The 68,377-nt window shown below is 37.7% G+C and overlaps 1 protein-coding gene, 2 non-coding genes and 1 pseudogene across 3 annotated transcripts; 1 reads left to right on the top strand and 3 right to left on the bottom strand.

Moving 5' to 3' along the window:
* Positions 1 to 5,447: 5,447 nt before the first annotated feature.
* On the bottom strand, positions 5,448 to 5,555 carry LOC112724476 (small nucleolar RNA R71). The gene has a single exon (XR_003163637.1). It is a non-coding gene; the product is annotated as a small nucleolar RNA R71 (small nucleolar RNA).
* A 10,412-nt stretch (positions 5,556 to 15,967) lies between these two features.
* On the bottom strand, positions 15,968 to 18,772 carry LOC112720502 (guanosine deaminase-like; annotated as a pseudogene).
* Positions 18,773 to 21,204: 2,432 nt separating this feature from the next.
* Positions 21,205 to 22,877, top strand: LOC112720501 (uncharacterized acetyltransferase At3g50280-like). Its single transcript, XM_025771468.3, has one exon. It carries the CDS (start codon positions 21,286 to 21,288, stop codon positions 22,624 to 22,626), a length of 1,341 nt encoding a protein of 446 aa, XP_025627253.1. The 5' UTR covers positions 21,205 to 21,285; the 3' UTR covers positions 22,627 to 22,877.
* A 21,527-nt stretch (positions 22,878 to 44,404) lies between these two features.
* Positions 44,405 to 44,512, bottom strand: LOC112724534 (small nucleolar RNA R71). Its single transcript, XR_003163692.1, has one exon. It is a non-coding gene; the product is annotated as a small nucleolar RNA R71 (small nucleolar RNA).
* Positions 44,513 to 68,377: the final 23,865 nt, after the last annotated feature.

The following is a 68,377-nucleotide window of genomic DNA, read 5'->3' as shown; positions in this document are numbered from 1 at the left end:
AGAGTAGTACTTCCAATGTGGACTAAAATTACAATTTAGAACCTTCAGATGCATAATTTTCAATATGTAACCTTCAAGTCTCAATGATAGTATTGTTGCTAATGCTGCTGCTGGATCCATCTCAGGTATAACAAAAGGATTTTCATTACTCATCTGCAATATAAAGCATTGAATAATCAATGTGTTAGTTTTTGGACTAGGCCTTATTATAATTTAATAAGTTAACAAAAAGTATGGAGATGGCAAAGAAGTAAAGAAATGCATTTGATATATCTTACTGTGTGAAGATTAGTAGTATAACAGAAACAATCCGAATCCTAGCATGTAAATTGTTACATCCCAAATGAAACCAATCTATTTATCAACAATTTCCATAATTTAAATGTAACACCCTAATATTCAAATCCTTATACTCGAGTCATAAGTCAATGATATTATGGTAGTACGACTCTCAGGTGGATTTTTAATACATAGATATAAGTATAATTGAAAAGAGTACTAATCGAGAAGCCTGAAAAGAGTAAAAATAAAATCGTGGAGTCGTATCACTCATGCATCGACAACTTAAAGATAAGGCGTAACGTTGAAAGCGATGTACAGATGAAGGCATAAAGGAGAATAAGAGAATGACAGTATATAGATATATAACATAAGTAAATAGCCACTAGTCGCAACCCGCGAAGTTTAGGCCGGCTAGATTTCTATCTATGATAGTCAAAATTAAATACCAACTTAATCGTACTTTTAACATGTTACCAATCTTTCACTTACCTTTTCCCGAACTGTCGGGTCTAGCGGTATCCTCCATCGTCATGGTGAACACACGACCCGGCTGTTGGGACTTGGTAACATTTCAAGTGGACTTCTCAGGACAGTTCTAAGACATGTGTCCAGCTCCTCCACAACTATAGCAAAGTTCCAATCCAGCTCGACACGGAGTTCCCGGATGATAGCTTCCACACCGCCTACAAGTCATCTCATTCTGAGGTTGCTTTCCATACCTCCTCCCCTGATGATTGTTGTTGTTGTTCCTTCGGGAGTTGTCTTGGGCTTGTTGGGGTTGTGGACTATAACCTGCTCTCTTAAAATCTTGACCCCTTGGAGAAAAGTCCCTTCCTCGATTCTGTTGAAAAGGTCCCCTATGACTTCCTCTCTTTGCTGCCGCCTTTTTCACACACTCTTTAGCAACCCTGCTCTTATTCACCAACTCTGAGAAGGTTCTGATCTCCATTGGTCCCACTAAACTTAAGATATCGCTCCGGAGCCCTTCTTCATACTTAATGCACTTCCATTCCTCGAAGTCTCCCGGAGCTCCCTGACACATGCGAAAAAACCTGAATAGCTCCTCAAATTTATTTGTATATTCCAATACGGACATAGCACCTTGCTTCAGCTGCAATAACTCGAATTCCTTGGCCGTCCTGGTAGAATTTGGAAGTACTTCTTATAGAATTTCACCTGGAAGGCTGATGAGCGGATAATTTATACGCTTTTTGGCATTGTTTTTAGTATGTTTTTAGTAGGATCTAGTTACTTTTAGGGATGTTTTTATTAGTTTTATGTTAAATTCACATTTCTAGACTTTACTATGAGTTTTTGTATTTTTCTATGATTTCAGGTATTTTCTGGCTGAAATTGAGGGACTTGAGCAAAAATCAGATTCAGAGGTTGAAGAATGACTGCTGATGCTGTTGGATTCTGACCTCTCTGCACTCAAAATGGATTTTCTGGAGCTACAGAACTCAAAATGGCGCGCTTCCAATTGCGTTGGAAAGTAGACATCCAGGGCTTTCCAGCAATATATAATAGTCCATACTTTACCCGAGTTTAGATGACGCAAAAGGGTGTTGAACGCCAGTTCTACGCTGCAGTCTGGAGTTAAACGCCAAAAACACGTCACGAACCAGAGTTGAACGCCAGAAACACGTTACAACTTGGAGTTCAACTCCAAAAGAAGCCTCTGCACGTGTAACTTCATGCTCAGCCCAAGCACACACCAAGTGGGCCCCGGAAGTGGATTTATGCATCAATTACTTACTTCTGTAAACCCTAGTAGCTAGTTTAGTATAAATAGAACTTTTTACTATTGTATTTACATCTTATGATTTTTAGTTCAACTTTGGATCATATTGATCACGTTTGGGGGCTGGCCATTCGGCCATGCCTGAACCTTTCACTTATGTATTTTTCAACAGTAGAGTTTCTACACTCCATACATTAAGGTGTGGAGCTCCGCTGTTCCTCATGAATTAATGCAAAGTACTACTGTTTTTCTATTCAATTCAAATTATTCCGCTTCTAAGATATTCATTCGCACTTCAACATGAATGTGATGAACGTGACAATCATCATCATTCCCTACGAACGCGTGCCTGACAACCACTTCCGTTCCACCTTAGATTGAATGAGTATCTCTTGGATCTCTTAATCAGAATCTTCGTGGTATAAGTTAGAACCCATGGATGGCCATTCCTGAGATCCGGAAAGTCTAAACCTTGTCTGTGGTATTCCGAGTAGGATCTGGGAAGGGATGGCTGTGACGAACTTCAAACTCGCGAGTGCTGGGGGTAGTGACAGATGCAAAAGGATAGTAAATCCTATTCCAGTATGATCGAGAACCTCCAGATGATTAGCCGTGCCGTGACAGAGCATTTGGACTTTTTTCACAAGAGAGGATGGGATGTAGCCATTGACAACGGTGATGCCCTTACATAAAGCTTGCCATGAAAAGGAGTAGGACTGATTGGATGAAGACAGCGGGAAAGCAGAGATTCAGAGGAACGAAAGCATCTCTATACGCTTATCTGAAATTCTCACCAATGATTTACATAAGTATTTCTATCTTTATTTTCTGTTCATTTATTATTATTATTCGAAAATACTATAACCATTTGATATCCGCCTGACTGAGATTTACAAGGTGACCATAGCTTGCTTCATACCAACAATCTCCGTGGGATCGACCCTTACTCACGTAAGGTTTTATTACTTGGACGACCCAGTGCACTTGCTGGTTAGTTGTGCGAAGTTGTGAAGTTATGTTTGGACCATGGTATTGTGCACCAGTTTTTGGCGCCGTTGCTGGGGATTGTTCGAGTTTGGACAACTGACGGTTCATCTTGTTGCTTAGATTAGGTAACTTTATTTTAATTTTAAGTTTTTATTTTTATTTCTTTTTAATTTCGAAAAAAAAATGTTTTCAAAAATATATTTTTCTTCAGAATTTTTAAGAATGAATTCTAGAGTTTCATGAAGCACGTTGAAGCCTGGCTGGCTATAAAGCCATGTCTAAATTTTTTTTGGACTAAGGCTTCCAAACCATCAGCATAGAGGCAAGTTAATTTGATAACTAATGAGCAGTATATCTGAGTTACATGCTGAAGCTTGGCTGGCCATTGGCCATGTCTAGTGTTTTGGACCGGATGAAAGCTTGGCTGGCTAGTGAGCCATGTCTAATTCCTGGACTGGAGTTTTAGACTACCAGTGCAAGATTCCTGGAATTCATATTAAAAATTTTGGAATCCTTTTTTTTTTTTCAAATTAATTTTTGAAAAAAAAATCCAAAAAAATTTAATAAAATCATAAAAATAAAAAAAATATTTTATGTTGTCTGTTTGAGTCTTGTGTCAAATTTTAAGTTTGGTGTCAATTGCATACTCATCCTGCATTTTTTCGAAAATTACATTCATGCATTGCATTCATCGTGATCTTCAAGTTGTTCTTGATAAACCTTCTTGATTGATCTTCATATTATATTGTTTTGTGTTGTATGGTGTTTTTCATATGCATTCTTGCATTTATAGTGTCTAAAAACTGAAAATTTCTAAGTTTGGTGTCTTGCATGTTTTCTTTGCCATAAAAAATTTTTCAAAAATATGTTCTTGATGTTCATCATAATATTCAAAGTGTTCTTGGTGTTCATCTTGACATTCATAGCATTCTTGCATGCATTCATTGTTTTGATCCAAAATTTTCATGCATTGAGTCTTTTTCATGTTTTTCTCTTTCTTCATTAAAAATCAGAAAGAAAAAATATCTTTCCCTTTTTTCACTCATAAATTTCGAAAATTTGGATTGACTCTTTCAAAAATTTTTAAAATCTAGTTGTTTCTTATGAGTCAAATCAAATTTTCAATTTAAAAATCTGATCTTTTTCAAAATCATTTTCAAAAATCAAATCTTTTTCATTTTTCTTATTTATTTTCGAAAATTTTAAAAATATTTTTTAAAAATCTTTTTCTTAATTTTACATCACATTTTCGAAAATATCATCAACAATTAATGTTTTGATTCAAAAATTTCAAGTTTGTTACTTACTTGTTAAGAAAGATTCAAACTTTGAGTTCTAGAACCATATCTTGTGATTTCTTGTGAATCAAGTCATTAATTGTAATTTTAAAAATCAAATCTTTTTCAAAACTAATTTCAATCATATCTTTTCAAATATCTTTTCTAACTTCTTATCTTCTTATCTTCTAAAAATTGATTTTCAAATCTTTTTCAACTAACTAATTGACTTTTTGTTTGTTTCTTATCTTTTTCAAAATCACCTAACTACTCTTATCTCTCTAATTTTCGAAAATACCTCCCTCTTTTTCAAAAATTCTTTTTAATTAATTAATTGTTTCAATTTTTAATTTTAATTTTAATTTTATCTTAATTTTCGAAAATCATTAACTCTTTTTCAAAATTAATTTTCGAAATTCCCTCTCCCTCATCTTCTTCTATTCATTTAATTACTTACTAACACTTCTGTTCATCTCATATCTCTGCTCTCCTCACCCTTGTGTTTGGATTCTCCTCCCTTCTCTTTCCTTACATTACATTCTTTTCTTCTCCTACTCACACAAAGGAATCTCTATACTGTGACATAGAGGATTCTATATTTTCTTTGTTATTCCCTTCTTTGTCATATGAATAGGAGCAAGGACAAGAACATTCTTGTTGAAGCAGATCCTGAACCTGAAAGGACTCTGAAAAGGAAACTAAGAGAAGTTAAAATACAACAATCCATAGACAACCTTACAGGAATTTTCGAACAGGAAGAGGAGATGGCAGCCGAAAATAATAATAATGCAAGGAGGATGCTTGGTGACTTCACTGCACCTAATTCCAATTTACATGGAAGAAGCTTCTCAATTCCTGCCATTGGAGCAAACAATTTTGAGTTGAAACCTCAATTAGTTTCTCTGATGCAACAGAGCTGCAAGTTTCATGGACTTCCATCTGAAGATCCCTTTCAGTTCTTAACTGAATTCTTGCATATCTGTGATACTGTTAAGAATAATAGAGCAGATCCTGAAGTCTACAGGCTCATGCTTTTCCCTTTTGCTGTAAGAGACAGAGCTAGAATATGGTTGGACTCTCAACCTAAAGATAGCCTGAACTCTTGGGATAAGTTGGTCAAGGCTTTCTTAGCCAAGTTCTTTCCTCCTCAAAAGCTCAGTAAGCTTAGAGTGGATGTTCAAACCTTCAGACAGAAAGAAGGTGAATCCCTCTATGAAGCTTGGGAGAGATACAAGCAACTGACCAAAAAGTGTCCTTCTGACATGCTTTCAGAATGGACCATCCTGGATATATTCTATGATGGTCTGTCTGAATTAGCTAAGATGTCATTGGATACTTCTGCAGGTGGATCCATTCACCTAAAGAAAACACCTGCAGAAGCTCAAGAAATCATTGACATGGTTGCTAACAACCAGTTTATGTACACTTCTGAGAGGAATTCTGTGAGTAATGGGACGCCTCAGAAGAAGGAAAGTATTGAAATCGATACTCTGAATGCCATATTGGCTCAGAACAAAATATTGACTCAGCAAGTCAATATGATTTCTTAGAGTCTGAATGGAATGCAAGCTGCATCCAACAGTACTCAAGAGGCATCTTCTGAAGAAGAGGCTTATGATCCTGAGAACACTGCAATAGCAGAGGTAAATTATATGGGTGAACCTTATGGAAACACCTATAATCCCTCATGGAGAAATCACCCAAATTTCTCATGGAAGGATCAACAGAAGCCTCAACAAGGCTTTAATAATGGTGGAAGAAACAGGTTTAACAATAGTAAACCCTTTCCATCATCCACTCAGCAACAGACAGAGAATTCTGAGCAGAATTCTTCTAGCTTAGCAAATTTAGTCTCTGATCTATCTAAGGCCACTCTAAGTTTCATGAATGAAACTAGGTCATCCATTAGAAATTTAGAAGCACAAGTGGGCCAGCTGAGTAAAAAGATCACTGAAACCCCTCCTAGTACTCTCCCAAGCAATACAGAAGAGAATCCAAAGAGAGATTGCAAGGCCATTGATATAACCATCATGGCCGAATCCAAGGAGGAAGGGGAGGACGTGAATCCTAAGGAGGAAGACCTCCTGGGACGTCCAGTGATTAATAAGGAGTTTTCCTCTGAGGAACCAAAGGAATCTGAGGCTCATCTAGAGACCATAGAGATTCCATTGAACCTCCTTATGCCCTTCATGAGCTCTGATGAGTATTCTTCTTCTGAAGAGAATGAGGATGTTACTGAAGAGCAAGTTGCCAAGTACCTTGGTGCAATCATGAAGCTGAATACCAATTTATTTGGTAATGAGACTTGGGGAGATGAACCTCCCCTGTTCACCAATGAACTAAATGCATTGGATCAACTGAGATTGCCTCAGAAGAAACAGGATCCTGGAAAGTTCCTAATACCTTGTACCATAGGCACCATGACCTTTGAGAAGGCTCTATGTGACCTTGGGTCAGGGATAAACCTCATGCCCCTCTCTGTAATGGAGAAACTGGGAATCTTTGAGGTACAAGCTGCTAGAATCTTATTAGAGATGGAAGACAACTCAAGAAAAGAGGCTTATGGACAAGTAGAGGACATATTAGTAAATGTTGAAGGCCTTTACATCCCTGCAGATTTCATAATCCTGGATACTGGGAAGGAGGAGGATGAATCCATCATCCTTGGAAGACCTTTCCTAGCCACAGCAAGAGCTGTGATTGATGTTGACAGAGGTGAACTAGTCCTTCAATTGAATAAGGACTCCCTTATGTTTAAAACTCAAGGTTCTCCTTCTGTAAACATGGAAAAGAGGCACAGTAATCTTCTCTCAAAACAGAGTCATACAGAGCCCCCACAGTCAAACTCTAAGTTTGGTGTTGGGAGGCCACAACCAAACTCTAAGTTTGGTGTTGAACTCCCATATCCAAACTCTAAGTTTGGTGTTGGGGAGTCTCAACAATGCTCTGAACATCTGTGAGGCTCCATGAGAGCCCACTGTCAAGCTATTGACATTAAAGAAGCGCTTGTTGGGAGGCAACCCAATTTTTATTTATCTAATTTTATTTTTATTTTTATTGTTCTTTCATGTTTTATTGGGTTCATGATCATGTGGAGTCACAAAATAAATCAAAAAAATTAAAAACAGAATTAAAAACAGTAGAAGAAAAATCACACCCTGGAGGAAGGACTTACTGGCGTTTAAACGCCAATAAGGAGCATCTGGCTGGCGTTCAACGCCAGAACAGAGCATGGAGCTGGCGCTGAACGCCAGAAACAAGCATGGAGCTGGCGTTCAATGCCAGAAACATGCTACATCTGGGCGTTGAACGCCCAAAACAAGCATCAGTTCGGCGTTTAAACGCCAGAATTGCATGCAAAGGTGTTCTACATGCCTAATTGGTGCAGGGATGCAAATCCTTGACACCTCAGGATCTGTGGACCCCACAGGATCCCCACATACCTCCACTCACCTTCCCTCCTCATAATCCTATATCACCCTCTCTCTCTCCATTCATAGTCATCCCTTCTATTTTCCATTCACCACTCAAAATTGAAACCATCACTCCCTCCTTTTCACACATCATAACCACCTTAAACCCCCATATAGCCGAATACACACATCCCTCCATCTCCTCCATATCTTCTTCTTCTTCTACTATTCTTTCTTCTTTTGCTCGAGGGCGAGCAACATTCTAAGTTTGGTGTGGTAAAAGCATAGCTTTTTTTATTTTTCCTTAACCATTGATGGCACCTAAGGCCAGAGAAACCTCTAGAAAGAGGAAATGGAAGACAAAAGCTTCCACCTCCAAGTCATAAGAGATGGAGAGATTCATCTCAAGGGTATATAGCTCAGTGGTAGAACATTTGACTGCAAATCAAGAGATCCCTGAGATACCTCAGGGGATATATTTTCCTCCACACAATTATTGGGAGCAACTAAGGGTGGAATATCAAGAGCACTCCATCATCCTTCATGAAATTAGAGAAGATCAAAGAACAATGAGGGAGGAGCAACAAAGACAAGGAAGAGACATAGAAGAGCTTGAGGACATCATTGGAAAACGCCACCATCACTAAGGTGGATTCATTCCTTGTTCTTAAATTTTCTGTTTTTCATCTTTTATGTTAAATGTTTATCTATGTTTGTGTCTTATTACATGATCATTAGTATCTAAGGGTCTATGCCTTAAAGTAGTGAATATGAATCCATCACCTCTCTTAAATGAAAAAAAATGTTTTAATTCAAAAGAACAAGAAGTACATGAGTTTCGAATTTATCCTTGAACTTAGTTTAATTATATTGATGTGGTGACAATACTTTTTGTTTTCTGAATGAATGCTTGAACAGTGCATATGTCTTTTGAAGTTGTTGTTTAAGAATGTTAAATATGTTGGCTCTTGAAAGAATGATGACAAGGAGACATGCTATTTGATAATCTGAAAAGTCATAAAAATAATTCCTGAAGCAAGAAAAAGCAGTGAATACAGAAGCTTGTAGAAAAAAAAGAGAGAAAAAAATAGTGAAAAAATAGAAAAAAAAAAGAGAAAAAGCAAGCAGAAAAAGCCAAAAGCTCTTAAAACCAAAAGGCAAGAGAAAAAAGCCAGTAGCCCTTAAAACCAAAAGGCAAGGGTAAATAAAAAGGATCCCAAGGCTTTGAGCATCAGTGGATAGGAGGGCCTAAAGGAATAAAATCATGGCTTAAGCGGCTAAACCAAGCTGTCCCTAACCATGTGCTTGTGGCGTGAAGGTGTCAAGTGAAAACTTGAGACTGAGCGGTTAAAGTCAAGGTCCAAAACAAAAAGAAGAGTGTGCTTAAGAACCCTGGACACCTCTAATTTGGGACTTTAGCAAAGCTGAGTCACAATCTGAAAAGGTTCACCCATTATGTGTCTGTGGCATTTATATATCCGGTGGTAATACTGGAAAACAAAGTGCTTAGGGCCACGGCCAAGACTCATAAAGTAGCTGTGTTCAAGAATCAACATATTGAACTAGGAGAATCAATAACACTATCTGAACTATGAGTTCCTATAGATGCCAATCATTCTGAACTTCAATGGATAAAGTGAGATGCCAAAACTATTCAAGAGGCAAAAAGCTACAAGTCCCGCTCATCTGATTAGAGCTATGTTTCATTGATGATTTGGAATTTATAGTATATTCTCTTATTTTTATCCTATTTGATTTTCAGTTGCTTGGGGACAAGCAACAATTTAAGTTTGGTGTTGTGATGAGCAGATAATTTATACGCTTTTTGACATTATTTTTAGTATTTTTTAGTAGGATCTAGTTACTTTTAGGGATGTTTTTATTAGTTTTTATGTTAAATTCACATTTCTGGACTTTACTATGAGTTTGTATGTTTTTCTGTGATTTCAGGTATTTTCTGGCTGAAATTGAGGGACTTGAGCAAAAATCATATTCAGAGGTTGAAGAAGGACTGCTGATGTTGTTGGATTCTGACCTCCCTGCACTCAAAGTAAATTTTCTGGAGCTACAGAACTCAAAATGGCGTGCTTTTAATTGCGTTGAAAAGTAGACATCCAGGGCTTTCCAGCAATATATAATAGTTCATACTTTACTCGAGTTTAGATGACGCAAAAGGGCGTTGAACGCCAGTTCTACGCTACAGTCTAAAGTTAAACGCCAGAAACACGTCACGAACCAGAGTTGAACGCCAGAAACACGTTACAACTTGGTGTTCAACTCCAAAAGAAGCCTCTGCACGTGTAAACTTCATGCTCAGCCCAAGCACACACCAAGTGGGCCCCGGAAGTGGATTTATGCTTCAATTACTTACTTCTGTAAACCCTAGTAGCTAGTTTAGTATAAATAGAACTTTTTACTATTGTATTTACATCTTATGATTTTTAGTTCAACTTTGGATCATATTGATCACGTTTGGGGGCTGGCCATTCGGCCATGCCTGAACCTTTCACTTATGTATTTTTCAACGGTAGAGTTTCTACACTCCATAGATTAAGGTGTGGAGCTCTGTTGTTCCTCATGAATTAATGCAAAGTACTACTGTTTTTCTATTCAATTCAACTTATTCCGCTTCTAAAATATTCATTTGCACTTCAACATGAATGTGATGAACGTGACAATCATCATCATTCCCTATGAACGCGTGCCTGACAACCACTTCCGTTTCACCTTAGATTGAATGAGTATCTCTTGGATCTCTTAATCAGAATCTTCGTGGTATAAGTTAGAACCCATGGATGGCCATTCCTGAGATCCGGAAAGTCTAAACCTTGTCTGTGGTATTCCGAGTAGGATCTGGGAAGGGATGGCTGTGACGAACTTCAAACTCGCGAGTGCTGGGCGTAGTGACAGACGCAAAAGGATAGTAAATCCTATTCTAGTATGATCGAGAACCTCCAGATGATTAGCCGTGCCGTGACAGAGCATTTGGACCTTTTTCACAAGAGAGGATGGGATGTAGCCATTGACAACGGTGATGCCCTTACATAAAGCTTGCCATGGAAAGGAGTAGGACTGATTGGATGAAGACAGCGGGAAAGCAGAGATTCAGAGGAACGAAAGCATCTCTATACGCTTATCTGAAATTCTCACCAATGATTTACATAAGTATTTCTATCTTTATTTTCTGTTCATTTATTATTATTATTCGAAAATACTATAACCATTTGATATCCGCCTGACTGAGATTTACAAGGTGACCATAGCTTGCTTAATACCAACAATCTCCATGGGATCGACCCTTACTCACGTAAGGTTTTATTACTTGGACGACCCAGTGCACTTGCTGGTTAGTTGTGCGAAGTTGTGAAGTTATGTTTGGACCATGGTATTGTGCACCAGTTTGTTGGCGCCGTTGCCAGGGAGAGAACGAACAACGAATTTTACAACCTGAGTAAAAATTTCGCATACCAAAGGCATTCCAAGTGATAGGGTCATCACCCTGCTACAGGAGACGTCGGGCTCCTTGCCACCAATGCGATGCTTCCCCAGTGAGTAGATAGGTAAAAAATTCAACACACTGCTCTTCAGGTACCAATTGCGCTTGCAGTGCTCGCTCCATAGCCTGAAACCAAGTATCGGCTTCAGTCGGGTTAGTGGTTCCCTTGAATTTTGGTGGATTTACCTTTAAGAAGGTTGCCAGTGTCATCGGGCTTTGAGCTCCACTTCCGCCATTGCCATTATTATTTATCTATTGCCCAAGAGCCTCTGCAGTGGCCTGCCTAGCAGTAGCCATGTTCTCGAATGCCGCCATAAGGTTCACTGGGTCATTTGGGTTGATTTCCGGTCCCTAAGTACTAGTACGATCTCCCTCACGACCTTGACTGCATCCATGAGGCGCCATTTGGTTCCTGTTCACACAAAACAAGCGATATCAAGGTGATCAGTCTCAATATCTCAAGTCAAGTGCTTCAAATTACCAAAGGTACACTCATGAACTTCATGCTAGACGTATCAGTTAGATACCCTAACTAGCACAGGCACAGAGTCAGAGTATGCATTAAATCATAAGCAGTTCCATCCCTCAGGCTCACGAGGACGAACTGCTCTGATACCATAATGTAACACCCTAATATTCAAATCCTTATGCTCGAGTCATAAGTCAATGATATTACGGTGGTACGACTCTCAGGTGGATTTTTAATACATAGATATAAGTATAATTAAAAAGAGTATTAATTGAGAAGCCTGAAAAGAGTAAAAATAAAATCGCGGAGTCATATCACTCACGCATCGACAACTTAAAGATAAGGCGTGACGTCGAAAGCGATGTACAGATGAAAGCATAAAGGAGAATAAGAGAACGACAGTATATAGATATATAACATAAGTAAATAGCTACTAGTCGTGACCCGCGAAGTTTAGGCCAGCTAGGGTACAATACGAAAGTAGTTGACAACAGTATCTCCTAATCTCTCCCAAAAGAAACATAAGAGCCTCTATAGGCAAGTTCAAAAGAGTTTAATACATAATATAAGCTTTTCAAAATAAGGGCAGAGAGATTCTAAGAAAATATGAAGTAGATAATATAAAGATCTTCGCCATCTCTTAGATGAACCACAGCTCACTTCTGATCACCTGGACCTGTATCTGAAAAACAAGAGATATATACGGAATGAGAACCCCCGACCCATGAATTTCCAGTACGGTAAAAGTGCCAAATAAATACAATGCATTGTAATAAAAACTCGCTAAGCATCATGAACTTCCTTTCACCAAACATTCACCCTATGTCCTCGCTAATCCATAAATAGGCAACTGTCATAAGGGAATGCTACGTCAAATTCTTATTCTTAATGCTTTTCAACTCTCTCTAACTCTCCAACGAATCAGAATCAGAACCATAAAACAAACTATCACCAGTTATTCTGTCTCAGCAATTCTATATCAGTACTTCATACTCTCACTTGGAGCAAGTGAAATCGCTTCACTGCATCTACCCAGGGAACTCATATTATCTCATTATCAAACTGGAGCAAGTGAAATCACTTCACCGCGTCTACCCCGGGAACTCATATTATCTCATTCAATAATCAACATATTACATTATCCATATCATTATTTCATTTCAACAAGAACATCCCTCAGCGTCAACCGACACCAGCATGAGGGACCTCTCAGTTGTACAAACACAATCAATACAGACAAGTAATACACAATTAAGATACAAGTAGAACAAATAGCATGTAGTCTAGTAACATAGCATATATGATATAGCAATCCAAGACAAATAGGCAAACCCAAACAATTCAAACATATGCAAATGATGTATGCCTGCCCTATGGCTGATGAGTCTCATCTGTCGGTTATAAAGTCAACCCGACAAGTCCTGGTAGCTAACCATTGGACTGTCCCTCTGTCGTGCATCCCCAACTCGAGTTATTCACTATCATAATCATAATCACACAACACCCACACTGGTGTTTATTCACAGAGACGAACTCATCCGGAACTTTCACAGTGTCCGACCACACTTACGACATAGGGTCAATAGAATCTCGGATCTCAATCTGGAGCAAGCGGAGCCGACCCACTGCATCTACCCAAGGAAGTCCGAGACTCAGATAGTTTCAATCTCAATTCATACTCGACTGGGAGCAAGTGGGGGCTAACCACTGCATCTACTCCAGGAGTTGCAAACCAAACCCGGAGCAAGTGGACCTAAGTCACTGCATCTACCCAGGCAGGTATTTAAAAGCTCAACCTGGAGCGAGTGGAGTCACCACTACTGCTGCTACTACCCAGGCATCATAATCTCTGACCCAGAGCAAGTGAGACGAACCACAACCCTTGCATCTACCCAGGAGGTACATTCTCATATGCCCAGGAGGAACCAATGAGGGGATCCTAACCTCCCACCATCTCGCTGGGGGCAATTTTACAATACCAGGAGGAACAAGGAAGGGGATCCTCACCTTCCTTCATCTCTCTGGGGTCGCACTTTTGAGAAAGAGAGCTCAAGATAAAACAATCATTCAAGGCCATATTTTCATTTCCAGCTAATAATCAATATTTATCATAGCCATCCGGCTCATGGCATAACCCATAACCAGCTAATAATCATTATTAAATGTAGCCTTTCGGCTCACAGCATACGCCGCACTTCCATCATCACCCTCAACAACTCATACAATCGTCATTTCTCATCATTCATGATTGATCCTCACTTTACTTCATCCATAAGTTACCACATGTCCTAGCTTCTTTTCATTACTAGGCATACTATAAGTATTTAGGACATAAAGGGTGAGAATGGAGACCTAGAAGTCTGAAATTTGGCTTTAAAAATTCAAAATCAGCTTTGGGGTGAAAACGGGGTCACGCGTGCGCGTCGCCCACGTGCACGCGTGGATGGGAGAAAATTCAAGTGACGCCTGCGCGTCAGCCACGCGTACGCGTGGGTGCGTTTTGTTCCCCAGGCACAAAACCAGCACAACTCAGGCACAACTCTCGGCAATTTTGGCTGGGCAACTGATTTAGCTCATCGACGCGTATGCGTCGGCCAGGCGCATGCGTGGATAGCGAATATTTAAAAACGACGCGTGCGCGTCGGCCACGCATACGCATGGGTGAGCGTTCTGCCAAAAATTTTACTAAGTTAAAAAGCTGCAGAATTTCATTTTTGAACCTCAAACTTCCACCACACATAACTTCTTCTACAAAAGTTCTTTTTCAACAATTTTTGAACCGTTGGAAAGATCTTTGAATAAACTTTCATAAAAATTTATTTTTGAAGAATTCCAAACTCCGTGGACTGAATTACGGACTGCCAAAGTTGGTCAAAAATCAGTTTTTACCCAAGAAAAGAAATCACCAATTTTTCAAATGTTCACAAGCCAAATTCATTTCTACTCATCCAAATGACCACAACCCAACCACATTCACATAATTACACTCAACCAAACCAAACCCACCTCCTCTACACAATTTTACCCAAAACTACCAAATTTCACACCTCAATTCCTCAAACCTTATTATTCAATTACCAAACCAATTATTCACACATTCAATATCTAAATCCATCCAATATCTTATATCATCACACAATACACATATCAACTTACCTTCCTTACCTTTTCCGGCCTCCGGCCCAAATTCACAATTTAAGTGCATAGTCCACAAACCAATATTCATTGTTCAATTCATCAAATTCTCAACATACCATACATACAAATTCACACAATTCTCAATTCAATCATTAATTTATATTACATATCAACTATGCATATTAATACCAACCATTCACACAATCCAAACTTAATCCTAGGGGAATCTAGCCTAGAAATTCTCATCACACCACACGGTACTTAAATGAAACTTAAATCGTACCTCCTGTAGCCAAAATAATTCAGCACCCTCTTGGAAATATCCACCAACTCTTAGCTCCAAGCCTCACCAAAGCTCCTCAAACAATATCAATCTTCCAATTGTGCACCAAAATCACCCAATACTCTAACATAATCAATTTCACACATATGCATTAACCTAGGGTTCATGAAAATAATAAATCACAAGGGTTGGAGGGTTTTCTTACCTTAACCTACTGAAGTTTGTGATGAATATCACCCATAGCTCATATTAGAGCACTCCTAAACAACCAAAATCACAAGATTTCCTCAAAACCCAAACCAAATTCGAATTTAAAAAGGAAAATGAAAACTGGGAAGAGGACAGTGGATTACTCACTACAAAACTTAGATAAAATTGTAGAGGATGAGATCGAAGAGTGACGCGTGGTCATAAACGGCTCGTCAATCGAAGTTCCGTAGCCCAAGTTATGGTGATTTGAAGTTGGAACTAGGATTAGGTTTTCTCCTCTCTTCTCTCTTCACCAAGCTGTGCCCCAAACCCTTTTCTTTAAGGTAAATGAGCTGAAATGCTCATAACTAATATTTATATATGTTGGATCTTGTGCCCACTTGGACCCGATTCACTTATTTTTATCCGTTTGCCCAATTCTGGGCCAAAACCTTTAAGATTAGAATTTTAAATTGCATTTTAAATATTTCTACCTTCTCTAATTATAAATCCTAATTTCTTAACCTTATTTACTTATAATTAATTTTTCCCAACTGCAGTACCAGACAGATCTCAGTCGGTACTGCCGGTCAAAATTTCACTGCGTGTTTTTACGCAGAAAACTATGTTTTCCGACTCAGAAAAATTCACTGAATCCAAATATCATATTTAGATTACCAAATTCCGATCGCTAAATTTTCTAACCATATTCGCTCCTATTTAATTTATTATTTAATTAATTACGATTTGACCGGGTTTTACATTAAATGAAGCCAATCAATCCGGAATGGCCAATTTTCAATCAGATGTGATGAAATGAATTAAAAAGATCTAATACATTTGGAATTTTTCATTTGTTTTCTCGAACACCTCTTCCGTGATCATGGCCTCGTTGCCATCGGCTCTTTTGATCTCCAGCTGTGCTTTCTGATAGAATCCGGTACCTCGAAATGCATCTGCAATAAAGTCATCAAACCCAATAGCAATTGTTGCTTCAGCCTTCGCTCCATAAACCAACCTCTGCTTGGAAAGAATACTACATTATGATCTAAACAAGATAGGAATGCATGTAGAAAAAAAGAAAAAAAATAGGAAAAGCATGTCATGGCAAGTTGCCAACCTTAATTCGAGAAAGGTGGATTGCACCGAAGCACATGGGGCAAGGTTCACAAGATTTCACAATCTGACAGTTCTATCTTCTTAAGCTTCTTACAAGCCTGTAAAATGAAAGCAATGCACTAATCAATTCAACTGAAAGCAAAATCATTTATCAATTTTTATGTTGACATTAATTACAAAAAAAAAAAATTTGCCACATCTAAACCATTAAAAGAAAGATGTACACAGACTAATCAAACCAGTTTTTAGTCTCTTTTCTCAACATGTAAAAAGTTATCAAGTCTTAACTATCCATTCCGATATCTTGAGTGTGATGGTAGGTATTGAATTTCTGTCTAGTGGCTACTCATTAACCTATTGTTCAACGGAACAAAACTACAAACATTTTTCTATATACAGAAGAACTAAGAATTTTTCCAAACCAAATGGCAACAAGCTGTAAATTGTGGAAAGAATGTTGCGTACTCGACAATGTTGTAGCACATTCATCAGTGTCATTGTTTACATACTAAAATTCAAATAGAGATCTAGGCATCTAGCTACTTTGTATTTACTGAAAACATTGGACAATGGTGCCAACGCCAGATAAGCATTGTGTTAGATATGTTTAGCAAATTATGCATTTTTCATACTGTATGAGGAAATCATTTGGATTTAATCTTACCTCCTTTATTGTTGTAACTTTTGCATGTGCGGTTGGGTCCGTATGACTAAGAACCATGTTGTGACAACTAGCTACTACTTCATCATTGCAAACTATAACAGCACCAAAAGGACCTCCATGTCCAGAATCTACTCCTTTGTATGCTGCTTCAACTGCTTTTCTTAAAAATTTATGGTCCCTATCCCGCACAGCTAATTAACCGAAAGCAACACCAGAACGAAACATCCAAATCAATGTCTTTTCTTTTCCAAAATCAAACCCCACATGTATGTAGCTTTTGAAAAAAATGGACATATCATTTGATTACTCAAGCCAAATAAGTACTCCCTCCATCTCAAACTATCTAATTTAGAAACTTGATACATTCAAAACTCAAGTGTAAGAAAACTTAATATAAATTGTATCAATTTATATTCAATTACTAATGTATCAAAATCACAAAGTGACTATTATAGATCATAAATTCAAGTTTATAAATGGTTAATGAATAAAATGAAAAACATAGTACAAACAGAGATGATAGATAATGGGTCACACTAATTTATGCCAAACACAATAGAATTGCTAAAATGAGAACATAGACAATAATTAACAACTGATAAATGCTAAAAAAGGAAACAAGTTAACTGCACGGCACCCAAATTTCTTAATTCAGCCAATAAACTTGAAAACTATCTCTTTTTACCTTCGAATCAAGGCTTCAAACCTTCACTATCGAAATTGAAGGTGATAGAATCTAAATTGAACATTCTATAGCGATATTTTCAGCTTCAAAACCATAGAATCAAAATCTCAAACATGTAATCTACATAAACCAGGCACGACAAAGGAACAAAAAATACAATCACATTTGGAATCAGAACAAATCACACACACCTGAACCCCAATTGAGTTTGAATCACAAACCAAAGATCCGAATGACTGGGATTTCTTCAATCCCAACCCAGCCACATGCATGTTCCGTTGTGTGGTCTGAGAGTTCAATCCCAAATGTGAAAAAGAGAGACACTTGCGACAAAGGGATGGTGAAGGACGCCATTTTGAACAAACTCCACAAACCAAAAACCAATTTTTTTAGCCGCTGAGCTCAAATGACAGTGTCATCTAGCGAAGTGAGTGAGCGGGAATATAATGATTCTTTGTGGCGATGAGGTCGAAGAAGGAATGGAGAATGGTGTGCGAGAAAATGGAGAAAAACTTGCAATGAATGATGGAAACTACGAAGGAGGAACACTGGTTTTAACAGTGTGTGGGTTTGGTTTCAATGATTCCAATGAAAAGGGAAGAAAACATCAGCGTCACGATTTCAACTTCAACTAACTTGGAACAATAAAATTCTACCTTTGTTTGAACTCATCAAATCATGAAGCAGCTTCTGATTGCGCGAAGGAGGCTGACGGCGACACTCGAAGCAAGAAGACAACGAGGCCCAGGACTTGCTGATTTTGCCGCCGGCGACGAAGGGCACAACGAAAGCGCGCGACTATGTGCAAGATGATGACGAGACAGAGAGCAACGACGACGCCACAGTGAGAGAGATGAGAGAGACCGAGCTCCAGGAAAAGAGAGAGAGATACGAAGAGGAGAAAAGAACTTGAGAATTTCAGAAACAATTTTTTATTAGAAGAATTTGAGAAGATGAAGAGGGTTTCTGAAACCTAGATTTCAAAAACAATTTTTTAATTTTTTTTATTTTTTAGATATTTTTGTTTTGTTTTGTTGTTGAATTCTAAAATTTAATTGATTTAAAAGGGTATTTTTAAACGTATCGGTACGTATAAATTTATCAACGTACCATAGCAAACACCATTTTCAAAAGAGTTTGATTCAATAAAAATCTTTTAGCTTGCTAATGATCTACAATAAATTTTTAAATAGAATGAACAAGGTTGATTACCAAATTAAAGGGATTAACAAATTTAATTTAGAAAATTGAATCTTTTGAATTTTCAACACTCTCAAATTTAAAACATGGGAAAATGAAACAAAAATTAAAGAAAAAAATAAATAATTTTTTGAATCTAACCTGAATGAACAGTGATACAAAATCCTTCCAAAAAATACGATTCATTCTAAACTTGGAGATTCAGTTGCGGGAGGTGGGCGGAGGCCATTTTCGACAGCCATGTTTGGTAGTGTAGTCGTTGAAGAAGGTTTCGGTGGAGGACAGCATCGTTGTTTGAAGCAGCCTCACCTGATAGCAATAGAGGGGGTTGTACCTGGCACCGGAGCGAAGTCATACGAAGAGCAGCATTGAAATCTATCCCGGCGAAGTTCGCGATCGGTTAGCGGGTAAGCCATGTTTAACCTTTGATGTTTACTCATCTAATTGGTGGAATTTTCACTGTGTAGTACGAACCGAATGAGCTAGTGGTTATAAGACTTAGTCATGTGCTTCAAATGGATTGTTTAGTATTTTGTATGATTTTAACCCAAGATTGATGTAATCGGTTATGGGAGAATAGGTGATTGAACACGTTAATTACTGCATATTTGTTAATAGGATATTTACAAGATGAACATAATAATAGATTTTTCTTTGACCTGTGACAGTTATAGCAATTAACAATATATTTATTATATTTTAATTTTAAATATTTAATACCCTAGAGTGCTAGTTGAATGAATATTGGATATGATCTAAATATTTATAGAATTAATGATTAGTAAATAAGAAATTCGTCAACTCTCGATAAAGAGTTTGAGTTCTATAATTATAATGAATGAGACGAATAAAATCTTGGTCAAGGGGATAGAATGAATGAAGAAATGAGTTTCTTAGTTATTCTAAGTTCATTATAATAATAGTAACAAATTAGAGTTTGACAAGTGAACCATACTCTAAGGGTTAACCAAAAGCTAAAAAGATGGAAGAAATTATACTTTATTCTTCTCGGATTCTTTGTAAAAATATATTACTTCATACTATCGGATCGTTAAGGAGTGTTGCTAGACACCAATTTTGATTAGTATATTTAGTATGACTAATTTTCTACCCGCTTAATATTGAACATATGGGTAGATGAGAATAAAAAAATTAGTTATTCTATTTTTAAATTTGAATTCTAAGTTTGGATGAGATCTTAACTGATTCTGTTTCAAATTGAATTGTGATATGATATGATTTATAAGATTTTAATTTGAAATAAGATAAGATTCAGATTTAAAATAAGATTTGATTTAAATTTAAATTAAGATTTAAATTTGAAATCAATAACAAATCTTATACTATATATGTATGATAAGAGTAGAGGATTAAAACTAATCAACACAAAAGTTTTATTTTTTTATCTCTACACACATAAACGTGTGTGAATTTAAATTTTGGAAAAAAAATTACAGTGTGCAAAGAATTAAAAAAGTTTTTTTTGATTAAAGAGTTAACAGCAAAAATTGATCTCAGTATAAATATGTATAGCGCTTTCATATTATCAAAAGAAAAAGTAATTTTTACCGATGTATTCAGATATTTAAATCTAATTTATATGTTATTTGGATAAAGTTTAATTACAAATAAATTTAAAATAAAAAAAATTCGCTGAACACATGGTTATCTTTTGCCTTTAATTACTAACAAAACCGATCAAAGTCTCATATTGTGCATGTAAGCGCGTGCGATGATTGGCCAAACACATGCAGCATCATTAGATATTTAGACTTAGATAGTATAATTCCAAGGAAATGGCTGCCACCGAATGTCTCAACCATATTTTTCCCGTGGCCAAGCATCCAATAAGTCCAAATGAATCAGACAAGAATATCAGAGCTGTGATTTGTTTGTATCAAGAAGTTAAAACTAGGATACATTCACATAAGTTTGCACACAATTAATTAGCTGAAAGCATTTTGTGTATCCATAGATGTAACATTTCATTCTTTGCTTTTAGATCTACAGAATCAAAGTGCAAACATTGTTCGTCGTATTTTGGTCACGTGAAAGGGCACAACATTCCATAAACGATGAGGCCCCCCTTCTAAGTTCTAATTCCGCACATGGACTTTGTGAGGCTCCCTCCCCTTCCCCAAAAATTATAACTACTTACATGATTATCAAAATTTATATAGAATAAAATATGTTTGATGAATTATTAAATTAAAAAAAATTAAAATAAAATTAATAGATAAATAATAGTAAAAAAAAAAATAAATTCTGATGTGCATAACATTTTTCTATAACTATATGCCATCACTTGGCACACTCAAAGAAGGCACACCCCTAGATACACCATGGGATCTACTCGCATCATCTCAAGTTGCCTAGTTCAAGAAGCACCAAACCAAAAGGGTTACTGTTCTCAGAAAATCCATCTAACTCCATGGGATCTCACTTTCCTCACCGTTGAATGCATTCAAAAAGGCCTTCTCTACTTCCACAATCACACCAACCAAGAAACCCAATCACCAATCCAAATCATCAATCACCTCAAATCCTCCTTCTCCACCACTCTCGCCTTCTTTCCACCTCTCACAGGCCGTTTCGTCATAACCAACCATAACCACCAAGACGAATACAAAGCCGCCACGTGTCACATCCTCTGTAACAACCAAGGAGCACTCTTCGTCCATGCTATAGCAGAGAACACAACCGTCAACGACATCCTTCAACCCAAGCACGTTCCCTCCGTTGTTCGCTCATTCTTCCCGCTTAACGGCGTTCAGAACCACGAAGGAACGTCGCAGCCGCTGCTCGCAGTGCAAGTCACGGAGTTAGTTGACGGCGTCTTCATCGGCTGCACGCTCAACCATGCCGTTGCAGACGGCAAGTCGTTTTGGCATTTCATCAATTCTTGGGCCGAAATCTCACGTGGCCACAACAAGCCGTCGAAACTTCCTTCACTTGAACGCGCGTTTCTAAACGGCGTTGAGCCTCCTATACGGTTCCCTTTCACAGAAGACTCAGAACTGGAAAAGCAAAAACCGCCACCACCAGAGAGGTTCTTCCACTTCACAAAGGAGAAGATATTGCAGCTCAAATTAAAAGTCAACGATGAAGCCGGAACCGACAAAATTTCTTCGCTGCAAACGGTTTTCGCTCATCTTTGGCACTCTGTGATCCGTTGCAGCAGCGGTTGTGACCCGCAACAAGAGCTCTCTTACCGGTTTCCGGTAGGTGCTAGGCCGAGGATGGTTCCGCCGCTGCCGGATGACTACTTTGGGAATGCAGCTATTGTCGGCGGCGTGACCATGACTGCTGAGAAGCTTCTAGAAGGTGGCACTGCGAAGTGTGCGTTTGAGATGAACAAGATGATAGCTTCGTACACTGATGAAATGTTGAGGAGCCATTATGCTTCTTGGGTGAGAGGCCCAACTTTGCTTAAGCTGCGAAATTTGGCTAACTTCAAGTCCTTGGCCACTGGCAGTTCCCCACGGTTTGATGTTTACGGTAACGACTTTGGGTGGGGGAAGCCTGTGGCGGTTCGAAGTGGCAGCGCAAACAAGCGTAACGGGAAGATTAGCGTGTTTGCTGGGGTGGAAGAAGGCAGCATTGACATTGAAGTGTGCCTTCCTTTTGAGATCTTGGAGGCTTTGGAGAATGATCCTGAGTTCATGGATGCCGTTTCCATCTAGTAATGGCTAATAAGGTAGTCATGGCAAATAAGGTTTGGACTTTGGAGAGCGAAAACCTTGGTTTAGTTTCTAATTCATGGATTTTGTTGGGGTTATGCATCCGAGTAGTGATTATCTATAATCTATAACAATATGGAAAAGTATCTATAATCTATAACAATACACAATGATAATATTAATTGTATTAGTTTTTAAATTTAAGTTTTAATATTGTCTTTTAACGAGAAAATAGTTATTATTAAAAAATTTTTTTTGTACAATCTTTAATTATTGTAAAATAAATTTTTATCCATTTTAAATAATGACCTCATTAAAAACTTTTTATTTAATGTAAATCATTGTTAAAAAAATTATTAAAGTAAAATTTATTATTAAAAAAATTCTTCCGTAAGTTTTAAATAAAAAAATTTTCTATCTATTTTTTTATAATAATTTCATTAAGATTTTTTTATTTAGATATTATTTTTAAAAGAATAAAAATAATAACTCAATAGAGGTAACTTTTCTAAAAATAAATTTATACAAAATAATTTTTTTTCAAATTATTATTATACTTTTTTAATGCATTCTAAGTATTTACATAAATAATGTCAATTGGCATTTAAATTTAAGTTCTAATATTATTTTTAATGAAAGAGGTTTATTATTAAAAAAATAATTTTGTACATCTATCAATTATGTTGGATAAAAAATTTTCACACATTTTTCACAGCAACTTCATTAAGAGGTTTTTATTGGATGTAAATTATTCATGCGAATTTTTTATTATCAATAAAATAATTTAATAGAGAAGATGTTTTTTAAATTTACACATAATAATTTTTGTACCGATATATCATGATTTATTTTATATATAATATTTTTCATTTACGTTTATTCATGGAGTACCTTACAAAAATTATATTTAAATAATTTTTTTTATGTTATAACTATTTTATATTTTAGGATTCAAAATTTTGTATTTCTATTTTTATTCAAGGTTTATTTTTATGTTTTATTTTAGTTTTATTAATAAAAAAGTATTAATATTAATTTTAATTTTAAATTTTTAGAATAAATAAAAAGATGAGACCTTCTTTATAAATTAAATGATTGAAAAACTACTTATTATTGAAGAAGTTAAATCTATTTCTTAATTATAAGAGTATATATAATTCATTCTTGAATGTAAATCAAAATAAACATAAATGTATTCAATTTTTTAAAATTAACATTAATTATTAAAATCATGATATAATGGATATACTCCTATAAAAAATGAAAATGACTATATAACTATTTTTTTGTTAGGAGAAAACATGATTGAATAACTATAAAGTCTAATTTAAACAACTATCAATAAATAAAATAAGTAATAAAAAATAGACATAAATATTAACTTTTTCGTTATTTGGTACAAAAATAAATATAATAAAATAAATCGTTGTTCTCGTACATAATGGGATAAAATTTAACATTATTCTTTTCTAGAGTCATCTATTTTTTTTAGTTTTTATCGTTATGTTTGTGCTTTATTTTAATTTTGTTAAATCAAAAAGTATTAATATCATTTAATTTTAATTTTTAATTTTTATCATAAATAAAAATATGTGACATTGTATGTATTAAATAATAAAAATTCTATAATGATATATAATAACAATACTAGCAGTTTTAATGTCCAAATTTAAGTTCTAATATTGTCCTTAACAAGAAAAGTTCATTATTAAAAAAAAAAATTTCTGTACAATGGTCAATTACTATAAATATAAAAACTTTTGTCCATTCATTATTGTCATTCAATAATCTCATTATTTCATTTTAACAAGTACAGTCCTCATCATCAACTGGCACTAGCTAGGGCTATACATAATTTGGTTAATCTAAAAATTAAACTTGTTTTTTGGTTAATCAAAAATTTAATCTTAGTTAATTAATTAAATTAGTTTTATATGACAAAAATTAATTTTTAACTGGTTATAAAAATATAAATCGATGTTAAAAAAGTAACCGACTTTTGAATAAAAAATTAGTTTTTGAAAAAATAAAACTGGTTTTTGACCAAAAAATCGGTTTTTTTAAAAAAAATTAAAAAAAATCTTTCTGTTTTCAAAATTGAATTTTTAATCTAAACAATTAAAATTAAAATGTTTTAAAATTTGGTTTTGGTTAACCAATTTTGAAAAATATAGATATGGTTTTAAAATTGTTTTGTTAAATTGGTTAACCAAAATATGGTTATAATTTTTTAACTAGTTAACCACATTTTGGTTTTTTAATATACACCCCTAACACCCACATGAAGGACCTCTTAGTTGTACAAACACAAGCAATGTAGACAAGTAAAGCACAAATAGATTCAAGTAAGGCTAACCAACCCGACATGTCCTATTAGCTAACCCTTGGACAGTCCCTGCGAAAGTACATCCCCGAACTCAAAATCATAATCATTCAATATATATATATCCATGAGAGAGCTCATCCGAAAAGGTATAAGTGTCCGATCACACTTACAAAGCAGGTTCAACAGAATCTCGGATCTCAACTTGGAGCAAGTGGAACCGACCCATTGCATCTATCCAAGGAAATCCAAAACTCAATAGTTTCACAAATCTCAAATTATTTTCAACTGGGAGCAAGTGGGGGCTAACCACTGCATCTACCCCAGGAGACTTAAACCAAACCGGAACAAGTTGATCAATGCCACTGCATCTACCTAGATAGGTGTATTAAAATCAGAATCAAACTCAGATAACAATCTCATAATCATTATCATTCTCATCATCATTCTCATTATCAATCTCATAATCGTCATCATTCTCACGTAATATCTTGTTTATTTCTCTCAATTTTACTAACTCAACTCATTTGGCTTTATTCCTAACTCTTCCATCATCAATTCTACTTACTCTAGACTCGTATCGAAGTTTATAAAGGTTTAAGAGACCAAAAGAATGGTTAAAAGATATAAAAGCACCATTTCTAGGGGTTGTGTGTACATATGCAAGTGGCTCGCGTACGCATGGGATAAAAATTGGGGTGTCGTGTACGCAAGTCTTGTTCGCGTACGCGAGTGGTGAAAACAGCAGCAATTTCTTGTGGCGCGTACCACGTCCGTGTATGTGAGTTTGCAATTTCAACACTTTCGCGTACGCATGCCTCCTTTCGTATATGCGAGACCGTTAGACAGAGTTTAGTGTCCGCGTCGTGTAGCACCTCTGTGTATGCGAATGTTGCAGAAGGACAAAAAGTTGTTAAGTATAAAAAATCAATTTTTGAATCTAATTTTTAAATTTTTATTCTTTTGTTAACTTTTTTTAGAGAAATTTAGACTAAAACTCGCTTATATAAATTGACAAAAGAAGAATATATATCAACTCTAATTAAAAGTTAATACAAATAAATAATGAAGTTAAAGGATAAAAAGTGCATAAGAACTTAGTTCCTATCATGTGATTTTCTTGTAACATTGTAAGAAAAGGAACAAGACAATAAAGATACAAAGTGTGACTATGTAAGCAAACCTTGCCGACATATAGGTTCTATATAAAGTATATCTTACAAACTAATTTAATTACATAACATCATTCATTTTACTTTCCTACATCAACCATAAGTTTTTACAAATCTTTATAGCCCATGAAATAACTTTAGCATACTATGTTAAGGAAGAAAACAAAGAACAAATGACTAAAACATTTAAATTTAAGCATGTAAGGAGAAAAAAAAAAGTTAGAAGAAAACTGCAGCATAAAATAGCAAGAAAAAAAATGTGCATACTAGAAAAATAGTAGAAAATGCCAAAAGAGATAGAAATGAGCACGAGTCGGATTGGTTTGAGTTTAAGGTGAAATTAGAACCGAATTAATTGAATTATAATTGGTTCAGTTTAATTTGAATTTGTGTTTTTTTTGTGTGTATACTCAAATCAAATCAAATTGATTAAAAACGAATTGGTTCGGTTCGGATAATTGGGTATTCGATGAAACAGAAATTCATAAAAAAAATAAAAAAATAAAATTTTTATTTTAAAAATCCTGTAAGTACAATAAACATGTAATATTAATAAAAATAATCCAAACATGTTAAACACTAAATACATTAAAAACTAAAAGCACATTAAAATTCAAATATATTAAACACTAAAGACATTTAAAATCTAAATATATTAAAACACACACACACACACACATATATATATATATGGTCGGGTCTACGGGTTGGTTCGGATTCTGCACCTCCAAAACCGTTATCCGAACCAATTATTAGAGAGAATTATTGGTTCGGTTCAGGTTGGACCCGATTACCCACCCGCGACCCGTGCTTATCCCTAAAAAGGGGGGCAAAAACTGGACAAGATATACATTTAGTCTCTTAGACTGCGTTTAAAAAGAGATTGAGACTGAAAAATGTACTAAAGTAAGATATGTCTCAATATTATATTTAGTTTAAGATAAATATAAAGATTGAGGAGGTAGGTTTAAAATTCGAAAAGTTAAATTAAAGTATTTTTGTGAAAAAAATTTATTAAAATTTCAGTCCCCATTTTTAAAATTTCATTATCATGTATTCTCATTTTTTGGAGGTACTGAAAAGATCAAAATTTTGTGTTTCGAGATTAAAATTTAAGTTTTAATCTCTGACCAGCGACCATCAAACACAATATTAAATTTCAATCCTCTGATCTCAATTCCAGTTCTAAAAACAAAGTTACTTTGGAGTGTATTTATCATTTAAATTTCATTTCTCTGTATTCAAATTTATTATTTTTATATCAATTCTATAATAATTCTTGTTTAAAAAACAAACCTTAACACTTTAAAATTCTGTACAAATTAAGGTTTATTTAAAATAAAAGTACAACATATTTATGAATTGTACTATTGTTGTTGAAGTGTTATGTTCAATCTTCCTTTAACATACTTTTTGGTTCTGATACCATAAGAGTAGTAGTTCTATTCCCAAAAGTTATACTTAAAATAATAAAATCTGTTGTGATAAGAATGGGATGTGAATGTCTCTTTACTATGGGTGGTTCATATTCTCAAGGGAGAAGTAAATTAAAGAAGCATTAAAGAAAGTTGAAAATGTAAAGATGTTATACGTATATAAATAGGAGGCTGAAGTCTCAAAAGACACACACAATTAATAACAAAAATCTTCTCTCTCTTTTATACTGTTAATACTCTTGAGTTAAGTCTTAAAGTAGTCCCTGAACTTACACTCGAGTCTCAAAATAATTCCTGAAATTAATAATTACTCAAATTCATCCCTGAATTTGTACTCCGGGACTCATAGTAGTCCCTGAAACATTTTCCATTCATCGAAACCTTAAAACGACGTCGTTTTGAATAAAAAAAAACAAAAAAGAAAAGAAAAAAACGTAACGTAGAACCCCCAATTTCAAAAAAAAAAAGAAAAAAAAAAGAAACATAGCGTAGAACCCCGTAGAACCCCCCACCCCCTCCCAATTCCCAATCTGTTTCCTTCCCCATCCCCATCCCTATCCCCTTTCCTTCTCCCAACCTTCCCCTTTTCCCTTCTCCATCGCAATCTGTCCCCTTTCCCTCCTCTAACCTTTCCCCTTCCCCTTCTGCTTCCCCAACTTGAGATCATTCCCCTTCTCCTTCTCTTTTCTAATCTGATGCCCTCCCCCTCCCCAACCATACTTTCACACTCACAAGAACTCTCATCAACTATTGCTGCCGCTGCCTCTTGCTAGCCTCCATTTCGCTGCTGTCGTTGCTCGCCAGCCTCCATTTCTGCTTGGTCTCCCTCTTCTCTCCTCTGTCACGGTTTTCTCTCTCATCCATGGTGATTTTTTTCTTTAATTTTTTAGTTATTTAATTATTATTTTTTAATATTCAGGGTGATTATTGCTGCTGATCCTGTTTTAATATAACAATAATGATTAATTTTAGTTATTTTCTAGAGTTAAATCTCAGAGTGGCCCCTGAACTTGCATTCGAGCCTCAAAGTCGTCCCTAAACTTGCATTGACCCCAATATTGTCCCCGAATTTAACAAAGATGACTCACGGTCGTCCCTGAAGTATTTTTCGGAGAATATTCCCAAACGGCGTGATGACGTGTATGGAGAGGCGCCATGTTGGAAAGGTAACGGCTATCTGATGTGGCTGTTATCATTTTTTACCTCAATTTAGTCCCTGAATTATTTTATAACCCTAATCCCCAATTTATTATTAGACACCACTCTATTTCTTCTTCTCTACTCTCCTTTGTCTTCCCTACCATTGTCTTCTTCTCTGCAACTTTAACATAGTGTACAAATTCGACGAATTCGGACTGCTTGAGCTCCTTATAATACCACATCGCATCTACATAATTATCAACTCTACCCCATCCCTCAATCATAGAACGAAAAGTGGTTTCATCAGGGTCCAATCCAACATTCTTCAGTTTCGCAAACAACTTCTGAGCAGTGTCCATATTGGATGCTTTTCCATACCCAGTTATCATAATGTTATATGCAACAATATTAGGACTGAACCCTGCCTCTTGCATTGACACCAAAACCTTCTCAACATCCCTCAATTTTCCTTGTTGGCTATAAGCATTCAGGATCACCAACCAATCATTAGGGACAATTTTGTCTTCTCTCATCAAGCTAATTATGTCTTCTGCCTTTTCATACAATCTAAAACGGGTGTATATTGTAATCATACTTGAATATGCCGGTTCAAACAATATCTCTAACTGCCTCATCTGATAAAACATGAACTCGGCCTCCTCAATGTTCCATCCTTTCCTGTAAAGCCCCATCAACATGCTGAATGACGCATCATTCGGCGCCACACCAGAATCCAACATGAGTCGGAACCACTTCGTCCTCAATTCCACTAAACCCCACCTACGACAAGCGTATATGAGAGTGTTGAAAGCCTGCAAGCTCAGTTCGGACTCGAATTTTGTAAACTCCGTTAAATTAGTAAATAATTAGTCAATAAATTAGTTTTTAATAAAAAAGATTAGAAATGTGAATATGATATTAAATTAGGATAGAGCTCATCGAAACGATAATTTTGACACTAATTTTGAAGAAATCAGTCCAAGATTGGACCGAACGGGTCGAACTGGTTGAACCGGGTCCAAACTGGACCCGTGGGCCCAACCGGACCAACCCATTAAATGAGCTTAAAGCTCATTTCTTTCTTCCAAGGTAGCAGAAGCAGAAATGCAATAGGGAAAAGGAGAGGAGAAGCGTACCGAAACCCTTACGGTAATTCAACTTGCCGTAACTCTTCCGTCCGAGCTCCGATTGCTGCACCGTTTGCGGCCGCGCGTCCACCGCGTCGAGCTCTACATTTCTACCGGAACAATTTCATTGGTAACTTGTTTAATCACTCTCAGCTTTCTCTTCCCCCAAATTTTCGAAAATTGAGTAGGAATATTGAATCTCTTTGATTTCTGATGTTTTAGGATCCAATTAGCTTGAGAAAAACGTTCACTCTTACTTATGTGAAGTTTTGGTAAGGTGAGGATATAATAATTCTATCTAAATATTCTTAATTTGAGGTTTGGGTATTAAATTGGGTATATGTGTGTGTTGAATGTGTATTAGGGTGTGAATAAATAATTAGAGCTTGAAATTGTGAATACCAGAACTTGGAGGAAGCTATTTAGTTGAGGTTTTGGGGCTGTGTTGGTTAGTGTTAAATTGCCTTGATCATTACGTGGGAATCGGCCAAGGTATGGTTTAGGTTTCTTGCATTTAATATATAATGTTCTGTGAAAACTTAGGCTAGATGATCGTAGGATAGGTTGGAATGCATGTATATATATTGTTAGTATCTTGTGAGAAAAACATGTTTGGCTTGGTGTTGGCTGATTAATTGATGGTTTGGAGAAATATTGATTTGAGGTATATTTGTTATGGTGGTTGTTGTGATGATAAGGAAAGCTAAATCGTGTTATAAGCCTAGGTTTTGTCAACTATGGTTCTTGGTTGGTTTTGGTTGATGGATTTGAATACTGTAAGTGTATTATTGTTAATTTGAGGTAGGTTGTTGTGTTGATTGTTAAAATAATGAGAAAGGGTATATTGTATTAAAGAATGTATGGTTTAGAGGTGAAATGAATGAAATTATTGAATGAAAATGAGGTTTAGAATTGTTTGCAAAACTTTGGTTTTGGACTGAATTTCGGCGGGCTATAACTTGGTTTCCGGAACCGCAAATTGATTTCAACTTGTTTTAAATGAAAATCGGGTTTGTGAAGTTTATGCCGTTCGAAGAACGGAAGAAAAACAATTTAAAACGATTGAGTTATGCCCGTCAGGAATTTTGGGTGAGAAATATGTAATGTTGCAGGGGAGATTTCCATGATTGTGCAGCTCCCTGGTTGATCCTTTGTTTTGACAAAAATACGTCCACGCGTACACATGGTCCACGCGTACGCGTGGCATGTAATTTTGACGATGCGTACGCGACTGGTCCCATGCGCACGCGTAACGGGTTAACAAGCATGTCCACGCGTACGCATGACCCACGCGCACACGTGATATGAAGTTTTCACCTACACGTACGCATGACAAAGGACGCGTGCGCGAGTTGCACCTTCACACTCCCACGCGTACGCATGAGCCACGCGTACGCATGGCTCCTATTTTAGCAAACATGATTTCCAACGTTTAAAACTGTATTTCAAACCTCTAAACCTTTATTTTCATTCTTTTAGTCATTAATAATAGTATTAAACCTGATATACAGATGAAATTAAGAAATGGGGTTAACTGAGAGGTGAAGTAAAGCTAAAAAGTGATGAAATGACTATGAAATGTTACGGATGATCATGTATGATTCTTTACTTTATAATCAAATGAATGATCATGTATGATACTTGGCTTGAATGCTTAAATGATCTAAGATACGAGATTCCCTGGGCTTGCCACCACGTGTACCAGGTTGAAAACTCGATACTCTATTGATCCTACGACGTAAGGGTGACCGGACACTTATAAATTTTCAGGAATGTTAACCCCCATTAAGCAATATTGATTATTTGAGAAAAAGCTATGCATAGTGTTCTGAAGGTTACCTGAAATTGAAGGTCGATCTCGAATGAGATCTGCTGTGGTGGCCGGAGCTGTCGCGTCCGACTTGTTGGATTTGATGGTGCTGCTGATCCTTCGTCACCGGAGGGTGGTGGTACCTGAAAGAGACTCCGATGCTTAAGTTAGCATGGACTTTAAGCAGGTTTTCAGTAGAATCAGAGTATGAATTATACCTAGGTGCTCCAGTATATTTATAGTAGTGTGGAGTGACCTTTCTAGATAAGATAAGTTAGTTATCTTATCTTATCTTTAAGTGAGGTCATCTTATCTCTTAGGGGAACCGCCCTTATCTTTTCAGGTTTTAGCTGCCTTTAGATTGGGCTGTGTCCCTCCATTTGGGCCTGTTTGGGGCTTTAATGTCGATTTGGCCGAACTCTTTTAAGGAAGAGGTCGGGGATCCTGACCTGAAGAGATCGGTTGCTTTGTCTTCGATCTTCCTAGGTCGGATAGCTCGACCCAGGGTATGAACAGTGATCCTGTTTGAGCTCGATCTTTACTTTTTTTTAGGGTCGTGTCTTCAGACTTCGACTCTTTTTGGGAGAAGTCGAGCTCGAGCATTTTAGCCTTTTCGTCAATCTTTCGTATAACTCCTGTTGGTCTCCTTTGAATACGGAGCGTTTTTTTCTTTTTCTTTGTTTAATTACTACACGCGTTGTGCTTCCTTGGGAACGTGTGAGGTTTTAAATGCTCATTAACTCCCCCTTTTGCGGTTTCCCTTCCTTCCCTCTTTTCCTTTCACTTTGAATTTTGCAGTCTCATCTTTCAGTTTCTTTCTTCCTTTCTTTTCGCTCCTGTTTTGTGGCTTCAGTTTGTTTTTCTTGACTCTTTGTGTTCTATCGTTTCACTTTAGAGTGCTTTATCCCCTCTGTCTGCCTCGACTCAAGGGTGTTTGATCATTGCTCCCTTTCTTCCTTGATTTCCTTTTCTCCTTATAGGTTGGTATCTCTTCCTCTATACTTTTGTTTCGATAGTTTGTTTTGGTACTGCATGCCCCTGATTTATTGCTTGCTGCAACATATTGTCTTCGCACTTTCACGTCTTTGAGCCTTCAATTTTCCTAGCTTTGAAGCGGCCGTTTGGTGTGGACTGCACCGTTCTTCTCTTTGAGCCGTCATTATCTTCTCCTCTGCAGGTTAGTATTTTTTTCTTTCTTTTTTCTTTTTTGACGACTTATGCATGCTTTTGTAAGGTTTTGACATTGTCCTTGAAAAACCTTGATTCCTCTGTAAAAAGGTTGCGTCTTTTTGTATCTTGATCCACTATTTTATGATTTTCCTTGTCGCTCATCTTTTGGGAGGAATGTGTGTCTTCTGATGCTTTTTTCTTTCCTAGGGTTATATTAGGGCCATTCTTGCATTTCTGCGCATCTTCGTTTCTGGGTTTACTACTTTGTTTGAATCATTTTGGTGAAGAAAAGTTGTAGTCTTGACGGTCCTTGGTGAAAATTTCTTGCTACTTTGTGATGTTACTAGAGGAGGATTGTTTGTGAGATGGTTAGTGCATAAATCGTTGGTTTCCTTCTTTTCTGTTTCCTGCCTTGCTACTGCCTCCAAAGGGTGCCCCTGGGTTTTAGTGTGAATCCTGGGGTTTCCCTTTTACTGCCTTATCTGACTCTTGATGCTCATATGTTATTGCTCGAGTTGTTTGGTAGTAACCCAATTTTCCTTTTCTTACTGCAGGAATAGTTGTCCCATCTTTTCTCGCAAAAATATTGTCGAGATGTCTACCAAGGTCTCGGAGGGCATGTCTGACTGGCTGGATTCTATTGTTTTGATGTGTGTTACGGTGGCTGACCCTGAATACTGCGTGCGGCTTATAAGGCACCATAGAATTTGTAGCGATAGGGATCAAGAGAAAAATTATGAGCTAGTGTCACCTGACCCTGAGGAGAGGGTTAGCTTTCCCTCTTTGATTCCAGAAGAGCGTCCCTTTTTCTACGCTTACAACTATTTCTTTAGTCAGTTGAATATTACCATTCCCTTCACCCCCTTTGAGACCGAGTTGTTGTGGTCTTGTAATGTAGCTCCGTCTGAATTCTTGGGGTTTTATTAAAATTTTCCAATTGCTGTATCAAGAACTTGATGTCTGACCTACCCAAATTCTTTTTTTTTACCTTTTTCATTTTGACGAAGCCTGGGGCAGCGAAGAAGAAAGCCTCCTGGATTTCTTTCCAAGCTGCTCAAGGAAAGAAAGTTTTTTCTATGTATGACGAATCCTTTAGGGATTTTAAGAACTATTATTTTAAGGTCCGAGCTACTGAGGGTGTTCATCCTTTTTTCTTGGATGAGAACAATGAGCCCGCCTTTTCCTTATGCTGGAAAAAGAACGTAGTAGTATGCAGGTATTCCTGGGAAAGTCTGGATGAGGTCGAGCAGGCCTTTGTGAATGTGTTGGAGGAAAACTGGGGAGAACCCCCTCATCTTGATACAAAGAAATTTCTTTCAGATCCTTCCCTTCTTCGAACTGAATTGGGTAGTGGTCGACTTCTTGTTAATAGTTTTGCTTTGTGGTTGAATGTTTATCTTAATCTAATTGTAACTTGTTTTCTTGGTTTCTTTTTTGTAGAGATGGTGAAATCTACAGATTCTATGAAGAATTTTCGTAAGGCGAAGAAGGCGACAGCTGCTTCCAATATCTCGGCCAAGGCTGCGAAGGGAGTGTCTTCCCAGGTTCCTCCAAAGAAACCACCGTTGAGTACTTCTGGGCCGAGGAAGGTTATTCCGATTCCTCAAGTCCAAGTTGTTCCCTCTGACCCAGTTAGACCTTCTTCTAGTGCTTCTTCCTCTCCGGCTACTGGTCCTCCTCCTAAAAAACAAAAAACTGTTGAACCTTATGATTTGGATGCCCCTGACTTTGATGCCATGGGGTTTGTTGATAATCAAATTGCTCCTTATGACCGACTTCCCATAGACGACGTGTCCATTCTTCATCATTTGAATTTTATTACCAATAACAGCATTCGGATGGCTCATATGGGTGCGGCTTTGTTTCGAACTGTCCAAGATTACCCAGTTCATGCCACCAAGGAGTTCTTGGAGGATGTAAAATAAGAGTTTGATAGAATCAAAGGGTTGAAGGATGAACTTGACGCTAAGGTGATTAAGCTGGAGTTGGATTTGGAGATGGAGAAGTCTCGGGCTGTCAGGGCTGAGGCAGCTGCGAATTTGGCAAAGGAGATGGCAAAAAAGCATAAGGAGAGTTATACTCGCACTTATGCCGAAGTGTTGGAGCTGAGGGGGAGGCTTGAAACTGCCCACGTGGACTACGCCGATCTTCAGGGCCATTTGGTGGATACAGTTACAGGCGCTTATGAAAACTTGAAGGCGCAGGTCTGAGTTCTTGCTCCTGAACTCGACCTGACCCTTTTTAGCTTAGACAATGTGGTGGAAGATGGGAAAATAGTGCCTGCCCCAGATGATGAAGATGATGGGCCTCCTCCTGCACCCCCAGCCAAAGCCTCTACAGCCACGACTTCTTCAAATCCTTCTGCTGAGGTCGACCGTTCCCAACCTAATCCGGATTGTGAGATACTCAATCGTGAGGATGGGACCGTGGATGCTGTCCTTGTGAATATCATTCCTCCTCCTTCTGCTACTGACGCTGCTACTGGGGAATCCTTGCACCCCTTATGATTTATGTGTTTCTATCTCCATAGCCCGACTTGTGGACTTTTGAACTCTAATTTTTGTAACTTTGATTATAACTTGGTTCTTTTGACTGTTAGTTGCTTTTATGCAACTTAGTAGATAAACAAAAAATGCTTTTTGAACTCTTAAGGCCCTCTATCAGCTCGCCTTCTGAGTTTTCTTAGTGATTGCTGGTGCTTCTTTTGATATGCTGATTGTTCTTTTGCAAACTTTGTAACTTTTGTAGATCTTTTTAGAGTGTTGGTACTCTGCTTGTCCGACCTCTTTTTTTTATTAGATCTTTTTATTTGCCTGTTGGGCGAGATGACCCTTGGGGCTAACTTGTTCGACAACCCTTTAGTGTTCTGGCAGAACCTTTTCAGTTAGCTTTTGAACAATTTTGTGGTTTTTTGGACAGGGCTGCATGCTTTGGATGATCGACTTTGTTGGTTTGAGAAACCACTTTCATTGGTCGACTTCTCTTGTTGAACCCTCTTAAGTTATTTTTTAGTAATCAATTTTTACTCAGACCTTGCCAGGCCTTTTTCTATGGTTTTACTTTTTATAACTTTTTTGCGTTGGTGGGTTTGATGTCGAATCCTCTTAAGTTATTTTTTAGTAATCCATTTTTACTCAGACCTCGCCAGGTCTCTTTCTATGGATTACTTTTTATAACTTTTGTCGCTTTGCTTGGTCCGACTTCTCTTTTGTCGAATCTTCTTAAGTTATTTTTAGTAATCCATTTTTAGTAAGACCTCGTCAGGCCACTTTTTATAGATTGCTTTTTATAACTTTTGTTGATTGCCTTGATCTGACTTCTTCTTGTCGAATCTTCTTAAGTTATTTTAGTAATCCATTTTTAGTAAGACCTCGTCAGGCCACTTTTTATGGATTGCTTTTTATAACTTTTTTTGATTGCCTTGATCTGACTTCTTCTTATCGAATCTTCTTAAGTTCTTTTTAGTAATCCATTTTTAGTAAGACCTCGTCAGGCCACTGTTTATGGATTACTTTTTATAAATTCCTGCATTAATCTGTTTTTGTTATTTTCACCTTGCCGACTTCCTTGTAATCGGGCGATAAGTTTGGTTCTCATCTTGCCGATTTTGTCGTGATCGGGTGATGAATTTGGTTTTCATCTTGCCGACCTTGTCGTGTTCGGATGGTGAATTCTTGCACTCAGATTAATACATCCTGGTAAATAACCTTTTTATGGAATCTGAAAAGCTTTATTCAAGTAGAAATATAAAATAGACAAGAGTATATACATATAAGTGCTTACCCTTCTAAGTCGGGTAATTTTGTAGATCTCGGCTTGGCGCCTCATTAAAAATCTTTTTCAGGAAAAAAAGTGCACCTTGACCTAAGATCTTTATCATTTTATAACTATAATACCTTCTTAGGTTACAGGCATGCCATGACCGTGGTAGTTCTCGCCCTTCAAGATTGGACACCTTGTAGTAACCTTTTCCCAGTACCTCTACAACTCGGTAAGGTCCTTTCCAATTTGCTGTTAGCTTCCCCTCTCCTGATCGACCTGCTTCGATGTCGTTTCGGATTAGGATGAGATCATTGTTGGCAAAGCTTCGCTGGATTACCTTCTAATTATATCTTGAAGTCATTCGACGCTTTAGCGCTTCCTCTCTAATCCGAGCTCTTTCTCGGACCTCGGGTAGTAGGTCAAGATCTTCCCTTTGGTTTTGGAAGTTGACTTCTTCATTGTAGAGGATTGTTCTGGGGGATCCTTCCTCTATCTCCACTGGGATCATTGCCTCCATTTTGTAAGCAAGTCGAAAGGGTGATTCTCCTGTGGTGGAGTGCGGAGTTGTCCGATATGCCCATAGGACTTGTGGGAGCTCTTCTGCCCAAGCTCCCTTTGCGTCCTGTAGTATCTGTTTTAACCCGGCTAGTATGACTTTGTTGGCGGCTTCTGCCTGTCCGTTAGCTTGTGGGTGTTCTACAGATGTGAATTGGTGCTTTATTTTCAGGTCGGCTACCAAGTTCCTAAAGCCCGTATCAGTAAATTGCGTACCATTATCTGTGGTAATGGAGTAAGGGACTCCAAACCTCGTAATGATGTTCCTGTATAGAAATTTCCGACTTTTTTGAGCAGTGGCATTGGCTAGGGGCTCTGCTTCAATCCATTTTGTGAAATAGTCCACCCCTACAATGAGGAATTTTACTTGTCCCGGTCCTTGGGGAAAGGGTCCGAGGAGGTCTAGCCCCCATTTTGCAAACGGCCAGGGTGATGTTTACACTGATGAGTTCTTCTGGTGGGGGATGTGGAAGTTAGCATGCTTTTGACATGGTGGACATGTCTTGACGAACTCTGTCGCTTCCTTTTGCAAGGTTGGCCAGAAGAATCCAGCTCGGAGTAACTTTTTGAAAAGAGCTCGTGCCCCCAAGTGGTTACCACATATGCCACTGTGTACTTCTTCCAGGACTTCTTTTGTATTAGAGGATGGTACGCATTTCAGAAGGAGTGTTGAGAACCCTCTCCTGTATAAGATGTCGCCCATCATGGTGTAGTATTGTGCTTCTTGTCTTAGACGTTTTGCCTCTTTCTTGTCTATAGGGAGTGTTTCCGTTTTGAGGTATTTGATTATGGGGATCATCCATCCCTGATCCTGACCTGATATGGTTAGGACCTTTTCTTCCTCTAAGATTGATGGGCTTTGTAATGTTTCCTGGATGAGACTTCTATTATCGCCCCCTGGTTTGGTGTTGGCTAGTTTTGAGAGTGCATCTGCTCGAGCATTCTGTTCCCGAGGTATATGTTGGATTTCGTATTCCCCGAGTTGTCCGAGGTGTTCTCTTGTCTTGTCTAGATATTTCTTCATGGTGGGGTCTTTAGCTTGGTACTTCCCTTCTATTTGTGAGGTAACTATTTGAGAATCACTGAAGATGGTGAGTTTTTGAACTCCTACCTTTTTAGCCAGCCTCAAACCAGTCAGTAATGCTTCGTATTCGACCTAATTATTTGATGCAGGGAATTTGAACTTTAGTGAGAGTTCGATTTGAGTTCCCTGATCGTTTTCTATTATCACACCTATCCCACTCTCGGTTTTGTTTGAGGATCTATCCACATAAAGATTCCATGTTATGGGAGTTTCTGGGGTATCAGTGTACTTGACAATGAAGTCGGCCAGATATTGTGATTTGATTGCTGTCCTAGCTTCATATTTCAAAACAAATTCGGACAACTCGACTGCCTACTGCAGTATTCTTTCGGCTAAGTCTGTCTTCTGTAAAATGCTTTTTATGGGTTGGTTAGTCCGAACTTTGATAGTGTGTGCTTGAAAGTATGGGCGAAGTCGTCGGGAAGCGAGTATGAGGGCGTAGGCGAACTTCTCTATCTTTTGATAGTTTAACTCGGCCCCTTGTAGGGCTTTGCTGATGAAGTTAATGGGTTGTTGTCCGCTTTCGTCCTCTTTAACTAGTGCTGAGACTATTGCCCGATTTTCTACTGCCAAGTACAGTACAAGTGCTTCTCCCTCCCGTGGCTGGGTAAGAATGGGCGGTTGCCCCAAGAAATTTTTGAAATCTTGGAAGGCTTTTTCGCATTCTTCCGTCCATTCAAATTTCTTTCCCTTCCTTAATGTGGCGTAAAAAGGGAGGGATCTTATGGCCGAACCGGCTAAGAACTTGGATAGAGCCGCCAGTCTTCTATTGAGCTGTTGTACTTCTTTAACACAGTTCGAACTTTTCATGTCGAGTATAGCCTGGCATTTGTCTGGGTTCACCTCAATTCCTCTCTATGTGAGCATAAAATCTGGGAATTTGCCAGCTTCTACTGCGAAGGTACATTTTGTAGGGTTAAGCGGCATACCATGCTTTCTGATGGTGTCGAACACTTTTGCGAGGTCGGTTAACAAGGATTTCTCACTTTGTGTTTTTACCAGCATATCGTTGACGTAGACCTCCATCAGTTTCCCGATGTGTTCTGCGAAGACTTTATTCATTAATCTTTGGTAGGTAGCTCCTGCGTTCTTGAGTCCGAACGGCATGACGATGTAGCAATAATTTGCTTTGGGAGTTAGGAACGAGGTCTTTTCCTGGTCGGGTGGAAACATCGGGATTTGGTTGTATCCTGAATAAGCATCCATAAAGGAGAGGTACTTGTACCCCGAAGATGCATCCACGAGAGCGTCTATACTTGGTAGTGGGTAGGGATCTTTTGGGCAAGCTTTATTGAGGTCGGTGTAGTCAGTGCACATTCGCCACTTTTCATTTGACTTTTTTACCAAGACAATGTTGGCTAGCTATAGTGGGTATTTGACTTCTCTTATGAATCCCGCCTCCAGTAAGGCTTGCACCTGTTCTTCCACAGCTTGGGACTTTTCTGGCCCGAGCTTCCTACGCTTCTGCTACACTGGCCGAGATACTGGGTATACCGCCAGTTTATGGCACATTAGTTTGGGATCTATGCCGGACATGTCTGCGGTCTTCCATGCAAAGAGATCAACGTTCTCCTTTAGGAACTGTATCAGAGACTCCTTTAGGTCTCTTTTCAAGGTTCCCCCAATATTTGTTGTTTTGTCTTGATCATCACCAATTTGGACCTCTTCCGTTTTGCCTTCAGGTTGTGGGCGGAATTCCTCGCGAGCTCGAATTCCCCCAAGTTCAATGGTGTTGACTTCCTTTCCTTTGGGGTTCAAACTTTCATTGTAACAGCGTCGCGCAATTTTTTGGTCTCCTTTTATTGTTTCGATCCCTTCTGAAGTTGGAAACTTCATACACAGATGTGGAGTTGAAACTACTGCAGTGAGCTGGTTTAATGTTGTCCGGCCTATTAGGGCATTGTAGGCTGAGCTCACGTTGACTACTATGTAATCTATGTTGAGTGTCCTTGACCGGGTTCCTTTTCCGAAGGTTGTATGTATCGAGATATATCCAAGTGGTTAGATTGGGGTATCTCCTAGCCCGAATAAGCTGTTCGGATATGCTCTGAGCTCTTTTTCTTGTAGGCCGAGTGATGAGCGGATAATTTATACGCTTTTTGGCATTATTTTTAGTATGTTTTTAGTAGGATCTAGTTACTTTTAGGGATGTTTTCATTAGTTTTTATGTTAAATTCACATTTCTGGACTTTACTATGAGTTTGTGTGTTTTTCTGTGATTTCAGGTATTTTCTGGCTGAAATTGAGGGACTTGAGCAGAAATCAGATTCAGAGGTTGAAAAAGGACTGCTGATGCTGTTGGATTCTGACCTCCCTGCACTCAAAGTGGATTTTATAGAGCTACAGAACTCGAAATGGCGCGCTTCCAATTGTGTTGGAAAGTAGACATCCAGGGCTTTCCAGCGATGTATAATAGTCCATACTTTGGCCAAGAATAGATGACATAAACTGGCGTTCAACGCCAGCTTTCTACCCAAATCTGGCGTCCAGCGCCAAAAAAGGAGCCAAAACCAGAGCTGAACGCTCAAACTGGCACAAATACTGGCGTTCAACTCCAAGAAGGACCTCTACACGTGCAACACTCAAGCTCAACCCAAACACACACCAAGTGGGCCCCGGAAGTGGATTTATGCATCAATTACTTACTTCTGTAAACCCTAGTAGCTAGTTTATTATAAATAGGACCTTTTACTAGTATTTTTGAGATCTTTGATCAGTTGTATGCTATCTTAGATCACGTTTGAGGGCTGGCCATCTCGGCCATGCCTGGACCTTTCACTTATGTAATTTTAACGGTAGAGTTTCTACACTCCATAGATTAAGGTGTGGAGCTTTGCTGTTCCTCAAAGATTAATGCAAAGTACTACTGTTTTCTACTCAATTCATCTTATTTCGCTTCTAAGATATCCATTCGCACCCAAGAACGTGATGAAGGTGATGATTATGTGTGACGCTCATCACCATTCTCCCCTATGAACACGTGCCTGACAAACACTTCCGTTCTACATGAAATAAGCTAGAATGAATATCTCTTAGATCTCCTAACCAGAATCTTCGTGGCGTAAGCTAGAATGATGGCGGCATTCAAGAGAATCCGGAAAGTCTAAACCTTGTCTGTGGTATTCCGAGTAGGATTCAATGATTGAATGACTGTGACGAGCTTCAAACTCGCGATTGTTGGGCGTTAGTGACAGACGCAAAAGGAGGGTGAATCCTATTCCAGCATGATCGAGAACCGACAGATGATTAGCCGTGCTGTGACAGAGCATGTGAGCATATTTTTCACTGAGAGGAGGGGATGTAGCCACTGACAACGGTGATGCCCTTGCATAAAGCCAGTCATGGAAAGGAGTAAGACTGATTGGATGAAGATAGCAGGAAAGCAGAGGTTCAGAGGAACGAAAGCATCTCCATTCGCTTATCTGAAATTCTCACCAATGAATTACATAAGTATTTCTATCCCTATTTTATTAATTAATTTCGAAAACCTCATTACTATTTTATATCTGCCTAACTGAGATTTGCAAGGTGACCATAGCTTGCTTTATACCAACAATCTCCGTGGGATTCGACCCTTACTCACGTAAGGTATTACTTGGACGACCCAGTGCACTTGCTGGTTAGTTGTATCGAAGTTGTGAACCATGGTATTGGCTCCATGTTCTTGGCGCCATTGCCAGGGAAAGAAAGAGCCATGAATTTTACATAATCAAAGTGTAATCACGATTGCGCGTACCAAGTTGCTCACGTTGCCAGGGATTGTTTGAGCCTGGACATCACAATTTCGTGCACCAAGTTTTTGGTGCCGTTGCCGGGGATTGTTTGAGTTTGGACAACTGACGGTTCATCTTGTTGCTCAGATTAGGTAATTTTCTTTTTATTTTATTTTCAAAAATATTTCTAAAATTTTCTCATCTGTTTTCGAAAAAAAATAAAAATGTTTTCAAAAATAAATTATTCTCTGGCTTCAAAATTTTTAAGAATGAATTCTAGTGTTTCATGAAGCATGTTGAAGCCTGGCTGGCTGTAAAGCCATGTCTAATTCCTTTGGAAATGAGTATGTCAGGCGTGTCATGTCTGAATTACATGCTGAAGCTTGGCTGGCCATTGGCCATGTCTAGTGTTTTGGACCGGAGCTTTCATTGAAAGCTTGGCTGGCTAGTGAGCCATGTCTAATTCCTGGACTGAAGCTTTAGACTAACACTGCAAGATTCCTGGAATTCATATTAAAAATTTTGGAATCCTTATTTTCCTTTTTCAATTAATTTTCGAAAAATCCAAAAAAAAATTAGAAAATCATAAAAATCAAAAATATTTTTCTGTTTCTTGTTTGAGTCTTGAGTCATGTTATAAGTTTGGTGTCACTTGCATATGCATCTTGCATTTTTCGAAAATATCATGCATTCATAGTGTTCTTCATGATCTTCAAGTTGTTCTTGGTAAGTCTTCTTGTTTGATCTTGATGATTTTTTGTTTTGTGTCTTTTCATGTTTATCATATGCATTCTTGAATTCTTAGTGTCTAAGCATTAAAGAATTCTAAGTTTGGTGTCTTGCATGTTTTCTTTGCATTAAAAATTTTTCAAAAATATGTTCTTGATGTTCATCATGACATTCAAAGTGTTCTTGGTGTTCATCTTGACATTCATATCATTCATGCATGCATTCATTGTTTTGATTCAAAATTTTCATGCATTGAGTCTTTTTGTTGTTTTTCTCTCTCATCATAAAAATTCAAAAATAAAAAAAAATATCTTTCCCTTTTTCTCTCATCAAATTCGAAAATTTGAGTTAACTTTTTCAAAAATTTTTAAAATCAAGTTGTTTCTTATGAGTCAAATCAAATTTTCAGTTTGAAAATCTTATCTTTTTCAAAATCTTTTTCAAAAATCAAATCTTTTTCAAAATTCTTAGTTATTTTCGAAAATTCCAAAAATATTTTTCAAAAATCTTTTTCTTATTTTTATATCAAATTTTCGAAAATAACATAATCAATTAATGTTTTGATTCAAAAATTTGAAGTTTGTTACTTGCTTGTTAAGAAAGATTCAAACTTTAAGTTCTAGAATCATATCTTATGATTTCTTATGAATCAAATCATTAATTGAGATTTTAAAAATCAAATCTTTTTCAAAACTAATTTCTAAAATATCTTCTTATCTTACCTTTTTCAAAAAGTTGGTTTCAAAATATCTTTTCTAACCTCCTAACTTCTTATCTTTTCAAAATTTGTTTCAACCAACTAACTAACTTTTTGTTTGTTTCTTAACTTTTTCAAAACTACCTAACTAACTCTCTCTCTCTAATTTTCGAAAATATCTTCCCTCTTTTTCAAAAATTTCTTTTTAATTAACTAATTATTCTTATTTTTATTTTTTATTTTAAAAAAAATTTCAAAAAATACTAACATTTTTCAAAAACCATTTTCAAAAATCACTAACTCTTTTTCAAAAATTGTTTTCGAAAATTCACTTCCCCCTCTCATCTTCTTCTATTTGTTTATTGATATACTAACATCTTTCCTTCAACTCACCAAAAATCCGAACCCCCTCTCTCTCTGAGTTCAGATTTTCTTTTCTTCTTTTCTTCTACTCACATAAGGGAACCTTTGTGCTTGGGCAAAAAGGATCCCTATTATTATTATTTTTCTGTGCCTTCTTCTTTGTCATATGAGCAGGAGCAAGGACAAGGACGTTCTTGTTGAAGCAGATCCAGAACCTGAAAGGACTCTGAAGATAAAATTAAGAGAAGCTAAAATACAACAATCCAGAGACAACCTTACAGAAATTTTCGAACAGGAAGAGGAGATGGCAGCCGAAAATAATAATAATGTAAGGAAGATGCTTGGTGACTTTACTGCACCTAATTCCAATTTACATGGAAGAAGCATCTCCATTCCTGCCATTGGAGCAAACAACTTTGAGCTAAAACCTCAATTAGTTTCTCTGATGCAGCAGAACTGCAAGTTTCATGGACTTCCATCTGAAGATCCTTTTCAGTTCTTAACTGAATTCTTGCAAATATGTGATACTGTTAAGACTAATGGAGTAGATCCTGAAGTCTACAGGCTCATGCTTTTCCCTTTTGCTGTAAGAGACAGAGCTAGATTATGGTTGGATTCTCAACCCAAAGACAGCCTGAACTCTTGGGATAAGCTGGTCACGGCTTTCTTAGCCAAGTACTTTCCTCCTCAAAAGCTGAGCAAGCTTAGAGCTGATGTTCAAACCTTCAGACAGAAAGAAGGTGAATCCCTCTATGAAGCTTGGGAAAGATACAAACAGTTGACCAAAAAGTGTCCTTCTGACATGCTTTCAGAATGGACCATCCTGGATATATTCTATGATGGTTTATCTGAGCTATCAAAAATGTCACTGGACACTTCTGCAGGTGGATCCATTCACCTAAAGAAAACGCCTACAGAAGCTCAAGAACTCATTGACATGGTTGCTAATAACCAGTTCATGTACACTTCTGAAAGGAATCCTGTGAGTAATGGGACGCCTATGAAGAAGGGAGTTCTTGAAGTTGATACTCTGAATGCCATATTGGCTCAGAATAAAATATTGACTCAGCAAGTCAATATGATCTCTCAGAGTCTGCATGGAATGCAAGCTGCATCCAACAGTACTCAAGAGGCTTCTTATGAAGAAGAAGCTTATGATCCTGAGAACCCTGCAATAGCAGAGGTGAATTACTTAGGTGAACCTTATGGAAACACCTATAACTCATCATGGAGAAATCATCCAAATTTCTCATGGAAGGATCAAAAGCCTCAACAAGGCTTTAATAATGGTGGAAGAAACAGGTTTAACAATAATAAACCTTTTCCATCATCCACTCAGCAACAGACAGAGAACTCTGAACAAAATGCTTCTAATTTAGCAAATCTAGTCTCTGATCTATCCAAGGCTACTGTGAGCTTCATGAATGAAACAAGGTCTTCCATTAGAAATTTGGAAGCACAAGTGGGCCAGTTGAGTAAAAGGATCACTGAAATCCCTCCCAGTACTCTCCCAAGCAATACAGAAGAGAATCCAAAAGGAGAGTGCAAGGCCATTGACATAAGCAAAATGGCCGAACCCAATGAGGGAGAGGAGGACATGAATCCCAAGGAGGAAGACCTCCTGGGACGTCCAGTGACCAATAAGGAGCTTCCCTCTGAGGAACCAAAGGAATCTGAGACTCATCTAGAGACCATAGAGATTCCATTGAACCTCCTTATGCCCTTCATGAGCTCTGATGAGTATTCCTCTTCTGAAGAGAATGAGGATGTTACTGAAGAGCAAACTGCCAAGTTTTTTTGGTGCAATCATGAAGCTGAATGCCAAATTATTTGGCATTGATACTTGGGAAGTTGAACCTCCCTTGTTCATCAATGAACTAAGTGATCTGGATCAACTGACATTACCTCAGAAGAGACAGGATCCTGGAAAGTTCATAATACCTTGTACCATAAGCACCATGATCTTTAAGGCACTATGTGACCTTGGTTCAGGAATAAACCTCATGCCCCTCTCTGTAATAGAGAAACTGGGAATCTATGGGGTGCAAGCTGCTAAAATCTCATTAGAGATAGCAGACAGTTCAAGAAAACAGGCTTATGGACAAGTAGAGGACGTATTAGTAAAGGTTGAAGGCCTTTACATCCCTGCTGATTTCATAGTCCTGGATACTGGAAAGGAAGAGAATGAATCCATCATCCTAGGAAGACCTTTCCTGGCCACAGCAAGAGCTGTGATTGATGTTGACAGAGGTGAACTAGTCCTTCAATGGAATGAGGACTCCCTTGTGTTTAAAACTCAAGGATCTCCCTCTGCAACCATGGAGAGGAAGCATGAAAAGCTTCTCTCAAAGCAGAGTCAACCCAAGCCCCCACAGTCAAACTCTAAGTTTGGTGTTGGGAGGCCACAACCAAACTCTAAGTTTGGTGTTGAACTCCCATATCCAAACTCTAAGTTTGGTGTTGGAGAGTTTCAACAATGCTCTGAACATCCGTGAGGCTCCATGAGAGCCCACTGTCAAGCTATTGACATTAAAGAAGCGCTTGTTGGGAGGCAACCCAATTTTTATTTATCTAACTATATTTTTCTTAGTTATATGTCTTTGTAGGTTCATGATTATATGGAGTCACAAAATAAATATAAAAATTGAAAACGGAATCAAAAACAGCAGAAGAAAAATCACACCCTGGAGGAGCATCTGTCTGGCGTTCAGCGCCAGAACAGAGCATGGTTCTGGCGCTGAACGCCCAAAATGGGCATCTTCTGGGCGCTGAACGCCAGAACAGGCATGGTTCTGGCGTTCAACGCCAGAAATGGCACACAAATGGGCGTTGAACGCCCAAAATGGCCACCAACCTGGCGCTGAACGCCCAGAGTTGTGTGCAAAGGCATTTTTACATGCCTAATGGGTGCAGGGATGTAAATCCTTGAACACCTCAGGATCTGTGGACCCCACATGATCCACTCAGGATCTGTGGACCCCACAGGATCCCCACCTACCTCCACTCACTTCTCACCACTCTCTTTCACACAACCTCATAAACACTCTTCCCCAAAAACCCTTCACTAATCACCTCAAACTCTCTTCCCCATCACCTCTTCACCACTCACATCCATCCACTCTTCCCCATAAACCTACCTCATAAACTCCACCTACCTTCAAAATTTAAAACCAATTTCCCACCCAAACCCACCCATATAGCCGAAACCTTTCCCCCCTCCCTTCCCTATATAAAGCCCTCCATTCTTCATCAAATTCACACAACACACCCCTCTACACCCTTCTTGGCCGAACCACATCACCCTCTCCCTCTCCTCCATTTCTTCTTCTTCTTCATCTATTCTTTCTTTTATTGCTCGAGGGCGAGCAAAATTCTAAGTTTGGTGTGGTAAAAGCATAAGCTTTTTGTTTTTCCATTACCATTGATGGCACCTAAGACCGGAGAATCCTCTAGAAAGGGGAAAGGGAAGACAAAAGCTTCCACATCCGATTCATGGGAGATGGAAAGGTTCATCTCCAAAGCCCATCAAGACCACTTCTATGATGTTGTGGCCAAGAAGAAGGTGATCCCTGAGGTCCCTTTCAAACTCAAAAGAAATGAGTATCCGGAGATCCGACATGAAATTCAAAGAAGAGGTTGGGAAGTTCTAACAAATCCCATCCAACAAGTCGGCATCCTAATGGTTCAAGAGTTCTATGCCAATGCATGGATCACCAAGAACCATGATCAAAGTAAGAACCCGGATCCAAAGAACTATGTTGCAATGGTTCGGGGGAAATACTTAGATTTTAGTCCGGAAAATGTAAGGTTGGTGTTCAACTTGCCAAACATGGAAGAGAACGCACGCCCCTACACAAGAAGAGTCAACTTTGATCAAAGGTTGGACCAAGTCATTATGGACATATATGTAGAAGGAGCTCAATGGAAGGTTGACTCCAAAGGCAAGCCGGTTCAACTAAGAAGATTGGACCTCAAGCCTGTAGCTAGAGGATGGTTGGAGTTCATTCAATGCTCAATCATTCCCATTAGCAACCGGTCTGAAGTTACTATAGACCGGGCCATCATGATCCATAGTATCATGATTGGAGAAGAGGTGGAAGTTCATGAGATTATACCTCAAGAACTCTACAAGGTGGCTGACAAGTCCTCCACTATGGCAAGGTTAGCCTTTTCTCACCTCATTTGCCACCTATGCAATTCGGCTGGGATTGACATAGAGGGAGATATCCTCATTAAAGAGGACAAGCCCATCACTAAGAAAAAGATGGAGCAAGCAAGAGAGCCCAGTCATGGAGCTCAAGAGGCGCAAGAAGCTCATTTACATGAGATCCCGAAGATGCCTCAAATGCACTTTCCTCCACAAAATTATTGGGAGCAAATCAACACCTCCCTAAGAGAATTGAGTTCCAATATGGGACAACTTAGGGTGGAACATCAAGAGCACTCCATCATGCTTCATGAAATAAGAGAAGATCAAAAAGCAATGAGGGAGGAGCAACAAAGACAAGGAAGAGACATAGAAGAGCTCAAGGACATCATTGGTTCCTCAAGAAGGAATCGCCACCATCACTAAGGTGGATTCATTCCTTGTTCTTATTTCTTCTGTTTTTCGTTTTCTATGTTGTGTCCTTATCCATGTTTGTGTCTTCAATATATGATCATTAGTAGTTAGTAACTTTGTCTTAAAGTTATGAATGTCCTATGAATCCATCACCTCTCTTAAATGAAAAATGTTTTAATTCAAAAGAACAAGAAGTACATGAGTTTCGAATTTATTCTTGAACTTAGCTTAATTATATTGATGTGGTGACAATGCTTCTTGTTTTCTGAATGTATGCTTGAATAGTGCATATGTCTTTTGAAGTTGTTGTTTAAGAATGTTAAATATGTTGGCTCTTGAAAGAATGATGACTAGGAGACATGTTATTTGATAATCTGAAAAATCATAAAAATGATTCTTGAAGCAAGAAAAAGCAACAAAGAACAAAGCTTGCAGAAAAAAAAAGAAAAAAAAAGGGGCAAAAAAAATAAAAAAAAATAGAAAGAAAAAGAAAAAGCAAGCAGAAAAAGCCAATAACCCTTAAAACCAAAAGGCAAGGGCAAATAAAAAGGATCCCAAGGCTTTGAGCATCAGTGGATAGGAGGGCCTAAAGGAATAAAATCCTGGTCTAAGCGGCTAAACCAAGCTGTCCCTAACCATGTGCTTGTGGCGTGTAGGTGTCAAGTGAAAACTTGAGACTGAGCGGTTAAAGTCAAGGTCCAAAGCAAAAAAAAGAGTGTGCTTAAGAACCCTGGACACCTCTAATTGGGGACTTTAGCAAAGCTGAGTCACAATCTGAAAAGGTTCACCCAATTATGTGTCTGTGGCATTTATGTATCCGGTGGTAATACTAGAAAACAAAGTGCTTAGGGCCACGGCCAAGACTCATAAAATAGCTGTGTTCAAGAATCATCATACTGAACTAGGAGAATCAATAACACTATCTGAAATCTGAGTTCCTATAGATGCCAATCATTCTGAACCTCAATGGATGAAGTGAGATGCCAAAACTATTCAAGAGGCAAAAAGCTATAAGTCCCGCTCATTTGATTGGAGCTATGTTTCATTGATAGTTTGGAATTTATAGTATATTCTCTTCTTTTTATCCTATTTGATTTTCAGTTGCTTGGGGACAAGCAACAATTTAAGTTTGGTGTTGTGATGAGCGGATAATTTATACGCTTTTTGGCATTGTTTTTAGTATGTTTTTAGTAGGATCTAGTTACTTTTAGGGATGTTTTCATTAGTTTTTATGTTAAATTCACATTTCTGGACTTTACTATGAGTTTGTGTATTTCTCTATGATTTCAGGTATTTTCTGGCTGAAATTGAGGGACTTGAGCAGAAATCAGATTCAGAGGTTGAAAAAGGACTGCTGATGCTGTTGGATTCTGACCTCTCTGCACTCAAAGTGGATTTTCTGGAGCTACAGAACTCGAAATGGCGCGCTTCCAATTGTGTTGGAAAGTAGACATCCAGGGCTTTCCAGAAATGTATAATAGTCTATACTTTGGCCAATAATAGACGATGTAAACTGGCGTTCAACGCCAGCATTCTACCCAAATCTGGCGTCCAGCGCCAGAAAAGGAGCCAAAACCAGAGCTGAACGCCCAAACTGGCACAAATACTGGCGTTCAACTCCAAGAAGGACCTCTACACGTGCAACACTCAAGCTCAGCCCAAACACACACCAAGTGGGCCCCGGAAGTGGATTTATGCATCAATTACTTACTTCTGTAAACCCTAGTAGCTAGTTTATTATAAATAGGACCTTTTACTAGTCTTTTTGAGATCTTTGATCAGTTGTATGCTATCTTAGATCACGTTTGAGGGCTGGCCATCTCGGCCATGCCTGGACCTTTCACTTATCTAATTTTAACGGTAGAGTTTCTACACTCCATAGATTAAGGTGTGGAGCTCTGCTGTTCCTCAAAGATTAATGCAAAGTACTACTGTTTTCTACTCAATTCATCTTATTTCGCTTCTAAGATATCCATTTGCACCCAAGAACGTGATGAAGGTGATGATTATGTGTGACGCTCATCACCATTCTCCCCTATGAACACGTGCCTGACAAACACTTCCGTTCTACATGAAATAAGCTAGAATGAATATCTCTTAGATCTCCTAATCAGAATCTTCGTGACGTAAGCTAGAATTATGGCGGCATTCAAGAGAATCCGGAAAGTCTAAACCTTGTCTGTGGTATTCCGAGTAGGATTCAATGATTGAATGACTGTGACGAGCTTCAAACTCGTGATTGTTGGGCGTTAGTGACAGACGCAAAAGGAGGGTGAATCCTATTCCAGCATGATCGAGAACCGACAGATGATTAGCCGTGCTGTGACAGAGCATGTGAGCATATTTTTCACTGAGAGGAGGGGATGTAGCCACTGACAACGGTGATGCCCTTGCATAAAGCCAGCCATGGAAAGGAGTAAGACTGATTGGATGAAGATAGCAGGAAAGCAGAGGTTCAGAGGAACGAAAGCATCTCCATTCGCTTATCTGAAATTCTCACCAATGAATTACATAAGTATTTCTATCCCTATTTTATTAATTAATTTCGAAAACCTCATTACTATTTTATATCTGCCTAACTGAGATTTGCAAGGTGACCATAGCTTGCTTCATACCAACAATCTCCGTGGGATTCGACCCTTACTCACGTAAGGTATTACTTGGACGACCCAGTGCACTTGCTGGTTAGTTGTATCGAAGTTGTGAACCATGGTATTGGCTCCATGTTCTTGGCGCCATTGCCAGGGAAAGAAAGAGCCATGAATTTTACATAATCAAAGTGTAATCACGATTGCGCGTACCAAGTTGCTCACGTTGCCAGGGATTGTTTGAGCCTGGACATCACAATTTCGTGCACCACCGAGTTTGTCAAAGGCGGATTTGAACAAGATGTCCGCGGAACTTCCTTGATCCCCTAATATTCTGTGCAGATTTGCGTTGGCCAATATGATAGTAATGACCATGGGATCATCATGTCCTGGGATGACACTTATGGCATCTTCCTTAGTAAAGGTAATTATGGGGAGGTCAATTGACCTCTCTCCTTCCCCGACATGATATACTTCTTTAAGTTGTCTTTTCCGAGATGATTTAGAGATACCTCCTCCTGCGAATCCTCCGTTTATCATGTGGACATGTCTCTCGGGAGTGTGAGGTAGTCGTTCAGTTCGCCCGACCTCTTCATCCCTTCTTCTTTTTCTTAGTTCATCCGCTTTATTGGATAAGTACCGATCTAATCGCCCTTCTCTGGCCAATTTCTCTATGACATTCTTCAGGTCAAAGCATTCATTGGTGGATGTCCGTAAATTTGGTGGTACTCACAGTACTCTGTTCGATTTTCCCCTCCTTTTTTGCTTTTGATTGGGCGAGGTGGAAGGATCTTCTCAGTGTTGCATATTTCTCGGTAAACATCTACAAGGGACACCCGAAGTAGGGTGTAGTTGTGGTACTTTCTTGGCTTTCCACTGGGCTGGTCTTCTTTCTTCTTGGATTCTTTGTCCTTGTCCCTAGATGGGTAGGGAAATCCAGGTTTTGAGGTCTCTCCTAGTCGTGAGTTTTCCTCCATGTTAATGTACTTTTCTGCTCGCTCTTGTACCTCGTTCAAGGATGTTAGATATCTTTTTGATATAGAGTGGCTAAAAGGCCCTTCTCTTAGGCCATTGATGAGACCTATGATAGCTGCTTCTGCTGGCAGACTTTGTATGTCCAGACATGCTTTGTTGAATCTTTTCATGTAGTTGCAGAGACTTTCCTATTCTCCCTGCTTGATTTCTAACAGGCTCGGGGCGTGTTTGGCTTTGTCCTTTTGAATGGAGAATCTGGCAAGGAAATTTTTGGTTAGGTCGTCAAAACTTGTGATGGACCTGGGAGGCAAACTGTCAAACCATTTTATGGCTGTTTTTGTCAGGGTTGTCGGGAAGGCTTTGCATCGAACGGCGTCTGAGGCGTCGGTGAGATACATTCTGCTCCTGAAATTGCTGAGATGATGGCTGGGATCTGAGGTACCGTCATATGACGTCATGTCGGGAGGTTTAAAATCTTTTGGAACTTTAGCTTTCATGATCTCTTTGCTGAAGGGGTCTTGGTCTTTGTGGGAGTTATCTTCATGGTTGGAGTGAGTAGTTCTGGTCTTGAGGTCGGCTTCGAGCTTTAGAAGCTTATCCTCTAGATCTTGTCGTCGCCTGGTTTCTCTGCAGAGGTCTCTTTCAGCTTCTCACTGGTGTTGAGCCTCTTGTTCGAGTTGTTTGAGGCGTTCTTGTTGTTCTCAGATGGCTTCTAAGATTTCTGTGTTTGGGTTGGAAGGTTGTTTATCCCCCATTGTTTTGAGGCACATCTTTCGATGTGGTGTCTGCATTTTTGTTTGGTGTTCTATCCACCAAACCAGAGTCATGGTCATCCGCCATGGTGAAGGGATGACTTCTAGGTTCTCCGGAAACAGCGCCAATGTTCCGAGGGTTACCTGAAATTGAAGGTCAATCTCGGATGAGATCTGCTGTGGTGGCCGGAGCTGTCGCGTCCGACTTGTTGGACTTATTAGTGTTGTTGATCCTTTATCACCGGAGGGTGGTGGTACCTGCAAGAGACTCCGATGCTTAAGTTAGCATGGGCTTTAAGCAGGTTTTCAGTAGAATCAGAGTATGAGTTATACCTGGGTGCTTTAGTGTATTTATAATAGTGTGGAGTGACCTTTCTAGATAAGATAAGTTAGTTATCTTATCTTATCTTTAAGTGAGGTCATCTTATCTCTCAGGGGAACCGCCCTTATCTTTTTAGGTTTTAGCTGCCTTTAGATTGCGCTGTGTCCCTTTATTTGGGCCTGTTCGGGCTTCCAATGTCGATTTGGCCAAACTTTTTTAAGGAAGAGGTCGGGGATCCTGACCTGAAGAGGTCGGTTGCTTTGTCTTCGATCTCCCTAGGTCGGATAGCTCGACCCAGGGTATGAACACATAGACTCTTGGGGATGCACGTCAGGGGACAGTCTAAGGTTTTCGGACTTGTCGGGTTGGCTAGATAACCGACAGATGAGCCTCATCAGCTATAGGACAGGCATGCATCATATGCATATTACTTGAATTACTTGCTTGTGCATTAATTGGGTGTGCCTAAGTGCACTTGCCATGCTAAATGTATATTTGTTACCTGCAGTATTTGTAATCTTCTTGTGCTTGCCTTTGTCTATTTACCTGTCTGTGAAATGCTGACGGAGATGGAGGTATGGAGGGATGGCAGTATGGGACTTAGATTTAAGATTAAGTTAAGTTAGGCTCAGATACTCTTAGAAAACCACCTTTTGTGGCTTCTGTTTAATACTTTAAGCTCTACAATCTGAGTGTCGGCTTTCTAGGATTGCCTCTGACATTCCCAGGACCTTATATATTATGTGTGTGGCACCTTTACCATACTGAGAACCTTCGGTTCTCATTTCATACTATGTTGTTGTTTTTCAGATGCAGGTCGAGAGGCATCTCGTTAGGCGTCTGGACCCCTGAGGCGAAGTGGTTACTAGGTTATTTTGTTGTACGGTGATGTATATATATGTACTTATCTTTCTCTCCGCATAACTTATTCTTTTGATCCTCTTAGAGGTTTATGGAGAGACAGGATTTTGTTTATGTACATTTGGATTTTGAATATGTATATATATATATATATATGTGTGTGTGTGTGTATGTGTGTGTGTGTGTGTGTGTGTGTGTGTGTGTGTGTGTGTGTGTGTGTGTGTGTGTGTGTGTGTGCGTGTGTGTGTAAATATTCTCCGGCCAATCTTGACTTCGCGGGCTGAGTTAGGAGCTTGTTATTTTGTATCATTGGCTCTCTATTCCTACCTTTATTATCTTATGTTTGAAAGTTATAGTTTTCTTCACACACGAGTTATTTCGTTTTCGGAGCGTTGCGCTTTTCATTTCGCGATTTTGTTTTACCCATTTTTCAAGGCTCCTAGTTTATTATATTCTTTCTGCTATTATATGTATGTATTTTTATTTTAGAAGTCGTAGCACCTCGCCACCTCTGTTATACATTCTAGGTGTAAAGCTCTGTGTGGTAGGGTGTTACAAATTTGGTTCTCATTTCCAAAACCAATTTCTCTGTAGCTTCCCAATCTTCATTCTTGCTTAGCAAACGAATAACGATGTTACAAGCACCGTCGTTTTGCTCCAACTTCCCTATTCCCCTCATCCACTCAAAAATCGACATGGTTTTGGCACCGTCGATCGTCCTCTCAAGAACTTTCAAGATCACATTGCAATGCTCCGTGCTTAGTTTAGGACCAACTGAACAGTAGTCCACATTTTTCGTAGCCTAGCCTAAATTCAACTCCGATTTCTAACATGTGTATGCTACTAACATGGTTGCTGCCTCCACCTATCATGACCCACTCAAATCACGCTTAACAATGGCAGAGAAAACGAGGGAGAGCAGAGGAGAAGAAACAAAATGGTTTCTAATAATAAATTGGGGATTAGGGTTATAAAACAATTCAGGGACTAAATTGAGTTCAAAAATGATAACAGCCACGTTAGATAGCCGTTACCTTTCTAACGTGGCACCTCTCCATACACGTCATCACGTCGTTTGGGAATATTCCCCGGAAAATGCTTCAGGGACGACCGTGAGTCACCTTTGTTAAATTCGGGGACAATATTGGGGCCAATGCAAGTTTAGGGATGACTTTGAGGCTCGAGTGTAAGTTTAGGGACCCTTCTGAGATTTAACTCTATTTTCTATTCTGTAATTATTTCTATTTTTTTTTTGTTGTTGCTATTTTTTGTGCTTGTTGCTGTTTAGGTTGATTGATGCTTGCTATTAAGTTGATTGATGCTTACTATTAAGTTAATTGATCTTTTCTGATTAATGGTGATTTTTTTGTGATATTTTGTGTTGCTGGTTTTTATTTTTGTGATCTGTTGAAGAAGAAAAAGAACAGAGTTGAAGAAGAAGAAGGGGGTTGTTGTTTTTTTAATATAAAACGACGACGTTTTTCTACGCTTCTTTTTTTCTTTTTTTTTTTTGTTTTTTTTGTTCAAAATAACGTTGTTTCAAGGTTCCGATGAACGGAAAATGCTTCAAGGACTACTATGAGTCCCGGAGTATAAGTTCAGGAATGAATTTGAGTAATTATTAATTTCAGGGATTACTTTAAGGCTCTAGTGTAAGTTCAGGGACTACTTTGAGACTTAACTCTAATACTCTCTCTCTCTCTCTTTCTCTCTCTCTCTCTCTCTTTTATATACGCTACTATATATTGATTATATATATATATATATATATATATATATATATATATATATATATATATAATTTCTATTATATTGAGATATTAATTGTGATGAATATTAATACTAGAGTCTTCTATTTCTATTTCTACTTCTTTATTTTATATTTACCATATCTTAGTTATTTATTTTACAACACGTTATCAGCACGAGATTCTGATCAAATTTTAGGAAGACTCAGAAAATGACAAGGATATATAATGAAGATGTATGCCTTGCGGATAGTGCAAGTTCGCACACCATTCTCAAAAGTAATATATACTTTACCCATCTTGTACAAAAAAAAAGAATATGTTAATACTATTATTGGCTCAGACAATGTGATAAAAGGCTCTGGAAGAGCTATAATTTTATTTCTCGAAAGAACAAAATTTATAACAAATAATGCACTATTGTCTACTAAGTCTCTAAGAAACTTATTGAGTTTCAAAGATATTCGCCGAAATAGATATCATATTGAGACAATGAATGAGGAAAATCATAAGTACTATGTATCACAACTCATGATTTAAATAAAAAGGTTTTATTAGAAAAGTTACCTTCACTTTCATCTGGGTTATATTATACCAAAATTAGTGCAATTGAATCACATGTGATAAAGAAATAAAAGATAAACAAGACAAGAATTGAAATTGAATAGAAAAAAATAAATTGTAATTGAAATAAAAACAAAAAAGGATAGGTTGAAATTGAATACAAAGAGAATCACTCTACTTTCTATCCAATTTCTTGACGCAACAAGAAAGGGACTCCTCAACCTAACTTGCCAATGCCATAGTTTGGAAATTGAATCGAAGGGACTCCTCAACCTTCTACCCAATTCCCCGATGTAACAAGAGAGGGACTCCTCAACCTCAATTGTGTACACCATGGTTTCATCACGAAACCAAAAAAGGGTTTTAAAACCTCTAAAAATTCTATGCTACGACTACAATAGATAAGGAGGTATTTATAACCTCTTATTAGGTTAAAACAAAAAAAACCCTGAAGCCCATAAACATAAAGCCCAATCTAATAATTAAATAAACAAAAATCAAAATATATTAAATTACATTAAAACATTCTAAAAATATAAACTAATATCTTCTAAATAACACTTGAACTCTTCATATCACGAACATTTGAAGCACGTATCATTCTCCTCCTCTTCAAAAAAGATTCGTCCTCGAATCTTGTAGGTGGAAAAAACTAGTATATGAAAAGAACAATAATTTATAAGGAATATAATTTCTTTTTTTTTTCTTTCTTTTTGTATTCTTTTTTTTTTTTTGCACTGTATGCTTTTTTTTAACAATAAAATCAACAATAATAAAACACAAACAGAAAATAAGAACACAAGCACATAAAGAAAGACACGATAGACACTGGATTTTTTTTATGATAAAAGAAGAACAGATATAGATTAATAAAAATTAATCTAATACCTGAGCTCTAATACCAAATGATAAAGAAATAAGAAATAAACAAGAAGATAAAGATTCAAACTGAATAAAAAATACATTGAAATAGAAATAGAAATAAAAAGGATAGATTGAAATTGAGTACAAAGAGAATCACTTTACTTTCTACCCAATTTCTTGACGCAACAAGAAAGGGACTCCTCAACCTAACTTGTCAATACCATAGTTTAGGAATTGAATCAAAGGGACTCCTCAACCTTCTACCCAATTCCCCGATGCAACAAGAGAGGGACTCCTCAACCTCAATTGTCCACACCATGGTTTCATCATGAAACTAAAAGAAGGGGTTTTTAAACCTCTAAATCATTTTATACTACTACTACAATAGTTAATGAGGTATTTATAACCTCTTATTAGGTTAAAACAAAGAAAATCCTAAAGCCCATAAACATAAGGCCCAATCTAATAATTAAATAAACAAAATCAAAATATATTAAATTACATTAAAACATTCTAAAAATATAAACTAAATCTTCTAAATAACACTTGAACTCTTCATATCACGAATATTTAAAGCACGTATCAACATGTCATTGTAAACCAGAAGTTTACTAACCCAAATGAATTCATAACTTGGCATGATTGATTGGGTCATTCGGAAATAACCATGATACGGAGAATTATTGAAAACTCCCATGGGCATTCACTAAAGAACCAGAAAATTCTTAAATCTAGTGAATTTTGTTGTGCTGCATGTTCTCAAGGGAAGTTAATTTTAAGGCCATCACCAGTAAAGATTGGATTTGAGTCCCCTGAATTCCTAGAAAGGATTCAAGGCGATATATGTGGACCTATTCATCCACCATGTGGATCTTTTAGATATTTTATGGTCCTAATAGACGCATCTTCGAGATGGTCACATGTGTGCTTATTGTCTACTCGCAACTTGGCGTTTGTGAGATTACTGGCTCAAATTATTCGATTAAAAGCATAATTTCCAGAAAATTCAATCAAAGCAATTTATCTTGATAATGCTAGTGAATTTACTTCCTAAGCTTTTGATGCTTATTGTATGGCTAATGGAATAAGTGTTGAACATCCAGTAGCTCATGTTCACACACAAAATGGGTTAGCAGAATCACTTATTAAACGCCTCCAATTAATTGCTAGACCCTTACTTATGAGAACAAATCTCCCAACCTCGGTTTGGGGGCATGCTATTTTACATGTCGCAGCACTTATTCGTTTGAGGCCAACGAGTTACCATCAGTTCTCTCCTATGCAATTAGCTTTTGGCCAATAGCTAAATGTTTCCCATTTAAGAATATTCGGGTGTGTGATATATGTTCCCATTGAACCACCTTCTCGCGCTAAAATGGGACCCCAAAGAAAATTGGGGATATATGTTGGATATGATTCTCTCTTTATAGTGAGACATCTTGAGATACAAACTGGAAATGAAATCCGGTTTGCAGATTGTCATTTTGATGAATCAAATTTTTCAACATTAGGGGGAGAGAATAAGCTTCCTGAAAAGGAACTTAATTGGAATGCATCTTCCTTGATGTATTTAGATCCTCGATCAGGGCAATGTGAACTAGAAGTTTAAAAGATTATACATTTATAAAAAATAGTAAATGAATTGCCTGATGCATTTTCTGATACAAAGAGGATAACCAAATCTTATATACCAGCCGAAAATGCTCCAATTCGAATTGATGTCTCAGTCGGACAAATAGCCACCGAAACAAATTCATGCCAAAAGCGTGGCAAGCCTGTTAGTTCCAAAGGCAAAAATTTTCGAAAAAGAAAATAGGTAAATATTATTCCTGTTGAAAAAAATATAGTAAAGACACCTGCAGTTGTCCAAAATTCTGATATAGTTTTAATGCTATAAGACGTTCAAGTACCTAAAAATTGTGAAAATGACGAGATCTTGATAAATTAAGTCTTTATAGGAGAGAAATAGGACCGAAATAAAACAATTATCAATGAAATATTTGCATATAATGTGGCATTAAATATCATGCATGAAAGTAAGGGTCTTGAGTCAAGATATTCCGAGGGTTACCTGAAACTGTAGGTCGATCTCGGAGGAGATATTCTGTACCGGTCGGAGCTGACGTGTTCGGCTGGTGGGTGGCGACCGGAGCTGTCATACCCGACTTGTTGGACTGGCTGCGCTGCTGATCCTTTGTCACCGGAGGGTGATGGTACCTGCAAGGGACTCCGATGCTTAAGTTAGCAAGGGTATTAAGCAGGTTTTTAGTAGAATTAGAGTATGAGTTATACCTGGGTGCTCCAGTGTATTTATAGTAGTGTAGGCTGACCTTTCTAGATAAGATAAGTTAGTTATCTTATCTTTATCTTTAAGCGAGGTCATCTTATCTTCTGGGGAGCCGCCCTTATCTTTCTAGGCTTTAACCGCCTTTAGATTGGGTTGTGTCCCTTCATTTGGGCCTGTTTGGGCCCTTCATGTCGAATTGGCCGAACTCTTTTAAAGAAGAGGTCGGGGGTCCTGACCTGAAGAGGTCGGTCACCTTGTCGCTAAACATCCCGGGTCGGATAGCTCGACCCAGGGTATGAACAGTGCCCCTGCTCGAGCTCGGTCTTTCTTTTTGAGGTCGAGTCTTAGTTTTAGGACTTCGATCCTTCTCTGGTGAAGCCGAACTCGAGCACCTTGTCGACTTCATCTTCGTAGAGTTCTCCTTTTTTAATATGGAACGTTTTCTTTTGCTTCTTCTTAAAAGCGCGCACTTTTGCATTAGCGCTCTTAGCCTTGGGAATATGCGAGGGTTTTAATACCCTCATTAATTGGTTCCCGTTTCTCTTAGCCTCTCTATTTTGAATTTCACACTCAGAAAAAATGGTTTCTCTTCTCTGTAACTCCCCTTTTCTTTCTCTTTTTCTGTTTTCTGAAGTTTGCCGTTTTTCGCATTTCTTCCCTGCGACATCTTCTTGGCGATTAGTGTTTTCCTTGCTGTGAAAGGGCGACTCTGAATTCCATCTTCTTCGAAGCTTCTTCCTTTGTTCAGGTTGGTTCTTCTTTTTATTGTTCTCCTCATTTTTTTTGGTAAAGCTTTGATTCTGACTGAATGTATGTTGGAAAGCTTGAACCTTTTTGTAGTCTTGTGTTTGTTTGTTACTGTCATATATTTTTTCTGGCTTCTTTTTCATCTTTATGCATACTCCTGGTATTTCTGTTGAGGCTTTTTAGGGCTTTGCATGTTTTGCTGTTGCTTTTAGTTGTTCTTTAATGCTTGAGTTTTGTGAACTGCACTTGTTTGCTTCTGAAAAGATTGCCCCTTGATTTTGCCCTGTTGATAGCTTTCCTTGCTACTGGACTTTGTAGAAGATAACGATTCTTTGTTTTGATTTTCTTCGTTTATTTGGGGGGATTTTATTTCTCTGAAAAAGGGGTGCGTCTTCGATGATTTGATACATTTTGTTGCTTGGTAGCTTCGTTTGTTAATCGAACTGGGACGGTGAGTCTGGGAGTTTATTTTGTGGCTTGTAGTCTTCTTCTCAAAGTGTCGCTTTAGTTGAAAGGGGTCGTTATCAAGGTGTGAGCTTGTAGGTTTTCCTGAGTCCTTGTTCTGTGCCTGCCTCCAAAGGATGCCCGTGGATCTTTGGTGTGGGTCCTGAGGTTTCCTTTTGTTGTTTGTACTGTGCTGGATTATGTTGGCCGAGTTGTTTTTGCTTTCATCCGAGATGTTTTTTAGTAATCCAAACTTCTTTCCTTGTTGTAGGACTAGTTGACCTCATGTCTTCTCGCAAAAATATTGTTGAGACATCTTCCCAAGTCCCTGAGGGCATGGCTGATTGGGTGGATTCCATGGTTCTTCTATGTGTTTCGTTGGTTGACTCTGAGTTTTGTCAGCAACTTAGGCAATTTCATAGGATTTGTGGTAATGGTAGTGATGAAAAGAACTATGAGCTTATATCTCCAAATTCTAAGGAGAGGGTCTATTTTTCTACCCGAATTACTAGAGAGCGTCCCTTTTTCTACGCCTATGACTTCTTTTTTAGTCAAATGAATATCACTCTTCCCTTTACCCCCTTTTGAGACCAACCTATTATGGTCCTGTAATGTAGCTCCATCCCAACTTCACCTCAATTCCTGGGGTTTTATAAAAATCTTTCAATTGCTGTGTCATGAGTTCGGTATCCCTGCTTCACAATCCTTCTTCTTTTATCTCTTTGTTTTGACAAAGCCTGGGGTAGTTAAGAAGAAAGCCGCTTGGGTTTCTTTCCGAGCTTTTCAGGGAAAAAAGGTTTTCTCCATGTTTGATAAATCTTTCCGTGACTTAAAAAATTACTTTTTTAGGGTCTGAGCTGTTGAAGGAGCTCGGCCCTCTTTTCTGGATGAGAATGATGAGCCCGCATTTCCCTTGGAATGGCAAAAGAATGTAATATACGTGGGAGATATTAGATGAGGCTGAGCAAACTTTCGTGACTGTGCTGGAAGAAAACTGGGGGCAGCCTCCCCATCTCGACACAAAGAAATTTTAACCAACCCCTCTCTCCTCCAAGCTGAGCTGGGTAGTGGTTAATTTTTTGGTTTTGCTTGTTTTGTCGAGTTTATCTCTTGTAAGCTCTTTTTTGATTTATAACTTGGTTTCCCGTTGTTATGTTTTGTTTGCAGAAATGATTAAAAATAATGAATCCATGAAGGCCTTTAAAAGGGCAAGAAAGGCTACTGTAGCTCAAAACATCTCGGCCAAGGCGGCTGGGGAGGGGCCGTCCCAGGTTCAGTCGAAGCCGGCCATACCGAGCTCACCGGGGGCGAGGAAGGTAATCCCTACTCCCCGGGTTCGTTTGGTTGATCCTCCTCAGGCTTCTGTTGCTACTTCTGGTGCTTCTCCAAACAAAAAACAAAAAACAACTGAGCCTTTCAACCTTGATACCCCTGACTTTGATGCGGTTGAGTTTGTCGATCAGCAGATTGGTCCTTACGGTACCATTCCTACCGACGATGTCTCTCTCCTTCGCCACTTGGATTTTATTACTCGGAGTAGCGTCAAGATGGCACATATGGGAGCTGCCCTGTACCGAACTGTCCAAGACCTCCCTCTTTATGCTACCAAAGCTTTTATGGAGGAGGCTAAGCAAGAGTTCGACCGTATGAAGGGTTTGAAGGAGGAGCTCCAAGTGAAAGTGACCAAGCTGGAGAAGGAGTTGGAGAGCAAAAAGGCTAGTTCTGTTGCCTTGGCGGCTTCTGTGAGGTTGGCTGAAGATACAGCATTGAGGCACAAGGATAGCTATGTCATGGCCTACAGGGAAGTGATGCGTCTCAGGGAGGAGTTAGAGTCTGCCCGGGTTGATTATGCCGAGCTCCAGGGTCACCTTGTAGGCAGCGTAAATGCTGCTTATGAGAACCTGAAGAAGCAGGTTCGAGTTCTTGCTCCCGAGGTCGACCTTACTCTCTTCATCCTGGACAATGTTGTAAAGGATGGCAAGATTGTCCCTGACGACCCTGATGACGATGATGTTGAACCTCCCTCTGTGCTTGCTGCCAAAGCCTCTGTGGTGCTGACTTCTTCAGCTCCTTTAGCTGAGGCCGGTCATCCCGTGTCAGAACCTAATTGTCAAATCTTGAATCGGGAGGATGGGACTGTGGATGTTGTGCCCATTCAGACTCGCCCTCCTTCACCTCGTGCTACCGAGAAGCCTTCGGATCTTCCCTGATTATGTAAATGTTTTGTGTAGATAGCCCGGCCTGTGGGCTTTTAAACTTTCTTTTTGTAATGTTTGCTTACTGTTGACACTCTTTTAGTTGCTTGTTCAGCAACTTTATTTTGAAAAACAAAATAGCTTTCAAGTTCTTGGGGCTGATTTGGGTAGCCTCTTGAGCTTGTTCTTATTATAACTCTATGCTTTTCATATCATGTCAGTTTTTATCTATCTTGGTACCTTTTTTAGGTTCTTTGGTAGTGTTGGTGCCTTGTTGCTCGACCTCCTTTGCGTTTCCTACTTGTGGCTTTGATTCCTTTGAGGCTTCTGAAGTTATTTCTAGTAATCCTGTTTTGTTTGGACCTTTTGTGAGGTCTCTGCTAGGAATTACTTTTTATAACGTTAGGATTTTTGGGAGGCCGACTTCGTCATGTCGGGTCCTTCTAAGTTATTTTTGTAATCCTCTTTCTTGGACCTCGTTCAGGTCTCTTTCATGGACTACTTCTATAACTTTTATGTTTTGGGCCGACTTCTTCATGTCGGGCCTTCTAAGTTATTTTTGTAATCCTCTTTCTTGGACCTTGTTCAGGTCTCTTTCAGGGATTACTTCTATAACTTTTATGTTTTGGGCCGACTTCTTCATGTCGGGCCCTTCTAAGTTATTTTTGTAATCCTCTTTTCTTGGACCTTGTTCAGGTCTCTTTCAGGGATTACTTCTATAACTTTTATGTTTTGGGCCAACTTCGTCATGTCGGGCCCTTCTAAGTTATTTTTGTAATCCTCTTTCTTGGACCTTGTCCAGGTTTCTTTCAGGGATTACTTCTATAACTTTTATGTTTTGGGCCGACTTCATCATGTCGGGCCCTTCTAAGTTATTTTTGTAATCCTCTTTCCTTGGACCTTGTTCAGGTCTCTTTCAGGGATTACTTCTATAACTTTTATGTTTTGGGCCGATTTCGTCATGTCGGGCCCTTCTAAGTTATTTTTGTAATCCTCTTTCCTTGGACCTTGTTCAGGTCTCTTTCAGGGATTACTTCTATAACTTTTATGTCTTGGGCCGACTTCGTCATGTCGGGCCCTTCTAAGTTATTTTTGTAATCTTCTTTTCTTGGACCTTGTTCAGGTCTCTTTCAGGGATTACTTCTATAACTTTTATGTTTTGGGCCGACTTCGTCATGTCGGGTTCTTCTAAGTTATAGTAATCCTCTTTTATAGGGTTGGCCAGACCTCTTTCTAGCACTACAAGAAAATGAAACATTTATAACAAAAAAATTGTATCAAATTTAAAATTGTTACAAAAAAATAGTATTTTGTAATAATAATATGTGATTGTTACAAAAGAATAATGTTTTTGTAACAACATTACAAGTTGTTGCAAAACATGATAATATTTTATAACAACCTATTTTATTTTGTTACAAATTATGTTAGTTTTTGTAATGAGATGGTGTTTTGTTACAAAATATTGTAATATTTTGTAACAAAAAAAAAAAAAAAACAAGTTGCAAAAATTCAAAATATTTTGTAACAAATTTTGTTTTTTGTTTCAAAAACTCCAATTATTTTGTAACAAAAAATTAATTTGTCACAAAATTCAATATTATTTGTAACAAGTTAATTATTTATCACAAAATATAAATATATTTTATAACATTTTTTTCAAAATGTTAAACACTTTAAGAGTAAAAAAAGTGTGTATATATTTTTTTCAAAATAATTTTATTTTGTAACATCCTGCATTTTTGAAAATCTAAATATAAATAAATTATGATTTTATCTTATTAAGTTTAAACTTTATAATTTTAGAAATTATTTTATTAGAAATAATTAAATAGATTCGGAGATAATTTTATTATAAATTAATTAAGATTCTTAAGTAATTTTATTATAATTGAATATTTTGCGTAATTTTAATAATTAAAAAATAAGAAAGAATTGTACAGCTTAATTTAAGTAACTTTTATCATGAAAAAATTTGACTTATTATTAATTTAAACTTCTTATTTTATAAACTAATCTATTAAAAGTAATTAAATTAGTTTTATTAATATTTGGAGTTAAATTAATTAATATTCTTGTGCAAGTTTTATAATTGGTTATTTGAAATTAGAATTCAATAATAGAAGTATTATACAATTTAATTTAAGAAATTTGTATTATGATTGAATTACGGTTTGTTTTATTAAATTGAGTTCTTAAAGATTAATTTGTTAGAAATGGTTAGATTGATTTTTCTAAATACTTTAAGTTTAAGATAATTAATAGTTATGATAATTGAATTAAGTAATTAAATTTTACTTAATCTTATAATTATTGAATAATTTTCTATATTTAAATTATACAATTTAACGGTTATAAAAGAATAAAAATTTTATATGATTTAATTTAAATAATTAAGATTTTAAAATTTAATATTTTAATTTTTATAAACAGAAAATAAATTATATTATCTCTAATTTTAAATTAGAATACTTGATCAAAAGCTGATTAGAAATCGATAATTAAGTAATATTTTCTAATATAATTTTAAGAAATTAAATAAGATTTCAAATTAATACTGTATACCCTAATTTTACTAAAATTATCAAACCCTAATTAACCCAAATATTCCCAAATTTAACTCTAAACCTAATTTTATCCTAATTATGCAATTCCTAAAAACAAACCTAATCTAAACACAACATACACAGCCGCCCTTCACCCCAAAGTCCCTCACCCATCGAAGAAAGAAAGAAAAGAGGGGAAAATCAGGGGAGAAAGGAGAGGGAAAGAGGAGAGTCTGAGGGAGAAGGGAGATCGGGCAGAGAGGAGGGGACGTGCCGCGTGCTGTCGTCGCGCCACCATCGCCGGAGAGAGAGAGAGAGCGTCGATTGAGGGAGAGGGAGCGAGCCGCATGAAGGAGCTGAGCAAGAAGACGTCGCCATCAAGCTGCCGTCCATGGAGGTTCACGATCAGGAGGAAGGCGCACCGTTCTGCCCAGAGCCGCTGTGGGAAGGACCGCCGTTTCGCGCCGCCACTGTGACTCTTGTCGCCGCTGGATCTGTCGTTGTCACCACCAGCTTCCACCACGGTCGAGGTTGTCGCGAATGGGAGAGGATGAAGCTGCCCATGTTGCCGCCGTGAGGAGCCGTGAGTCCCGTTGCTGTCATCATCACAAATGGTGTCGCCGTTGTGGTCGAACCCAGCCGCCATCGTCGCAAGCTCCGTCGCCACTGTTGGAGGTGGGTTGCCGAGCCTGTATCGCCGAAAAGCGGCACTGCCATAGCTGAGGCCCGTTGCCGGTAAGGGATATTTTTTAGTTTAGTCTCTGTTGTTGTAGGTTGGTCACTGTTCTTGTGGGATCCGGAAGGATTATTGTCGCTGTATGGTTGTTATAGTTGCTGTCACTGAGCTTCTGGCTGCCGGAAATGGTGCTGTTGCTATAGGAGATTGTCGTCAGAGCTGCTGCTCCACTTCCATCATTCTTCCTTTCATAGTACGTTGCATGTGCTCTGAAACTCGTACTGTAATCATTCTAGTTATCTGCAGTTAAGGATTCTGATGTATAGATGTTGTAAAGTTAATTTTATGGTTGCATGTCAATAATTGAGGTTACTGCTGAACCATCAGAGTTTTCTTTTAATTACGACATCGAGGTAGGGGGTTTAACTTAAACAATTTTAATTTAAGAATGCCTACAAGATTTATTGAATAACTACAATAGATTTAATAGCTGTGAGTAATTGATTGATTATGTGAATGTTGAATTGTGGCTAAAATTGTGATTAGAATGGTTGAGATTGTGATTTGGAATTGTTGATTTAGTGTTTGATTGATTATGTGAATTGTGAATTGTTTGACAAATAATTGTTGTGAATGCTGAATTTGATAGATTGTATTGGTTGATTACTGTTGAACTGATTAGTAAATATATTGTAATGGTGATGGAATTGATTGGTGATTGCTTTGAGATTTGATTTTGAGAGGTACTAAAGGGGTTGAATTTTGAAACACTAAACTACTTGTTGAAAATCTGAGTTTTGAAATGAAATGGCAACTTTGAAAGTGAACTAGCAACTTAATAGAGATTGGAATGATATGAGATTAAGAGCTAAGCAAACTACAACAAGTATAGTTATTAATATTCAATTTTGAAGGTTTCGTATTAACTGGAGACTTAGTTATGACTTTTTAAAGTTGAATTATAAAATTTGATTTTCTGCTTTACTTTTAAATGAGGTCAGAAACTTTGAAAAGCTATAACTAATTTCGTGGTGATTGAAATTGCTTGAGAACAAGTCTGGATTAAACTTGGGAATATATGGAGCTGGACTGGAAAATTTGAGGTCTTTTCGTTAAATACACAATTTATGGCAAATTTTTAAAGTTGAGTCATCAAATCTGTCCTGCAGCAGAAGAGTTCAAACAGGGCAACAACTTGTTTGTCTTGCTGCGGCTCTTCCAAGCTGAGTTTTGGAGCGAAACCAATTTTGTTTTAAAATTTGATAACTTGGTTTATTGCTCTAAAATTTCAGAATTTTAGGAGTTAAGGATTGGGAGTTGTGAATTTTTGAAAATTGGTGATCAAAGCTAGAAAGAATCAGTTTTCAGCAAAATATACATCAACTTCCAATGCTTGCAACTCTTAAAATTGAACAGCGATTGAGTTGCAACCAAGGCACACTTGTTGCCAGATAAGTTAGGAATCTCCAAACTAAATTTTAGCCTAATTGAGGTTATGTAGTAAATGTTGTACAAGTTCAAAGATACTAAACTCGTTGGTTTCTAAACAAATTGATGTAACATTACTAACCTTTTTTTTTATTGTTACATGGAAGTTAAAGGAAATAGATGTGCTCAAAGAAAAATTTGAAGAGAAACAAACACAGAAAGAGGAAGAATTAGCTCAAATGAAAGCTCAATTGGAAGCTCAACAAGCCGTTGTGAACTTTTTCATAGCGCGCTTTGACAATAAAAGAAACTAGACCCTAAAGGTACTCCTAAAATTGCTTATGGTTTTAATACATTTTCTTAGATGATTCTTATATTATTAGTATGATCTAATTTGTATATGGATCTATTTATGACATTTTATTTGTGTCATGGTTGAGAAATGAAAAATGTCCTATTATTTAGTTTGATAAATTTGGTTGTGTATTGGCTGAGAAATAAGTTGTGAATTGGTTGTTTTTGTTGGAACCGTAGATGGTGGAAATATCCAAGTTTTAGGGGAGGTTCTGCCGAAATTTTTCTAAACATTTTGGATAAAACTTAATGGAAAAAATATAATTAGTGTTATATCTTATTTCTAATTTTTTGTTTCGGTTTTTCTTATTTACAGGAGTGTTGAAATGGTGACCACATGCTACCTTGAGGGCTTAAGAATATTTTGATTCATAGAGACACTAATCTATGTTAGAACTTTTAATTTTTGGTTGAACTTATGCAAGACATATAACTTGTAGAACTAATCAATGTACTCACTAAGGTTATTTTGTTTTAAAACAATTTTAGCTAAATGAGACATGTTTGAATTATGTATGTTTTTGCATATTATATAAATGTAGACTTGTTTATTAAAATAGTTAATATATTAGTTAATTTAAAAAATAATTTAATAAATTATGCATGCAATTTGTATTAAAAAAATTGTTACAAAATAATTATTTTTCTTTTGTAACTAAAGAAAAAAAACGTTACAAAATCAAGTTATATTTTGTAACAAAATTTTATGATAGGAAAAAATAGATTGTCACTAAAAATACCTTGAAGATCAAAATTTGTTA

This window comes from Arachis hypogaea, chromosome 11 (genome assembly GCF_003086295.3).
Source record: "Arachis hypogaea cultivar Tifrunner chromosome 11, arahy.Tifrunner.gnm2.J5K5, whole genome shotgun sequence".
NCBI lineage: Eukaryota > Viridiplantae > Streptophyta > Magnoliopsida > Fabales > Fabaceae > Arachis > Arachis hypogaea.
The sequence above is the reverse complement of the archived record's forward strand: the minus strand, read 5'-3'. Positions and strand labels throughout refer to the sequence as shown.

Excerpts from the sequence above, each read along its gene's own strand:
- LOC112720501 (XM_025771468.3), top strand. The coding sequence starts at position 21,286 with ATGGGATCTACTCGCATCATCTCAAGTTGCCTAGTTCAAGAAGCACCA.